This window comes from Melanostigma gelatinosum (assembly GCF_949748355.1).
Source record: "Melanostigma gelatinosum genome assembly, chromosome: 1".
NCBI lineage: Eukaryota > Metazoa > Chordata > Actinopteri > Perciformes > Zoarcidae > Melanostigma > Melanostigma gelatinosum.
The window spans coordinates 19,649,908-19,721,996 of NC_136634.1; the positions used below are offsets into that span (position 1 = coordinate 19,649,908).

Genomic DNA, 72,089 nt, shown 5'->3' on the forward strand with positions numbered 1-72,089 from the left:
TTATGACCCATTAGCAGTAATGATACAACACTGTATATTAAAAAAAAATATTTTGTCTGTTGCTTTGCAGATATTTAAAATCATACATGCAAGTCACACGTTAGATATTCCATTAAAAGTGTGACATTGTGTCACTTAACTTACTGAAGTCCAGGGGTGGAAGAATAATCCAGATCTAATACACCGCTACTATATTTACTATCTGTAATAATATATTCTAACCTACCTTATGTTGTTATCAACAATCTAACTTTGCAAAGTAACTATAACTAAAGCTTTGAAATATAGTTAATTAATTAGTTAGATTCCACCACTGCAAAAGTAAACATCCGCTCTTATTCATTCAAGGGGTTTGTCAGCAGTTGATACATGATCTAGAATATATATCTCTGTATGTTGTTAGATATTCAGTGAAGCAGATCATGATGGGAAAGCTATACTGTCAGCAAAAAATGTGGCTTTATCATAGTTATTTGGATAATAGTTGAGACTGAGAAGTATTTATTACGACTGGACGTTACAGTAAAGCACATCAACTGTTTTGTGATTATTATTTTTCTTTTGGTTGTGATTATGTTAATATAAGTGATAACTACGCCTAATAGTTTGGGCATTCAAGATACGACCAAAGGGAGAAGTGAGCCATTTAATAAGAAAAGAGCCATATATGCCTGGCTTAAGGATGTGATGTTTTTTTTAAGTCTTGAAAAAATTAAACATGCACTTAGAGCAGGGGTGTCAAGCTCATCTTCACTCCGGGCCACATCAGCATCACGGTCGGCCTCAAAGGGCCGGTTGTAAATGTAAGACGGTGTAAATGTAACTACTCCCAACAGATTGGTAAATAACTGTCTCTGCATTTGATTGTTTATTCAAATGTTAAAATATTGTACATGCAGTTATATAAATGTAAAACTATATTTCAGCACATTTCTGTTATTATAACTTAAATCCTTTTAATTTAGGGTTAAGAAACCCAGATTACTCTATCAAAGATCAAACTATTAAAGAAAATAGCAAACACAAGTATTTATAATAACTTTGTTCAAAGCTTAAAATCCTTTCAAGGGTGCGTTTGCACAATCCCACGTGAAGTGTTTCATGTGTTGTAAAGCCACGTTTAAAGTAGTCATCAATATACTCACAATAATATTTGCAAGTGTACAGTAAGCAGCCAAAGAGCTGCTTCTGTGACTGTGTGTTTAAGTTGCTCATCATTATGCCTTTCTATCTCATAACTTCGACTTTCGATCTCATCATTTCGACGATGGGGATATTTTTATTATCAAATCTAACTTTTTATTTTATTTTTTTTAAATCAAAAGAAAATAAATTCTGGCGGATTCGTGGGCCACATAAAATGACGTGGCGGCACCCCTGACTTAAACTGTCTGAGAAGTTCGAGGGAGGTCAGAGACTTTCTAGTGGGTTGGTGGTTTTGCCCGTCCTGGCTCTCTGTCCTTCTCTCCAGCCCCTGCTCACTCCCCAGACCTGCCAGTCCTGGTCACATGACAGCCCCTCCCACCTACACACCTGTTCCCACTTTCCTCATCAGACCTGTAGTTTCTAGAAAACGCACCGAAAACATTTTACTCTACTATATATTTGAAGATTTTTTACGATAAGTAATTGTTTGTATGTGAGAAACATTTCACCAACAAAGACCACGCTTCTTATGATTGCAAATTAGTTTGAAATAAAATAACATACATCACAAAAAACAAAACAAATAGAACTGAAGCCACCGGGAGATCATTGACACACTTATACAGGGAGACACAGCTTGTTAAATCAGGAGAAACTTAATTTACAGTGAACAAATACATTTATTAAATTGTGCAAAGTAAAGTTAAAATTTTGGAGAGTCGACACTGGTAGAGTTGTTGAAGACAGTAGGGGCAGGTTGAAGATAGATGATGGCATGTGGAGTGGGACTGCCCTCAGTGGAAGAAACCTTGAACACCAGATGTAATGATGAATGGGGAGGAGGGTCACATCGGTTCGTACTGAAATGACAGCTGACTGCACAGAAGAGAACAGGTCTTTAAAGTTTGACAGGAAATATATGATTGGCTGAGGGAGGCCGTGGCGAAATCGCCCACTGTCAGCTGATAGAGTAGGAGCCAGAGAGCGAGAGTCAGAGAGATGAGGGAGTGAATGAGAGCATACAAAGACTGTCCTAATGTAGGAAGTCAGAGTAAATCCTCAAACTTTACATACCGGTAGTTATAGTATTTATAGTCATACAGTTGTAAATTAATTATTTCAAAATATCACTCCTCTGAGCAAAGCTCTATACGTTTTACTGTACTTGACCCTCAGTAAATAATCAATGCTAACAATTTGATATTCAAGGAGGGATTTGGTAATCCTTAAATTATTATAGTGGCACCAAACATACTAAGCCAAATTACGAAAAGTGCTGACGGACAAAGTCTATTCTGAATCCAATGCTACAGGTCAGATATGCTGCTGGTTCACACAACAGGAGTTTGGTGAGAGTATATTACCCCATCATTGTACATCGGACACCGGAAGTACCCAAACGCATGTTGGCACATGATTTGAAGACTGGCCATCCCCTTGTTTGATACTACTGAAACAGCAGCCCAACACGGCGACATGTCACCGTTCAGGACTCTCACTCAGGAGATACGTGACTGCCTCTCCCCGACAGTACACGCTCACTGTCACGATCAGGGCAACCAGGGAAGTTACTCTTGCATGTGTCACAACTACGTTAGAGGCAAGACCAGTGTCCAGATATAACAATGATCCATAGAAACTTGTGAGGAGAGAAAGCACAGAGAGTGAGTGAATGACAGCATGAAAACACTGTCCTAATGTAGGAGGTTAGAGTAAATGCCAACATTTTACACAGTTAGTTCATTATTTTATAACTGTATGATTATAAATACTATATTTCAAAATATCCCTCCTCTAAGCAAAGCTCTCTAAGTTTTACTGTACTTTACTCTCAGTAAATAATCAATGCTAACAATTTGATATTCAAGGAGGGATTTGGTAATCCTTCAATTATAATAGTGGCACCAAACATCGTGAGCCAAATTATGAAAAGTGGTAGCAGTCAAAGTCTATTCTGAATCCAAAGTTACAGGTCAGATATGCTCCTGGTTTACACGACAGGAGTTTGGTGAGGGTATATTACCACAGCAGCCGACATCGGACACACCGGAAGCCTGAAGTGAGGTTGAAAAGCTTGCAAGTTCATCTGCCAATTTGCCAGATGACAGACCTTCACCTCAACAGGGAGTCTGACCAGTCATATAAAATAAAATAAAATACTTTACAAGAAATTTTGAGGAGTGGTTTTGCCTGTGGCTTCCCTCAGAGCTGTCCAGCTGTCCTCTGTGGAGCACTGGGCTTCATCCACAAGATGACACCTCAACATTCTAATCCCAGAACTCAGCTGTGTTCCAGTTCCATCCAGCATTCTATTCTATTCTGTTCTATTCTATGAATTCACTATTTGCTAGTCCAGTGTTCAGCATGTTTTCCATGGCAGTTTTCACAAAACTCCACACATTATGACCCATTAGCAGTAATGATACAACACTGTATATTAAAAAAAATTATTTTGTCTGTTGCTTTGCAGATATTTAAAATCATACATGCAACAAGTCACAACAAAAGTTTAAGCTGTTGCAAGTAACTCTACAAATGATCCTTTTAACATTGCTGAATCTGTGGCAGCCCTCCCATTAGTCTCCCATTACCCCATCTGGGGGTAATGGGAGACAATGACACCCAAAGTCTGTTCTTGATGTCCACTCTACTCCGCCATTTTGTTTTGATTGCTGTCACTGCAGAACATCCCGCTTCACAAAGAGGATGTTGGAAATGGAAGCAGGGTTTTCAGTGCTTTAGTGGCGATCTCAGGATATTCAGCCTCGATTTTAATCCAAAACACCAGCAGAGTTGTGACCGAGACAAAGCGTCTTGACATGTCAAGAGGCACAGGCGGATGAAATTGCGAGAGAATCCGGTCATTTTTCAAAATAAAACTTCCTTCAGACTCTGATAATCAATAAAACGGAAATAATATAATATTTATTCTTCCTGTGCGGCCCGGTACCGGTGGTTGGGGACCACTGCTCTAAACTAAAGCTAACCTCAGTTACTATAAACAATGATATAATTATCAGTGAGGTTATGTCGGCCATATGATCAACATGCAGTAGATTCAGACTAAATCATCATGATGGGCCTTAATGTTGCCACCTGTCCTATAAAATGCATTTATCAGCTGTTTTTGATTTATATTACGTTCTGCTGTCCCCTTGGCCAGGACCATATACTTTTTCCTTTCTATAAGTTCACTTGAGACTGTTGTATTCATTTTGCTTTTAAGTTCTGAACAAAAAAAGAGAAAACACTCAGTACTTTTCATTTATTGAAGTCACAGCAGTATACAAAAATATACTTGACCATGTGGTCATTTCATAATAAGGTTATTTATGTCTCAAAATGACCTAAAAAATACAGAAAAAAATACAGAAATTGAAAAAAATACAGAAATACACTGCATTATAATTTTACAGTAATATGCTGTTAAGTCATTTCACGGTATGAATACTGTAGAATTACAGTACATTGCTGGCGTCTCTGCTGCCAGCACTTTACTGTTATTTGACAGAGAAATTGTAGTGTAGGAATGTTTCTTTTATATTTATATTGAATGAGAGGACTACAGATGTTTGTTCCTCATTGTGAAAATTAAGCCTCCAGAGAGGCGGATACAAAGATTCATCACTTTACTTTGCATCTCTGCAGAACGTTTAAGCCTCTTTAAGCTCATTGTTTTGGTTTAGGACACATTTAGGGTTTAGTTCGGTGTCCCCACTCTCGTCAACAAGCAGCTGTTTTGAGCTGACACACCAATACAAATCCACTGAGCGCTGCCTGCTCGGCACCAAATAACGGACAGAAAGTGGAGCGGTCAGTGTCTTACCAACATGTTTCAGCACAACAGCTTACTGGCACTATAGGCCATTAGTTGGAGATAATAAGTCACACGTTAGATATTCCATTAAAAGTGTGACATTGTGTCACTTAATTTACTGAAGTCCAGGGGTGGAAGAATAATCCAGATCTAATACACCGCTACTATATTTACTATCTGTAATAATATATTCTAACCTACCTTATGTTGTTATCAACAATCTAACTTTGCAAAGTAACTATAACTAAAGCTTTGAAATATAGTTAATTAATTAGTTAGATTCCACCACTGCAAAAGTAAACATCCGCTCTTATTCATTCAAGGGGTTTGTCAGCAGTTGATACATGATCTAGAATATATATCTCTGTATGTTGTTAGATATTCAGTGAAGCAGATCATGATGGGAAAGCTATACTGTCAGCAAAAAAGGTGGCTTTATCATAGTTATTTGGATAATAGTTGAGACTGAGAAGTATTTATTACGACTGGACGTTACAGTAAAGCACATCAACTGTTTTGTGATTATTATTTTTCTTTTGGTTGTGATTATGTTAATATAAGTGATAACTACGCCTAATAGTTTGGGCATTCAAGATACGACCAAAGGGAGAAGTGAGCCATTTAATAAGAAAAGAGCCATATATGCCTGGCTTAAGGATGTGATGTTTTTTTTAAGTCTTGAAAAAATTAAACATGCACTTAGAGCAGGGGTGTCAAGCTCATCTTCACTCCGGGCCACATCAGCATCACGGTCGGCCTCAAAGGGCCGGTTGTAAATGTAAGACGGTGTAAATGTAACTACTCCCAACAGATTGGTAAATAACTGTCTCTGCATTTGATTGTTTATTCAAATGTTAAAATATTGTACATGCAGTTATATAAATGTAAAACTATATTTCAGCACATTTCTGTTATTGTAACTTAAATCCTTTTAATTTAGGGTTAAGAAACCCAGATTACTCTATCAAAGATCAAACTATTAAAGAAAATAGCAAACACAAGTAATTATAATAACTTTGTTCAAAGCTTAAAATCCTTTCAAGGGTGCGTTTGCACAATCCCACGTGAAGTGTTTCATGTGTTGTAAAGCCACGTTTAAAGTAGTCATCAATATACTCACAATAATATTTGCAAGTGTACAGTAAGCAGCCAAAGAGCTGCTTCTGTGACTGTGTGTTTAAGTAGCTCATCATTATGCCTTTCTATCTCATAACTTCGACTTTCGATCTCATCATTTCGACGATGGGGATATTTTTATTATCAAATCTAACTTTTTATTTTTTATTTTATTTTTTTTAAATCAAAAGAAAATAAATTCTGGCGGATTCGTGGGCCACATAAAATGACGTGGCGGCACCCCTGACTTAAACTGTCTGAGAAGTTCGAGGGCGGTCAGAGACTTTCTAGTGGGTTGGTGGTTTTGCCCGTCCTGGCTCTCTGTCCTTCTCTCCAGCCCCTGCTCACTCCCCAGACCTGCCAGTCCTGGTCACATGACAGCCCCTCCCACCTACACACCTGTTCCCACTTTCCTCATCAGACCTGTAGTTTCTAGAAAACGCACCGAAAACATTTTACTCTACTATATATTTGAAGATTTTTTACGATAAGTAATTGTTTGTATGTGAGAAACATTTCACCAACAAAGACCACGCTTCTTATGATTGCAAAGGGATGGAGGACGCCGGTGTTGAACAGGCAAAACCCTTGTTAAATAAATGAGATGATACAATGTGATGATCACAAAGACATTTATTATCATGTGTATGTAAACCTGCATACACAACAAGAAGCCCAACAGACTTTCCCACGAGCGTTGGATGTTTCGTCGCTACGTGTCGCTTTATTTTTGAAGGCTCCAGTGCTTCGTTTGATAGCATTAGCCCACATTCCACACACTGAGCACTCGGCTCTGCCTCGTTGCCTCCGTTCACAAAGCTTAAGAAACTTAAGAAAGTCAGGGTTGTACTTGCGCACACATTTAGACTTTTGGGGGGTATGGCACTACTGTCGTCTTCATTTTTTCTTTTTAATAACTTATCCATAACTTTCGCTACAGGCTAGCGGCTAGCTGAGTGTCTTCTTCTGCTTATTGCAGCTTGTTAAACAACTGACTGACGCATTACCGCCACCTGGTGGTGGGAAGCTGTATCGTAACTGAGTGTCTCATGGATAACAGTGATATCTCTGGTGTCTTCAATTGATAACCTATGCAGTCCCGCGGCCCTCGCGGCCCACAGGTGCAAAACTGAACGTTTTTCGCGGCCCTCTAGGTGGCCCTATGGTTAAGAATCACTGTCTTAGAGGATGTAATGACAATTTCGCGAAGAAATGGTAACCTTTCATTTCATATTTTCAGAATCTATTCGTGTTGCCTACCGAATGAGATATGTCTGGTAATTTGGACTGATTTATCTGGTCCTCTGTCCTTCCCTTATCTGTCTGATTAATTGCAATTTAACCTAACGACTGAACTATAGTTTTACAATGCTGTACTACATAAACTTTACGTAAACAAATGTGAAGGCCTTGTCTATGGGTGGGTTTGTGGGTGGGTGTTCTAATTTAAGTAGCTCTTTGTTTTCTGTTTTTTGTTTTGTTTGTTTTATGTTTTTTGCTTTTCTTTCTTGTTATTTTCTCCTTTACTACTGTAAACTGAGTAACACGTGCACAAAAAATGAAAATACTTGCTCTTTGATTTTTATGGCAAAAAAACAAGAAAAATGAAAAGAGCCATATTGACGATGACTTATTAAGTGTACAATACACTCAGTACCAAAACACACTGTTGATCTTCTTACTATCAGATACAATAAGCTGATGTCTCCTGTTACCTCATCCTCTGCCTGCAACAGATTGTTTTACTTCTCTGTACTGACTCAAATCACGGCCCCTTGTGCTTTAAAATAATAGTTTCTCTCGTACTGTAAAAAGTACTCTGGTTAGGGTGAGGCAGAAAACAAACTATGAGGATCAATGTCTAATCTCTGCTGCGTTTCTTTTAAAACATTTGAACCTATTGTGTGCTGTCTATGTATGTGCTTGTATACAGAGAGTTATTTTCTGTGTAGTTTGTTGATGATAGAGAAAAGGACACAAACACAAAGTCACATACAAATCCAAGGACAGGTCTTTTATTTACTTGTGTAACCAATTTAACATTGTTTTAAATGGAGGAAAAACTGTTAAGTCCACTGTAGTACAGCTATTGTTCTTTTTCTTTCACTGGATTGGTCTCTCTCCATCCACTGCTATATTGTGCAAGCAAACCAAGAGAGTGAGGTCACCAATGAGCCTGCATCAGCTACTTTTGAACCAAACATTTGCATCAGTCTGTAGTTGCAAAAGTAACACACTGTTAACAAAGACAAATCCAACAAGTGTACACACAGAGAACAGAAAGGCTTTTATCTGTCGTTCCAACACTATACTGGCTCTGTAGTTTCAGTTTATCCGTTTCATATCCATCTGGCAAAAATATGTATTCAGTGCAGTGCATGAAATACATGAAATACATTAATATAAGGGTATAAAGACTGAGAAATGGGACTTCAATTATGCAACAAACTTCACGTGTGACACCCATCTCAGTCAGACTTAGCCCCATTCCTCTATGACCGAAACACTGTTTCAAAAAGAAACAATCTTGATTGTGTCCACATTTGAGACACTCTTGCTGTCTGATGTTTCGTGTGAGCCTGCTGGTTAGTTCATGGTCGCAGAAATGGTTGAAAGATTGAGTAAATCTCAATCAGATCAATCTACGACCGGAACTAATGTATTGCTATAATGCATAGTGCATAATTGTGCTTGGACTGGCCTGCATACTGTTTGAAGGAAGCATGTAGGGACAGCTGAGCATGGAGAAGTTAAGATGACAGACAAGTTGGGATGTTGAAAATGTAATTTCTCTCACTCTCAACAGGAGGAGCCAGGGGTGATAATAGCAGTTTCCTGGGGTTGTGGCCAATGCACTGAAAGCGCTTTACACTTTATGGGCAGAATACAGTGTTGACATGACAGTGACGGTAACTCTAGAAGAGGCACACCTTTGGGGAACCCTCTGCTCTTAACTAATGTTAAAAAGATGGAGGTCAGTTCACTCTGTGCAATTCAAAAAGGCAAAAACCCAGGCCAACAGCCGTAGTCCTGATCTCAAACACTCAGTCTCTCGTCTATCTCGGTCTCAGAAGAGTTTTGAACCTGTTCACTAGAACAGAAAGAACTTTTACAGTTCTGGTCGTGGGTGCGTTGGTTTTCCTTTGTCCAGGAGTAGTGGCCATGTTCAATTGGCTGTGATCACAGAAGTCCTCTCCACAGCAGTGAAACACGTATTGATTTCCATATTGAAGAATGACTTACAAACAGAAGAAAAAATACATTCCAGTAATAAATATCCCAGAAACTTGTCACAAATCAAAATGTAAATAAATAATCAATAGAGCGAATAAATTACATATAAATACAAATAGGGGAAAATATTCCCGTGATTTGTCGCTTCAGTGCTTTCCAGGACATGATGTCACATCCAGAGAAGAAGAGAGTGTCTTGCTCTTCTTCTGCGACCCATGTAACCAGGAGGCCTCCTGCTGAGGGCGGGACCATGTAGCGCTAAGGAGGGGGGGTCACAGAGTCCAGTAAGCACCAGGTGGGACCGCTAGGTTGGGGGGAGTTTTAGTGAGGGAACCCCCATCCAGAGTGTCTCTGTCTCTGCATGACTCCTTCCAGACCGAGGCCAGAGTCTGGCCTGGAGCAGCGAGGTTAGGTGCCGGGGGGCTGCGGTTGCTGGGCCCGACAGTTACGAAGGTCGCAGGGGGAGAGAAGGCTACTGCTACTGGACAGGACTGTACCGTGCTCCTGGAGGTCTGCCAAAAATTTAGCACTGTAAGAATGCAGAGAGACAAGAGAGGAGAATTAACAAGATCGAGTGAAAAAGATTACCGACCGACAGGGGAACAGTTGTTGGAAGAATGAGGTTACAAACAAATCAACAAACAAAAATGCAACATGTGACGAGGGCAAAAAGGCTTTTTGTCTCGGTCCATTGACAAAAATAAAGACAGACAACTTGTCCAGTTCAAGCACGTATAGAATACCACCATGCAAACCTCAACATGCAAATAAGAAGTGTAAAAACTGAGAGCATTCAGGACCATTTCTCTTCTACAGATACAGGTGTGCAACCAACAGAAGATGTGTGCATTGAATAGAATGTGAACGGCGTGCTCATGATGGCGTGTAGTGGATGGATGGACAAATAGGTGTCAATGAGCCTACTAGTAGCAGGTTGTGCAGCTTGTTACCTGCGGGCTAGGGAGGCTCTTAGTTGTGGGGAGAGTGACGGTACTGAGGCAGCAGGCTGCTGACAATCTACAAGAAACTGATAAATTAGACAGATATACAGAGAGGTGACGCTCCGGGATAGACAAAGGGACAGAGAAAACACGGAGGACAAGACAGGTGAAGATCTTGCCAGAGACTACTGCTGGTTTGTTGCTATACGATAACACGTTTACATAATGTAGGAGATAATCGTCCTCATTTCGTTTCTCTTGGATAAGAAATGTGATTCTCCTGCTGTGGAAATCAGTGTTTCACGATGTCAATGATAGACTGCCTGTGCATTACGGTATATGCCTGCATAGTGTGAAGGTAACTAAACCAGTCTCATCTGATCACATTGACAGGACCAGTCTCTCCACCACCAGACAATCAGCACTGGAGGTGGAAACAAAGAGACACAGACATGAACATATTTACACACACACTTAAAGAATCCAATATTATATTGATTTGTACTGCACAAAGAGAGAAGGACACACACACAGTGGATATACTGCTGAACAATCCAGTCGGGCTTAACACCTGCTGCTCAATTATATTCATGAACTCCACCAGTCATGCTCGTCTGTTCCACTTAAAAGTAGTTTGTTTATGTGGCGTTGTGTTCTCCTAAAATGTTGCGAGAGGAAATGTTTTAAAACACTGCTATCTGGTGGAGAAAACTGGGAATACTGTGAGAGAGGTTTATGGAGAAATGGATCGAGTTTATGCCCCTCTGCTTTCCTTTTTGGATACTAGGCATGGGCCAGGTGATTAGGTGAACTAAGGGACAGTCACATAGGAGGTTGAGGCACAGAGAGGAGGTCTGACTTGTTTCCATATTACTCTGGACAACATATCAATAACCAAGTAACAAACTTTAAGCCTGTCAAATGCTTTTTGACCGAACGTTAGATGCGACAAAATAGGCATGCAAGAATGAACTGGAGGAAATGTAATTCACAACATGTCATAGTTTTATGGAATAGAGTTAAATAACATTTAAATGAAAATGTAACAAATAATCATTATAACATGTATTAACGGAGTCTGCCACAGGGAGGCGCTGTATGCTGAAGCAGAGGCTGCAGCCATTTTTTGCATGGTTTTCACTTTGAAACACTTTCCAGTGCTCTAAGAGATGGATACTTAATGTCACATTGTATGGTAGCAGCTATTCAGGCGCAGAGAAAGACGCCTGATGTCACATTCATGAGGTGGTCATTAGAAAAGTATATTCAGTCCAACCTTAACAATAAGAAAAAAGCTGCTGAGTGCTGTTTTGAGGATGGAGCAAGCTGTCAGGGCCTCCTTCTTCCTGAGTGTTGCTGCATGTTCAAACCACAGACACGGGAAACCAGTTTTCCTCCCCTCTGTGTCCCACATAATCCAATGGCTTCTGTGAACTGTGTACATCGTGGGTATCGGTGCTGGGTGTGGGGGTGTTGATGCGGTCATCGCCTTCGTCGAAAGTGAGGAGACACTGAGCCAGGGCTACCGCCGCTGTGGGATGGGGACGGTCGACCTATGTCTCGTCTCGAATAAATGAGTCGTCTGAACTCTAAGGTTAGCCGCTCAGGGTCTGCCATGATGGACTGGGGGCCGAGAGGCAAATGAGGGAAACTGACGTTCGGTGGAAGAGTTAAAGCTGAGGTCTGGATTGTTTTAGAAAGTGTGTCTGAAGTCCAGGCGGACATGGACGGACAGACGGTTAGTTCTACAGAGGGAGGACTAGTGAGGGTCAGGGAGGTGTGGGTGGTGATAATGGAGGGGCTGTGGAGCCTGGTGGGACTGGAGGGAGCCGTGAAGGCGCCTCTGCCACTTACTTTGGGCGGGCTGCTTCTAATCCTGGGCACTTTAGCACCGCGGCCACGGTGAACCTGCTCGTCGTCAAACTCCAGGTCCTCCAGCCGTTGGGTCAAGGCCAGTTTCTGCTGGATGGCCATACGGAGGAGGGAGTTCAACGTCTTTTTCTCGTCCTCTGCTGCCGCCAGCTGCCTCTGCATCTCATCCAGCTGAGTAACGTACTCATCACATCTAGAGAGCGAGAGCGAGAGAGGTACGAAGGGAAGAAACACAGATTCAGCCTGTATCTATTTATATTTTAAGGAATGTTTACATTTTCACTTTTGCAGCTGAGAAGCATTAATACTTCCCCTCTCACCTTGTGGCAAACATGGCCCTGAGAGACGAGAAGGTGGCGGCATCTTCTTTCAGAGCCTTCAGCTCGTTCCTCAGCTTCATCATGGTCTCTGTCACCATCGTCTTTTCATTCTCGTACTTGCTCTTCAAATTTGCCAGTGCACCCTCTGCTGTCTGCAGTGAGGACAGTGTAACGTTATATTACAGTACGTCGGTCTCATTCAGATCTCTGACACAAAAAAGACAAACGATCGGTTTCTTTCTGTTTGCGTATATGAAGTACAAAGTAAAATTCTCTTTCACCTGTTTATTGGCTTTCAGCACGAGCCTGAGCGTGGCTATCTGCTCTCTCTTGGTACTGAGCAGGGACTTCAGTTTGAGGATCTCCTCCAAGCACAACTCCTTGTCCTTGTCAAGCATAGGCGCCAGCTCCCTAGCTGCGGCCCTCTGCCTGGACAGCTGCAGCGAGCGGTCCACGGCCCTCTGGAGGTGTTTGATCTGGTCTCTGATGATGGCGTTCAGGTTGTAGATGTTCATGGGCTCCTTCCGCAGGTCCCCACCGGCCTCCGAGGGCCCCGGGGATGGGCAAGGAGAGACGGTGATGACTGGGGAGCCCGTGGGGTTGCGGGTGGGGCTGCTGTGACAGGAGTCCACTGTGTTGGTCGTGGTCTCGTTGTGATGGGCGACCCTGGACGGGGAGTCCATGGGACTGCGCGGGGGCTCGGAGGAGCAGGCTGCGGATGCCGCGGCGAGGCGTCGGGCCAGACGAGGCGAGAGCAAAGCCCGATGGTCGTCGGAGCCCTTCAGGCTGCCGTTGCGTGTGACCCGGCTCTGGCGGAAGTAGTCCAGCATGACGCGGTTGGGTGTCTCATTGTTGCACAGGCAGACGTGGTGGTAGAGCTGTGCCAGTTCCTCGCTGAAGGTTACCAGCTCATCCTGTGCTGCATTCAGCATGCCCTGGCTCTCTGTGGCTGTGCACACGGCCGCTCGCAGCTCTGTCTCCAGGCTCGCCACCCTCTCCCTGCTCTCACGATAACTACTCTCCACATGGGTCACCTGCTTGGAAGAAACGAGTTGGACATTTGCAACGTCACAGGGTGCAAAACAACTGAGTTGAGGTAAATATCGTCCAATAAAAACAATGCAGTAATAACAACATACATGTAAGTCATAACGACAAACCTGTTCACTTAGTGCCGGGAGCCTGTCGTCGCCGTGGCTGTCCCCCTGCCCCTCCACGGCCTGGTTGTACTTCTCCTTCAGGGCCTTGAGCTCTGCTTTCAGGTCGATCACCTCCGTCACCGCCACCTTGTACTTGCACTCCAGGATCTCGAAGCCGTGGATGTCGGGATCATGGTGACCATTGGCTGGTGGCGAGAAGGAGCCGCCGTCAGGTTTCTCACTCTCCTGTGGGTCATCGAGCTCTTTGCCTCCATTGAGACACTTCAAGCCGTTGACGTGCTCCGTGAGGCGATGGACCCGCTCACTCTGCTCGGTCAGGGCGCTCTGAGTGTACTGCAGCTGGGTTTGCGACTCCTGCAGGTTCATGAGCAGCGTCGACTTCTCGCGCTCCACCTGCAGGACAGGAGACGCATGAGAGGCAGTCAAGACAGTGAGGGAAGAATGCTGCATGTATATGTTTGATGAGACACATGTTCATGAAAGCAAAGTCCAAGGCCTTTATATATTCTGATATAATACCACATTAATGTGTTAAGAGATCAAAGTTATTTAACCTGCAGCATTATTTAGGGGCCACTGATAAAAGCTACAGATGCAGGACTCAGTTACGCAAATGTGCAGTCAGTATGACCTGCATGACTCAGATAAAGATACTGTTCCATGCAGCCATCATGATGAGGCAGCAAGTGAACAAACACAAGCAAATCATGGACTAACAATGTATCGTGTCAGTTGACCTGCATTTCCGACTGTACAAAGGTATGTAGTGCGGGTTGCTTGACTCAAAAACTGTTTGTGAAGACATGGGGAACTAAAATGAGTTGGCTGTTTATAGGGGTGGGAATCACCAGAGATACGATATTATCACGATACTGCGATATTATCACGATACTGCGATATTATCACGATACTGCGATATTCTGAGTATTCCGATATCATAGGCCTATATTACGATTTATTACTTTTTTGAACTTCAAATGATGTCCCCAAAGGAAAACTGTGTCAACATGTTGTATCCAATAAGATAAAGTTTTCAGTCTGTTCATCTCACTTCAATCATTTTTATTGCAGCAGAATAGGATTGACAAGCAGACAGACTGACCAACAATGTCATAAATGTTGCATGAACCTGACAAACTGAACTGTTTGTATTACTACATAGTCCAACTTAACTAAATGCAAATGTGTGGACTCAGTATATGAACTATAACTTATATAAGAGTTATATAACTCAGTATAACTTGCGATGCGTGGACGTCGAGGGCAGAGAGACAGTTATGCGCTGCACTCTCCCCTTGAGCCTGCTACTGTTGGCAGATTTAACCCCGTTGTGAGGCCAGATGTCTCTCTTTGTTTTGACCAACTTCCTACCAATCACGCTGACCCGGGACCTTTGCTGACCTCACCAGAAAACAACTCAGCACCATCTAGTGGACTGAGAAAGTAATTGATTTGATTTTTGTAAAAAAGAAAAACTTTTTTTTTTTTTATAGTTTATATAATAAAAGATCGATACTTGGCGTCCGTGTATCGATACAATATCGCCACGCAAAATATCGCGATACGATATCGATTTTTTCCCCCACCCCTAGCTGTTTAGTAGCTTTTTGTGGAGAGTGCTCCCCCAGCGCCGAAAGGGTAAAACTTTATTGATCCATCTCTTCGATCGGCGAAGTGATTGTATGTTCTTTATATATCGAGAAAGAAACATCAACTGGAAAATTAGAAGCCTGTTGCTGCTGGCGTTTAACATCTTTACCAGAATAACCTACTTGAAAGAGTAAAATTGATTAGTGAGTAATTGTGTTGACGGAGAAAGCCCCACTGCTAATATAGCAGCTGTTAATCTAATTGTGTATTTTCCCTGAGGAGCTCAGCGAGGGGCAAAAATGAACACTAATGACTTGATTCGATTTCAGCATGAATCTGATCTACCTTTGATTGTTACGTATTCCTCTTGTGAGAGGTGCCTGTTCATGAGTGTGTGTTGCACTTGGGTGAGAAATACAGTATAGTTTATTATATAAACCCTATATTTATACTCTGTTCATGGAAATAGCTTCTCACGATGCTAAGTTTGAGCTAATTGTGAAATGTATAAATGAACGGTGCCTGTAGACAAAAAACTTTGTGTGATATTTTCTCCCCTTCGTTGGGTGTCACTTCCCAGTTTGGCCTCTATGTCTGTCCCCTTGTCTCTAAAGTAAAAGCAGAATATAGTCAGTTTCTGTCTCTGTATCTGCTCCCTGTGCCTGTTGGATGCCAATCACCCTGACAGGGCTCCCTATGGCACACGCAACTGCGCTGCCTCTACTGCTCAACGTGTTTTGCTGCGCTGTGTTTCAGCTACATCGCTCCCACGACGACATTAGCGCATATGAGAGCACACATTACAAACACATGGTATGCAGTTCATCTGGGCACGGACATAGGCTCTTGCCGCCATCACTAATTATGTGTGGTCTCTCACTTTCAAAACAATGAATGAATATGTGTCCCAGCTACTGCTAGACAAGTGATAAGTCGACTCATTCTCTCCACTGAAAACTGTGGATCAATACAGCTGGTGTTGTAAAGTGCTGTGGGCTGCAGTGAATGGCCTTGGGGTTAGCGGTGGTTGCAGCTTTAAAGCGACTAAAATCTTCCAGATCGTAACTCGACACACAACCAATATGACGTTCAAGTGGCGTCAGTGCTGAAGATAACGTCCAATGATACGAAAGGGCTGAACAAAACACTGGTGGTTTTACTCGGGTTATTCTGGGTCATTTAATTTACTGTGGGATTTATTGCTGTATTTTCTTTAGACCCACCTGCAGCAGCTGCTGTTTGAGCTTCTGCATCTCCGACAGGTTGAGCTCACTGAACAGGTCTGGCACGGGGTGCAGGCCTTCTCCTTTCCGGCCCGGTCGGTAGTCCCCGTTCATCTTAGCCGACCCGGTGCCCGCGTGAACGTGGCCGTAGCGGCGACTGCTGTCCTCATTGTTGCCGTTAGCAGCAGGGACGGTGCTGCCGTTGGTGCCGTTGGTATCCTCGGGGAACTTGAGGCCCTCAACGCCAGTGACAGTGAGCGCCAGATGGGCCCCTGCTCCGAAGACACTGTCGCTCAGGCTGATGTGGTGGGCCAGTTCCTTCCTCAGATTGTTCTTCTGCTCGCGCTCACTCTTGAGGGCATCCAAGGCCTCCTCCAACTGACCCTCAGAAATGTCCTTCAGACGTAATGCGTCTCCCAGCTGACTGTTGAGCAGAACAGTCTCCTCCTCTAGTACCTTGATTTCATGTTTCAGTCCCTCGTACTCCACCTGAGGAACAGCAGGAACAGGACAGACAGACAACATTCAATTGAAATACTTGATTACATTCTGAAGCATTCTGTTTGTTAAGGATTTGATGGCCCAGCCCTTGGTCACACAGGAGGGGAAGGAAGGTGTGAGTAAAACAAATTAGCAGCAGACAAGTGAACATTGGAAATGAAATGAATTCAGCGTTTTTTTCCCCTTTAAACTCTTCGTTTAAAAATGAAAATATTTTTATTGCCAGGCGACTTAAACCAAACACCAAATGTCTTTTGACTCAGTATTCTGTGACAACATAGTATTTTGGTTTTGAATTGTGGTTTCTTGCAATATTCAATCTAAAAACAAGCTTGATGATGTGGTAAAATAAAAATAAATTGTACTCGGTTACAAAGCAGGTAAAGGCTTTCGTTTTCACACCTATTTAGATGTAATCTTTACAGTAAGATCAACAATATCAAAGTCTTACATCACAACACATGATATATGTTTATCTACTCCAGCACAGAGAAAGTGAATAAAGCCCACACAGACACAGTCTGACTGTGTAATTGGACAAGGGATACTGCAGCACCTTTAGGCAAATAAAGGATGATGAGCAACACGCTGAGAGTGTTTGACTCAGTGCATCCTGGAACTAAGAAGATAAAGGGCATCACATTCCAAGGTGGTTTTGGAAGTGATTTCGGAAACGTGAGTCATTCATCTACACTGAGAAGGAGCTTGGCGATGACACATCTGCATGAGGCAGATTTGCTGGTGTGTGGGGTGTTATTGAGAAGTCAGTCGAATGAGTTTATACTAACCTGGCTCTGCTTGAGCGTAGACACCAGTTTCTGCAGCGTGATGTTCTCCTCCTCCAGCTCTGTGTAGTCCTGAAGCAGTCTGGTCTCTCTGAACTTGTACTCCTTGATCTCTTCCCTCATCCGGCTCCTCTGTAGCTCCAGCATCTCATTACTCTGAAACAAAGAAAAATGGGATGTAAAAAAGAAAAGCAGGGCGAGAGAGATGGGTTCAATGAGGAGGAAACAAGACGAAGTCAGTTTATAACCTAAATGCTATAACTGACACATAGTTTGTTCACAGAAAGTATTATAACTCATAGATACTTATAGTTTACACTCTCAGACCCATACTGTACATACCGCTCTCTGATAGCACGAGGATAAAAAGGTTTATCAAACAATTTCATTATCTTAAATGCAGCGAGTCAGCATGTTCAGGCTCTCCGAAATATCCTTATTTCGGTTCACCTGCTGAGCACGGATAGAAACATGAGCATCTGCTGGACCAGATAAAGTGTCGGTGAGAGGAATGCACCGGCCACAGAAGTCATAAATCTAAGTAGCAGCACTGGGAATATATTAAGACCTCAGCAAAATCATCTCTCCCACACAACTCCTACTTGTAAGTTTTATTCCAAGGAATAGGGAGACGGATGAATATCCTCTCCACTAGCTTCGAAAGAACTGACCCTGTTAAGATACTTAGTTACTTGTTGATAGGGGTGGTGTAAGAGGGTTCATCTCTTTATTGTCTCAGACCAGTTCACTTTGAATGCATTACTTAATTTTTACAGTGGGAAAATGTATTTCCTAAAAATGAAGGATATTATTATTGTATTTCACTAGCTTAGGCCCCCACCTCGGCGAGCCTTCGTCGGTTGTTTGGAGTGTGAGGAATGGTTGATGGAGATTTGGCCTGATGCGGTTTGGGGGAGGCTTAGCTGAGGATCCACTGCGGCTCCCGGGCCTTGCAGAACCCCCAAAATAAGCCCGTGCGCTGGTCGGCAAGATCGAGTGAGGATTCGTGGGTCTAAAGACGGCGTTGGATATGCCGAACCAATGTTGGACGGGTGTCTGCAGGAGGGCTGAACTTCTGGAATAGGAAACGAGAAAGCCATGGCATTGCGGTGGCCCAGACGTGAGCTGCATCGAGGAAGCGCCCTTGGCGGACGGGTGTCGCAGCGTCATTTGATGATTGGGTAACCGACTGCTAGGTTGTCAGGAGTTTAAGGGATGGACTTGCTGGGTTGTTACATTGCTGCGGTCCGTTGCACTGCGTTGCTGCATCCCGTTGTTGCTTGCTGCGGTCTGTTGTTGCTTGCTGCGTCATTTCGTTGCTGCGATACGTTGTTGCGCTGCATTGCTGCATTCCGTCGTTGCGTGACTGCGTGGTTGCGTGACTGCGATTCTTTTCCTCTTTCTTTCGTCTTTTCTCGCTCTCTTTTTTCTTCTATCTTTCCCTCTTTTCTTCTCTCTTCTTCTTTTCTCCCCTCTTCTTCCTTTCCTTCCTTTCTCGTCTCCTCTTTCTGTTTCGCTCTTCTTTTTCTTCTGCATAGTGGGAAGAGCATGCGTAGTAGGAAAAGGGGGATAGGGGAGGGGGACGGAGGAGAGGGAACCTGGCAACCCAGTGCCTGGGTACGGGCAGAAGAGAGGTGGTGAAAGAGAACAGTGAAGGGACAGCTTAGAGGGGGGGACAGCTTAGAAAGGGGGACGGAGGAAGGAAGACCTGGCAACCCGGGGCCGACAGCTTAGAGGGGGGGGGGCAACTTAGAAAGGGGGACAGAGGAAAGAAGACCTGGCAACCCGGTGCCTGGGTATAGGCAGAAGAAGGGTGGTGTAGGGGAACGGTGAAGGGACGGACGGGTGAATCCGGCCAAAAGGTGGGATGGAATGCTGTGGAAATGGAAGGAAGGAAGATAGAGTCGGCGTCTCTTGCTGCTTTGGAGAGTTGAGTTTGCCTGAGGTGGTGGAGGGGGATGAGAGGTGAGGTGCTGCGACCTGGCAACCCGGAACTTTGTGGGTTGGGGGGCGGACCTTCGGGTTGTGTGGTGGCGTCACGGTTGTTGGCGTTACGCCGGTGTGTTTGGATGTAGGTACGTTGTGTTTGTTTTGTTTTCTTTTTTTTCCTAACATGACTTTGGGAAAGTTGTGAGGAGTTGGCACGGTTTGCTTTGTTGCTGCGATGCTCTTAGCAGGCGGACTGTGGTCCAGTTGGAGATATCAGCTGGTACTTCTTCGATGGGGGACCTGGCTGGAGCGTGGAGGGGTGGCGGCGTCTTAGGCGCTGCGTGCCGGGTAGCCAGAGTCGTCGGAGGATCGTTCCCGAGCTGGGTCTGGAGCGAGCGAAGAAGAAGAGAGCTGGATTTACGTTTCTGTTGTCTACATCTGGAGGTAGCGGGTCTCCCTCTGCCACCGAGATGTGAGTTAAAGGAGGACGGACGTGAGTCCGACTCTTCGTATTGTCAGATTCTGGCGGGTGGATGCAGCTGGTCGGCGAGGTGGAGATCGCGGGTTTGGCTGCCCGGACCCTCTCGCTGTTGGCGGCGTCTTCTGCGTGGAGTTCCGGTTGCGAGTGCAGAAAACGCGAGTGTGCCGAGGCTTAGAGTGGGTAGGTAGTTATAGGAGTGTGGCCGGAAGTGGGCGAGTGGCTGAGGTGTGGTCCTGCTCCTGAAATTCAGCGAAGTTTTATCTCCAATACATTGCTTTGACTCTGCCCCCTTATGACAAGCAGATTAGGAATGATGGCCTTATGTTTTAAACACAGACATGAGTAAATGTGTCCAGTACAACACTGGACTGAAGCGATGTATTCAGAGAAAATAATTTATAGGATACATACAGGAGACACACATGAGCATGTGTGTCTCACTGCAGAGCTGCCTGCAGCTCCCCTGCAGCTCTCAGCGCATATGGCAGAAGTGCTGACCTAGAGATAGTGTCAGGAGTGGGAGGGTAAACACACAGGAGGAAGACACTCAGAGACCTGAGACACATGGCCTCTTCTGTGCTTTGAACCTCCAGAACTTCTTAATGCATGTGTGCTTTTAGATCTAGCAACTGGACTGAAACTAGAGACCATTATGATACACTGAACCTTTTGATTTGTACTGCAGCTGACAGCAGCTCTGATACTTTTAGAGCTAATGGAGCCTCAACTGCAAAGTGCATAGAAGTACAGTATGACTGCACAGAGAACACTTTTATAAGAACCCAGAAAAACAAAACAGAAACTAAATGAGATTCTAAGAACAAACCTTATTAGCATAAATAACACATAATACAATTACACATGTGGATGACGTATTATTGATTATAATGATCTTTCCTTGTGACTTCTTGTCCAGTTACATATTCATGACGGTGCAGGGAATTACACTGAGCCGGGTATGAAGTGGACTGGATTAGAGGCCAATTGTCAGTCAGTGAGCCTCTAGAGAAGCGTGTCTGATCAGATGCCGGGGTCAGGGACAGTGCGGCACACAATACTGGCAATGAGCCCGCCACAGGGCAGAGCCGGGCAACTCGCCCCTGATCAGGGGTTCACAGCACAGACTGTGACAGCTTTATTGGATTCATGATACAATGGCAAATGTGGCAGAGGTCCAGCAATGTTGGAGTCATTCATCATTACCGCCATTGTTGGTGCGGTAATGGTGAATAAATGCAAAATGTTAACATGGAGAATAAGTACACAGTAATATGACTTTTTGATAGTTTAGAGATTCTTTTATGAGAATAGGCAGAAGACAAGATAAGCTGTAGGTGGTTACCGCACGTTTCTTAATCCTTTCATGTTCTGACTTAAAACCGCAGACTAAACACAGCAAATGAAAACTTTCTCTGGCAAACTTTTTTCCATAAATGATTTCTTGATGAATCTGTATATGTTGACAGTGTTTGTGAAAGATTGTTTGGAACCCTTTGATTAGACCCCCAGTGCGGCTGCAACACCTGCTTCTTGCGACGAAAAGGCAACTCCTCCTCATTAGGGCATCTCGTATGCAAATGAGGATTTCAAAGAGAGCCAAAAGCCACTGATGAACACATCATCAAAGAGCCATGATCGTGAAGCAAACCGTTGACAGGTGTGTGTGTGTGTGTGTGTGTAAAGAAGAGCAACTAGTCGTGAATATCTCGACCACGCTCATCAGTTAGTCAGCTGCCCAATTGAAAATATTATGCTACATGATGTGGAATATCCATGAGTAATTCACCTGTGGTGTGTGACGTTACTCTGCTTATATTTAAACTGACATATGTGTCATGTTCAGAAGTGACGTGCAGAGGGTAAGAACTCGACCTGACGACACTCCCTGATGAATATCGTGAATGAGAGTGTGTGTCCTAGCGGGTGTAGTGCTGGTTGTTGGTTGAGAGCAGCGTGGCTCACTCTGGCCCGACACATGTGCCGAGCTCAGGGCATTTTACTTAGTCCCCAGCTTAGCACCGGATTTGCCCGCCACAATGGGGTCGTGGCCGCGGTGTCTGACCCCAGCTCGAACTCCTGTGCTGCCCGACGCAGTGGCTGCAGACATGTATGAATGCATAAGAGCACGCTTCGCATGTACGCACATGCATATTGTTTTGTCTGTGTCAGGTTTGACCCCCTTTCTGCCATCGTGACCGTTTGGCCTTGTGTAAGTAAACCATAAGAATGTGGAAAATATGAAAGATGCAGAAATAGGAGACGGTTTGTTGTACTTTGCTGACAATCCTGATTTAACTTTTTCTTATTTCTGGGACACAAGATGCAGCCGGTGACAAATTATCTTTTACTCAAACACAACAACCACCAAACCTCTACGTAACTACAGCGCATATTGCACTTCTCACATTTACAGATTTTTCCCATTATAGTATTAAGTGTTCCCAAGGGGTTTTACAACATTACTATATTACTATCTATACAAAAAACATATTCAGTAATGCAACACATTAATGTGTTCGAGAATTTAAACTGCGAAAATATGATGCCGTTTTCTCGCATATAGAATATTCCTGACCGCTTGTGTTTTCTTCATCTACCATGAACTGATAAATGATCTGCAGAAGCTGCACTCTGTGACTGTTGACCAGCTCACCTCTCGTAGGTCCTGCGTGAGTGCGTTGAGCCTCTCGTCCTCGGCCTGGGCGTTGGACGCCACAGAGCGGCTGAGTGTCACCTCCGTTTGCAGCACCAGAATACGCCCCATATAGTAGGCCTCCTTGGAGGCCGACTCCTGCAGCAACGTCTCCTCATTGGTCTCCCCATCCTCCGCCACCTTACGCTGGTTGCTGTAAGCCTGGCCGAACGCCTGGAGAAGAAGAAAAGAAGGGGCAGAGTAAAAGCAATGCAATAATGATATATATATATATGTTGGGAACGTAAAGGAGCGTGTTTGGGTTATCAGCATTTAAGAAACTGAATTCTTGACATCAATAGAATTATTAATGTAAGTAACAATTATTAATGATCATTAATAACAACGGGGCACCACCCTGCGAACAGGGACCAACAACCAAACGATAAAACTAAGTCTCATAATTAGTATTCACTCACAATGTCAGTAGTCTGAGTACTATTACACATTCGGAGTGAAAGTGAAGGTTTCAGTTCGAGCACAGACCACATATACAGTTATTATCACAATACGCATGCACAAAGTAATCACAGACAGCTGCTCTTTAAAATACAACAGAGTTTATTAAGTTCGAATACTAATGATCTAGTCAACTGATATCTAAACTAACAACAACTATACATTCATGAGCACGCTATCTAAAATCAACAGACTATTGAAAAGAGGTGTGTGTGTGTGTGTGTGTATGTGAGCAAAGGGGGGGGGGAGCGAGGGAACAGCTCAGTGACGTGTGACGTAGCTGGGACGTGGTGACGTCTCTCATGCGCGGGACCCAAAATGGCTGAGAGCCAACAGTGTTTACATGCACTCGTAGCTGTTCAGCACGTAGCTAGATTAGCTCAAAGCTATATGTGTGTGTGAGTTAGTAAAAGGGAAAGGAACAAAACAAATGAAATAAAACAAGCAATAACGATCCTCTGCGCCGCGCGAGGGCCCCCTCAGTCGCTACCATGTTGTGCAGCAGGACACAACTGCCCTGCCACAAGAAGCCCAGGTCGCTCGAACAGAGCTGGACCAGCTGCAGAAAAGCTATTAAGCTCATCATGGTCCCCAAAGCGAAAACCTCTACAGTTTTAGAGAGTAACACCCTGAGTGCACAACTCCAGGCTGCTCAGAGAAGCACTAAGACCTGGCATGAAGAACCTCAGGGGGGTCAGGTAAGTATTGCTGTCGCAATCCCCGACCCCATGATAGGCCTCCTCCCTGACATAGTCAGACAAGCCCGAAGGCTTGATGAGGCTCGACTGAGTGGACAAGCCACTACAGTCACCTTGAAGACCACTGCTAAGAGCTTAGCAGCATCTAGTGGTGTAGTTCTTCATCACACCACCAGGGACAGCGAACGAGCACCCCAGGCTGCTCGCGTGCTTGATCCAGGTGTCTCATCCCCCCCCTTTGCTTTGTGACAGAAGGAGGTAGGGCTACTTCCAGGCCCCGAGTGGCATTAGTGGTTCCAAACACACATCCACAGGTGAACAAAACGTCCCGTGTAGTCCCTGCATGCACCTGAAACGGAGCCCCTCCCCCACACGTCGAGAGGTTAGTCGTCCTCACCGCTATGTCATCTTAAATGACTATGCTAATCCAGACCACTCTGATAATCCAGGCCCTCTCCGCGCGCAGGGTCTGCGTATCGATCAAATTGAGTCTCTTGCGAACGACATAGAACGCTTTGATCCAGAAAATCACGAGTTATGGCATCAGAAGAGATTTCACCCTAAAAAGAGAATTAGGTTCAAACTAAATCTTAAGTCCCAAACCCACTCTGACAGAGCAAGTTTAGACCCAGAGACCAAGAGTCTTAGACACCAACGTGTGACGGAGGCGGTTAAGCGCTTTACCACACTCCAGACACCGGTGGACGACCCGAAGCCACTAAACCTTGCCAGCCGTGGGCCAGTTCCAGACGGACAAGTCGCTGTCACCCAGGAACATAGACAACCGATGCCAATGTCCCTCCCAGAGCCTGCTCCTGACTCTAATCCACCCAGTCCGCCTGCATGCTTACAACCGCCAAAATCTGCCACCCAAAACCATGTCCCAAACCAGAAGTCTTCCCTTTATTCGCTGAAAAAAGACGCACGACACTCTGACCTCTCCCTTGCAGTCAACCAGCCTGCAACGGAACAGGGGACACCCTGGGTACCCCAGAACAATTGGCCCCCAATTTCACAACCTTGTGCGGTGAATAATAAGAGTGCAGATTTGACCGCCCAGCAAGCACGAGATCTAGCCCGTCCAACCATTCGACAGCCGAAGTTGAAACCCACGCGAAAAGGGTCCCGACAACTACCGCTGTTCGACTCGGAAGAGCTGCGAGCTCGCCATTATGTACAACCAAAATGTAAAATGAAAAAGGGTTTTTTGGTACACACCTCTAGAGGACAGGAACCGGTCCGTTGGGCCATCCCAGCAGACCCAGGGGGGTGATAGGTAAATCCAAATCTAGAGTTAGGTAGACCATGACACAACCATCACACTAACCTACCTAACCACCTTTCCATTTTGTTTTGTTTGTTTTCATTTCTCTGCTTTCATTTCGTTTTTCACATACTATGCTACAGTGCAGACGTTATCACAAGATCATGATGTAGCAATTGAGTGTATTAGGAATAATGCCTTGCTTACCTATGATTTGTGTATATGTTAAATGTAGTTACTTTGTCATCTGCCCAGATGCCGCCTTAGTGTCTGCCCAGACATCTTGAGCCTCTATGAACTATGAACACTGACCGTTAAACCATCCCTTTCTTCCCAGAACTACATGGACTGTTTAACCCTTTTTGCTCTCAGAACTACATGGACTGTATGACACCACATGGAAGCCCACGTCAGTCCTTGGTTTGTTAAAACCCACAAACCAAGCCAGAAATCTAGGTGTAGTTATGGATTCAGACCTCAACCTGAACAGCCATATCAAGACAATTACAAAATCAGCCTACTATCACCTGAAGAATATATCAAGGATTAGAGGACTTATGTCTCAACAGGATTTGGAAAAACTTGTCCACGCATTTATCTTCAGCAGACTGGACTACTGTAACGGTGTGTTTACAGGTCTCTGTAAAAAGTCTGTCAGAAAGCTGCAGCTGATTCAGAACGCTGCAGCTCGAGTCCTCACTAAGACCAGGAGGGTGGATCACATCACTCCAGTTCTGAGGTCTTTGCACTGGCTTCCTGTCCAACAAAGAATTGACTTTAAAATCCTACTGTTGGTTTACAAAGCACTGAATGGTTTAGGGCCAAAATACATCTCTGATCTGCTGCTGCCTTACGAACCATCCCGACCCCTCAGGTCGTCTGGGACCGGTCTACTATCTGTTCCCAGAGTCAGAACTAAACATGGAGAAGCAGCGTTCAGTTTTGCTGCTCCACATATCTGGAACAAAGTCCCAGAAAGCTGCAGGTCTGCTGAGACCCTCAGCTCATTTAAATCAAGATTGAAGACTTTTCTGTTTGCTGCTGCCTTTAATTGAACCACATTCAATTAATATATTAATCAATTTCCTGCATTTCTGCATTTTACTATTGCATTTTATTTCTTATACTGTTCTTAATTGCTGTTAAATCTCCTTTTCGCCTTATGTTTTGATGCTTTTAATGGTTTTAAAAGGACTGCACAATATATCGCCATTTCCTCCGGGACCGAGTTCGTGCAAGGCGTACACTATAAAACGCAGATCGGCAGAGATCTTTTCCTGACGTGGTTTGTGTGCGAGTAATTGCAGAATTGCGGCAGTGTATGGTTGATTGCGTGCAGCGTAATGTCTCAGGGAGACATGTGAAAATTACCTTATCAAGACATCAAGTCTCCGGACACCAGGATTGTGGGTAGCGTGCAGTGAAAAAACATGATATCTCTGCTTAGAGTATCCTCGACGGAGTTTCTGTACGAGAGCGCAAATCTTGAGTTAACCGATGAATCGTTGATAACGGGCGAAGTTTAAAAGAAAGTAGCAGAGGACAGGTCCAGAGCAGAGGCCTTGGCTACTTCAATTATTGTTTCAATGTATGTTTTAAATCTCCTCTACTTTTTGTGAAAATTACCTTATCAAGACATCAAGTCTCCGGACACCAGGATTGTGGGTAGCGTCCAGTGAAAAAACATGATATCTCTGCTTAGAGTATCCTCGACGGAGTTTCTGTACGAGAGCGCAAATCTTGAGTTAACCGATGAATCGTTGATAACGGGCGAAGTTTAAAAGAAAGTAGCAGAGGACAGGTCCAGAGCAGAGGCCTTGGCTACTTCAATTATTGTTTCAATGTATGTTTTAAATCTCCTCTACTTTTTACGACTGAATTTGATTTCTTACACTGTTTCTTTAATTGTTTTTAAATCTCCTTTTCTTTTGCCTTATGTTTTGATGCTTTTAATGGTTTTATGTGAAGCACTTTGAATTACCTTGTTGTTGAAATGTGCTATACAAATAAACTTGCCTTGCCTTGCCTTGCCTTGCCTAAAGACCGTGGCCAGCACCTCGCTCTTCAGGCCAAAGGGGGGGATGTTGGGATCTGACCATACGGCTTCAACATGTGCTGTGAACAAAGAGAGTCAGGCCTTCCCTTTTGCAAGCAAAGGTTTCATCCTGATTGTGGTTTGATGAGATGAAACGGGTTCGCTTCGTGGATGCGAACAAAGATAAAATCGACAGTTTGGTGAATTCGGCCAGCGAATATAACTGTGAAACTAGGATTTTGGTTAAAAGAGGAGCAACGTTGGTGTGCTCCCTAGCTCGACGGAGGTCGAGGGGAAAAAGCATTGAGGTGTGAGCTGCAGGGAGTTTTGTAGAACGGTTGCTGAACTACAGGGGTCCTGGGGTGTCTTGGCTCTCGGCCAATGAGATTGCAGCGGTGCATTCAGGTGACTTCAGGAACCATAGTTTTTTTTGGGGGGGGGGGGGAATTCACACCCTAATGTGAAATTCCTTCAGAGGAGGTCTGCATCTTTTGTGAAGTAAAAATTGAAGTGACACTGATCCAAATCCTGTCATATAACATAAACATCCTAAGCCATGTGAGGGATTTGCGCCCACTGGCATGTAGAGTAAAGCCAGCACATGTCTCAGAGTTATGGCCACTCGGTGTTCTCCTGCTGTACTTTTGACCACCGGCAGCGCTGGCAGAGTACGTGCGGAGGCTGTCCCTCAAGGATACCTGCTCTCTGTCTATGTGGGATGATGTTTCGCTGTGATCAATAGACACACTGTTCCCATTTTCCTGACACAGGTTTTCACGGCACTGAGAGCTGACTTGTCGTGATGAAGGAGCCAAGGCTTGATTGAGAAAATCAAAGCACCCATCAACAGCAGCACAGGCCTCTCATTCTAGGGCCGACCGTACCAAAGTAGTGGTGTGACAAATGCGCAAAAACTTCAGCTGCATGGCCCACCAACAAGTGAAATTTAGAGATACATAGTTACACCGTGCAAGGTTAAAGGACTAACAAATCATTTATATTGTATGAACGTGCAGTCCTGCACTATATTCCTTACAAGGTTGCCTGAATGTAGACAGAATTTCATGATTTGTAACAGCGCACTCCTCGACACCCAAGCAGCAGCTGCCTTTGGTGGTTCAATAAATACTATGAACCATCCTTCAGTTTCTCAGCAGATCAGCACGGAAAAGTGGTTATGTTGCACACAGCAGCCCCTCAGAGAGATAATGGATCAATACTGCTGTCTCAGAGAACAATTTTTATGGTTTACAATTGCCTCATGGAACTGTAAACAAGTCAGCATGTATAGCTATTATTTGTGGCCCTAATTGTCTATGCAGCCTAAATCACAAGGGAGCCGTATATTTTGGACTAGAGTATTAATAATTCACAAAGAGCCTTCCCAAACCCAACTCAACATAATAACAACTGTTTCTGTTTCTCTCCGGGATGAATCATTTATAAGGTACAAGCATCCGTTACTTGGAGAAGACGTGACCTCCAGTGTGCAGCTGTCTTTGCTTCCCACTGCGCTAGTAATTTTTCATTTTTCTATTAACTTTCATGATTCATGAGTGAACTTGACTGCTTTAAGTAAGCAGCGTGGAGTTTGCTGAGGTCCTATTGTGAGGCTGGGGTAATTTATTACAGCCAGGAATCTACTTGGGAGTAAATAGAGCACGGGCTTAGAGAGGAGCTAATGTTCAGCCATTATGATGATAAGTTATGAGTCCATGTTGCTGCTAAAATACATTGGTGTGTAGTTCTGTGTGAATGGATGAGATGAGCTGATTTACCAGCAGAGAGATTTTAATGTCCCCTAATTAGCTTAATTGACTACCTGCCCCTGTCACATCTGGCCTGCTGTTTGAATACTCTTCACCAGCAGAGCAACACTAAATGCTGGTTACTTACACAATAGATCTATCAACACTGTCCCGTCGTAATGATTGCAGACATGGTCAAACAGCTCAACTAATTGAAAAGGACACACACACTTTTTCCATTCTCTCAATATAAACTCATCATTGAATGATTTTACAGTTGATTACGTTTACTTGCTGTAAATCTGGTAAATAATGCACTTTATTCAGAAAGGCACTGATATTTATTCTAATTCAACAGACCCTTTTATTTTCAACAGAGCCAGTAATAATCAGTCCACTAACGGCTGTAAATACACTAAATATTTCACCCTCGACCACAAAATCTGTCCTCAAGGACTTGCTTTATAATGACTAGAAAGCACTCATGCAAAAATACTGTATTTTAATCATCTCCATTCCCTCTCTCACGGCATCTCTTTTATTTCTCGCTCTCTTTCACACTCTCTTGTTCACTTGCCCTCGTGCCCTCTCGAGCTCTCGGGGGAGGCACAGTGTGATTGTAGTGAGCGATTATGAGGGAGGGCCTCAAGAACAAAAAAGCTGATTAATTCCGAGCACAGTGTGACTGAATGAGCTCACATTCTCGCATCAGTTGGGAGGCTGTCAACGCCCGAGCAGGCCTCACAGCAACAGCTGAGCCCTGCAGGGGGACAAGCAAAAAAATCTGGACCCGCAGGGTCCAGCGGTTGGATTTCTAGTAAGTGAAGCAAAATGAATTTCCTTTGGACAGAGCCAGGTTAGCTTCCTGTTTATGATAAGCTAATCTATCATGAACAGGATATTTCACAAAATGTCTAACAAAATGAACTGTATGACTTAGTTCAGGATATACACATTTCATTCAGTATTTCGGCCTGATAAACATGCCAGCTGACGAAAAGGCCGAACAGCAGACACACAGACACAAGCACCGTCACAGTTGCAGGTCGTGAGTCAGCAGCAACTCATCCACGGAGAATCGCCGGGTCCTCGACGCATGAGGAGAAGCAGATGGTTTCATAACAACCCGCCTCCATGGGCTGAGCTGTGCTCCTCGAAACTCTGCTCACTCCGTCTGCCCACTGCTCCTCTTAAAGGAAGTCCCAGTGAGCGACACTGATGGCCGAGGCTCAACATTCACACATAAAGGAGCACACAGTATGCTCCGGCCCTCCTGATGCTGGTGCACCATAGTGTCAGGCTAAAAATAACACTGTGACAGCGCTGCATTTTTCAGACTAATTACATGATTAATGTCACCAACAACACAGCATGCTCCATCATTATAGTGATGGATCTGCATTGGACCTGTATCTGTGACCTAATTGACAAAATAACACAAGCCAGATAACATGTAAACAAGAGTGCAGAAGATTATATTTTAATACCATTTCCTCGGGACGATTTTAAGATGGAGTCCCTGATTGGCAGCCTGTTCCTTTTTGTGTACTGAAAAAACCCCATAATGCATTCAACCTTGAGGCTCCTCGGCCTTCTGTGCCTCAGTGGATAAAGTCCGAACAATAGAGTCCCCCTCTATAGATATTCATCCCTGGGGCCATGGAAAGAGGAGTAGACAGAGGGAACAAACCAACCGCTGCACTAGTGTGAGTGGAGGAGCGTGTGCAACCCTGAAATCCTTCCCTGTATGTTGCAGCTCCTAATTAGGAGTCAAGGGAGGACCCGTCAGTGTGCGTATATACACCAGAAGTCTATTTTTATACCCAATAGGGAGAAGAAGAGTGAACTATTTCTCCAAACTATCAGGATTAAGTGGACGTACCAGGTCTTCCTCGTTGAAAATCACTGTTAAAACAAGTTTATTTATGGGACTGTTAATATAGCAAGGGGTCTAGACTTGATTACATTTTCAAAGTCAGAGATCAAATATGAACACAGGCAAGAATAACTTCTATTTATGTTCCCTTGTGTAATTTAGTTCTAATTAATGTGGATTTTAAGTAAAATTGAGGATTTAAATTGTACAATGATAGATGTGGTTTGAAATCCACTAGTTATATTTGTTGTGTACATTGATATTTTATGAAAGTACAAGATGGGAAATGTGTTACTTTTATAGCTCAATTTGAGACAGAACAGCCTTTAATCTGGATCACAAGCTTGATTCAAATATCAACCAAAAGCTGTCTTGCAGAGCTCTAATCTGTCTGCTACAACGGCATTTTGATAAGTTATGGGGAAGCAGAAATCAGGGTATTAGTCAACTCATGGGAGGGAAAATCATAATGAAAAACTCCAACATACACTATCAGACATATACACAAAAATAAACACACACACACACACACACTCACACACACACACACTGTTGTTTGCTGTCCAGATGGTCGGCTCAGCCAACCACATCAGGGATTTCAGTACCATGGAGAGAGACATGCAGCGTCATGAAGAGAACTGTGTGTGTGAGGCAGGGTGAGGGCAGACAGATTGTTTCTTGCCGCAGCATGTCATTCACATACTTGATGATCAGTTGTAAAGCATGCAACGCCACCGTCACAAGTGTTTGAGATCAAGCCAAATTATCTATTAAAATAAAAAAATTAAAATGGACCAGCAGGGACAAAACTACCAGAATGAAGCTCATAAATAATCGCAGAAGAACAGCATCAAGAGCATTACAAACGGAGGAAAAGCAACATGCGATCTGTCAACTTCCAGTCACAACAAGACAACACATACAAACGCACGTCAGCCTGAGGAGAGTGGAGAAAACACGAACACACAAGATTATGTTTGACTGCAGTGTGCAAGTCTGGGGAAGTAAACAAAATGGCAGAACGGGTGGAAAAAGTTCAAACTCCTGATTCAGATTTTTAATTAAAATGACTCTAGTCCAAGCTGAGATAACCCTGATGACATCACAATAACATCACCTGACAAGCTCCCTGACAGCACCACAGAAAATATTATTGAAGGAAGCTTTGTACACACGATTCCTTTTCCATTGAGTAAATGAAGTATCCTAAATAAATGTGCACTTGTGTGATGTACTTAAAACCCATATCCATGATGAGCCACTGCTGAAGCAGGTTTATGGGATATATCGAGGACAGGGACACAGAAACGTCCCTTTGTGCTTCTCAGCCACCGGGGGAAAAGTGCCAAGCCAAGAGATCTGTCATCTATAAAAACACACAAGCACATTTTCACAAGTGGGGGGAAGCTGGGTAATCACAGCCCAGCAACAATGGAGGTCAGCCACGCTAACAAAATTAAATTAACAAATAAAACTGATGATTAGAAGTAATTACATTGTTGAAAATACATTTTAAACAAAACACATGTTTAAAATGTGAGCGTGTATGCATACATAATGTAGTGTAGTGTCCTTTGTGAAGCTGAAATTGCATAATGATCATTAGATAATCCAATTAGTAAAGACAGTTTAAAATTAGCTTTGCTTTGTGTGTGTGTGTGTGTGTGTGTGTGTGTGTGCTTTAAGCCAGCTACTGAATCAGCAGGGATGCTTATCGGTTATCATAGTAATGCTGTGTGCCCAGGCATGCTCTACTGCGCCCTTTGAATCCTAGTTTCATTTCCCCAGTTGGTAGAAAGCTCTTCTATTCATGAATTACAGTCGACATAAACATTGAGCCGGAGTGATATGAACATTTTATAGATAGTACAATTGTCCTGCTTTCTCTTCCTCCTTGCAAATGAGGAACAGAAAGCAATTTAGCCCAGCAAAGCCTATTATTCCTCTGATAAAAATATGCTATTATGCTGACACTCAAGGAAAGAATAATCTAATATGCAGCGTCCACAATAGCATCACATCTGTTGCTTTCTCACCATCACAATGTGTACAGTGCATGCTGTGGGAAGCTGAAAGCTCTGCCGGGGGGGGGGGGGGGGACAGGCTGTGTTTAGTTAAAAGACGAGGCTTGTTAAAGTGATTCCATTTGGCTAAAGTCTGCTCTTGATCAGAAAGATGCCTGGGTTATTTCCCAGAATGCCTCTCACTTATGTGTGCTCAGTCCGTGCCTGGCTGAATGGACGTTGAATCGCTCGACAGAGAGGCAGCTGGGCGGAAGATTTATCGGATCCCAAATGTCTCTTTATTTCCGATATCCTTTCTCCTCAAATCGATCCTCCTCTCCTCTCCTCCTGACTCCATCCATATCACGATCATAACTTCAGCACACTAAGCCTCGAAGACAAGCCATTATATCTTCTACCATGTTCATTTTGTCAGGATATAAAATATCTTTTGAAGATATGAGTCACAATATAAAGAGGCAGACAGGATTTATTTTTTGCTTTGCTTTCATGTAGGAAGCTGTGATCAGTGTGAGCAGACAGGGAAAACAGCAACACTAACAAACTGCTCAAACTGTTCCAGCTGTAACTGTGTCACATGTAGCTGTCTCTCTGCTTGGTAATGTGCCCTGCAGGAGACCATGAGCAAGTCAACCACAAAAACACATGGCCTACCCTTCAGGCCATTTCAGCACACAAATAAATACATGTTAAGAATTAAATATGGCTACAGGCACACTGGTACATGCACAGGACTTCATCCCCAACTCCTGCCATTCGTTTGTAGCGAGAACAAGAGCCATCGGGCTGGAGTGGAACATTTAAAGAAGCACTGAGTGAGAAGGAGGAGACGAGGCTTTAATGCAGAGTGCCCTTGACACAGACGGACCGAAGGAAGGAAGGAAAGAAGGAAGAGAGACTTGATAAATCAATGAAACAATTGAAAATGAAAAATGACTGAGAAAACAACAAATCATCATCAATCATCAATCTTTCTTCAAACACAATGTGTTTGCCTCGTATGCTCTTCCTTTACATTAATCTACCAACTGCCAAAAAAAATTTCAAAAATTGTGAGAAAATCATACTCGAAAATATTCCGTTTACTATCACAGAAGACATGAGCAACATTGACATTTAAAGGGCTGTTCTTTTTAGTTAATTATTTAATTTAATTAAAAAACAAAATGAATAATTGTTGCAATTTAATTTTGGTAGACTATTTACTCTATCAAATAATTGTTTTAGTTCGGAATAATAGCAGATATAATCTTTATGAGAAAATCTGCGATTAATATATTTGTGTATCAGCCTCCACTTTACACTCTCAGTCCCAAATTCTTTCACGTTGAACGTCACTGTGTCCTAACTGTTACGACCAGCCAAATAACAATCTGCTGCCCAGATTGTCTGTATTTTGTGTCTGAAGGTGCACGTGATTGTGTGTGCAGATGTGTAACTATGTGAGTATAAGTAAATGTGCCAATGCATTAAGGTAAAGCTGTGTCCCGGACATATATCCTCTTCCTCAGGGTACAACCTGATGAACAGTGAGTCATGGACAGCAAAATAACAGCACAAACAAGGCTAATTGGAAGATTTCAGCGATTTCAACTTCTTTTTTTATGCTCGTAATCTCTCAAAGGACAAATGTTATCAGTCAAATACTTTTATCCATCCTTGTGCAGAATCCTTTAAGTGGTCTCTGCCTCCATCATAATCCTCCTAAATGACAACAGACCATTTCCATTATGGGCCTCAACGAAGTACTGAGTCTCCACAGTCAGTCAAGTGTTCAGGGATTTGCCTGGGGTAAAGAAGAATTCGGGCGCTAATGTAGGGAGCATGGAGATCGACCCACTCTGTTTCCTCTATGATGCACACTTCTCTCCCTCCTTCCTACAGTCCTTCATCCCTTTGTCTGACTAAATGGTAGAAGTACTCCATGGGACGAGGAAGATTAAAGAGGGGAAGCGAGCTGGGACGAGTGTGCTGAGAGTAATGAGCATGGCATTGAGAAATAAAAAAGATGGAGGTGTTTGAAAGCTCACAGGCTGATTGGTATTCTGCATCAGCGCCAGCAGACGCACCCAGAGAGGCAGCCAGAGCCCCACGAGAGAGAGCGAGAGGGACAGAACGACAGGAGACAGATTCAACTGATAAGATTGTCTCCTCTCTCTGTAGTGGGTCTCTGCTGATAAAGAAGAGTCAGCCAAGCAAGACAAACACCGACTACAATGGAAAGGCTATTCTGCACACAGTGACCCTCTTGGTATTGACACATGGGGCCTCCGGGTGACTCAGTGCTTTTGTGCAGCCACAGGAGAGCCTCCATGCCAAACCTGCATACCTGTGGCAGACACTTAAAAACAAACACTACAGTGGTGCACTGTGCTTAATGGTAATGTAGGTATACACTCAGATACTCACAATGACAATACTAACATGCTGATGATTAAAAGGTGTTTACTGCACTGTTTACCATGTTCACCATCTTGGTTTGGCGTGCCCGCATGCTAACACTTGCTAGTTAGCGTTAAAATAAAGTACAGCTGAAGGGAATGCCATTAGTTTTACAAGTATTGGGAAGATAAAAAGATAACATTTTTGACCTGGTGCCAGAAGTAAGTAAAGTAAAGTAAAAGAGATCACTACAATTCTAACAATTTATTCTGAGGAGAACATGCACATTTAGTGACAATCCATGATGGTGGAGCTCGAGTCAGGGAATCATAAAAGGCTTCACCCTCTGGGAATCATGACTTTGGTGCTACTTTGGTGCTACTTCATCTGGTAGATAAAGATATTTTTTACTCGATAAATGAGCAATTATTAGAAAAGGGCGCTAGAGGAAAAGGGAAAGTCATTAGGGTTCAGCCTCTGGGGACCCTGCATGTACAGTATGTAGTTCATGGCAATCCATACAATATATCTAGAAATGTTTCTGTCTGGATCAAACTGATGGAGCCAACAACCAACTAACCAACGTCGCCTTCCCTAGAACCATGTCAAAATACAAAACGTTTCCTTTTCCAACTCTCAACTCTGTTTTATTTTGTAGTAAATTGAATATATGTGGGTCACCCATGCACTCTGACAAAATTGTAATGTAGATTTTTTTACCTTTTATAGGCTAAATAATGAATTCACAAATTAATAATAAATAATTGACAGTTATCTGATCGTAAACATAATTGCTGTGATGATCATACAACAAAAATGGAGGCAGGCAGCTCTTCTCAGGCCTATTCCTTTGTTCACCATGTCCAGAACCTTTTAAAAGCAGGCCCACAACAACATATATTCTTCCGTCCACTCAGCTCTTTCAGTTTCATGACCTCACATGACATCAGGTCTCTTGTGATGGAGGATAGGGTTAATTAAATGGGTTAACTAGGGGATGATTTAATACCTGTCTAATCCTATACATCCCCTGACAGCGTAGAGGTGACAAAGACCGATCGTCTGACCCTGATTCTGTGTCGCACACCCATTATAAGTGCATGTTTGGGAGTGCTCATGCATGCCAGTGAGTATGTGCACTGTAATTGTGATGGGGGGGGCGGGGGGGGGGGGGATAGGCAGGAACTTCAGAGGATCATGCTCGTTTTTGCTCTACATCGTTGCTGGATGATATAATGGCCTCTGGTCATGGATGGGAGGCTTCTCTTTCCCCGGAATGCAGACATGATAAGCATGAAAAAAAGGTTGAATGACTGAAGCCAGTGATGCTTTGAAGTACCGATTTATGAAAAAACAAATCACGTGGACCATAACAACAAATATAGGCAGCAGATATATATAACTATAGTTATAAATTCACACAGCGAAGACCTTTGGGTTGCAAAAACAAAAGTTTTCCTCGAGAGGACAAGCTGCCTTTTTCTGCTATCCTTTCAGAGTTCGCAGCGCACACAGCTAAAGTAGACGACTAATCAATACAGCAGCCTGCGGGCAGGGGAGTCCTGTTCCCTCTCCCCTCTTACCCACTACTGTATTTCACTGCAGCAAAAAGGAGCTTTCTGAAAAACATAATCTATGTTGGGCTGGGCTCTGCAGAGAGAACAGCTTCACTAAATCCTGAATCTTTTTTTCATGTGAGGATCATGAGATTTTGAGAAACAGGGACAAAAGAAAAGAACAAGGGTCAGAATTGAATTACTGGATATTCTTTTTGAGCTCTGATGTGTCAATCATCCTAAATGCAGCGATCGGACACACCTTTCTCTCTCCCTCCCCGGTTCTCCATCAAGTCACCCATAAAAACCTGAAACAACAAAGAGAGCACACTGATGGCCTGGAGTCACTCACCACCACCACCACTCTATCCTGCCTGCCCCGCCCTCTCTGGTCTCAATCACAACATCCACAGCCAACCCCCCTCCTGCTACACATACAGACACAGAAGAGGAAAAAACAAAAGTAGGAGGCATCCACACATGCAGGAAAAGTGGCCCTGATGTGTGACTCAACTACAAAGACAAATGATCTTCAGGTCCTGACAAAACACACATATCAACCACCCCCATAAAAAAAACGCATAGGCCAAACACAAGGGCAGACAGGTCCTTATCTGTATGCTCAACTGCAACCCTGAGCCTGTTGCTGAGGTCACAGGTCAACATCACCAAACCTGCAGCTCATATAATCAACCCTCCACACAACAATGTCATTTAAACAGAAGGAACAGTACAATAATGTGTGAATGGCTACGCTTAATGACTTTAAAAGACGACGTTCTTGAGTGCGCTGAACACAGTGTTGTTAAACCTGATTTGGCTTTATTTCCATGTCTGGCTGCCACCCAGCAGACACCCCACTGTCACCTCTAATAAGCTCATAAGTGACTGATTCAAAAGCTGTTCTGGATGATCCACTTTGAGGAACACGGAATCTGTCAGATATGTTTTTTCCCAGCATGCACTGATTTCCACAATGCACACTACAGTACGCACAACAGTGCGCAGCTTAGCTCACAGAGACAGAAATCAATGTATAATTCCCACTTCACTCCAGGGAGGGATCATAGGGGAGGATGGGGAGGGAGAGAGCGCCACAGGAGTTGAGGAGGGGGATGGTGGGCTCATGGTGTCGAGCACAAAACCGAAAGACGGGAGCAACAGCATCTCATGGGCTATTGATTCTGCCCCTCCATACATGTTTACTGTTCTCCCTCGAACCCCAGCGAATGTAAAAGAGGAGCAAGCAGGGGCAGAAGAAGAAGCTGAGGGGAGAGAAAACTGTAAAGTATCCTTTCTCCTCACTCAGGACAGATTGATTTACAACCACAGCTGCTCTCTTTTTTCGCAATTGTTGACCCTGAATTGGAGAACCGGTCAAACACACTGGGGGTGTGCTGAGCTTCTTTTTTTTTTTCAAAGTTAATAAATGCTAAGAGGTATTCAAGATTAGCTAATCCTTTTATTCAATGTTGATTCACCACCTCGAAGAAAAAAACCGCCAGATGTGTGACCAAACTTTAACTGAATATATTTAACACTTCTGGAAAATGTAACTCCTGATTTCTAACACGTTCTGGTTGCGCTGTACCTCGCTGTACGAGAGACGGAAGGTTTGACAACCAGTGTGACTTTGACAGGTTTACTGGGCCTCAATAGTCACTCTGAAGGAGGTCACGTCAAACAACAGCTTCACACTCTCATCACTAGTGCCTGCACCGAGCAGTCTCATGATATTTACTTCACTGAAGCAGATTTTTACTACAGAAAGAATCCCAGAGGGACTGGACTGACAGCAAATCAATCATCTATTCTACAGGACAGTCAAAGTGTGTTGCTGCTATTTGTGAATTTGACAGCCGACCCTTGATAATAATAATCTTTTATAACTTTGGAACGGGACAATTTGCCTGCAAAGAACAATTGCAGCGTCATCTGGTTCGAATTGTAAAAAAAAATATCTTTATGACACAAATGCATAAAAAGACTAAACTGTATTTAGTACGTCACTTCCTGAGAGCCTCGTTGCCGATTGGAGACATGTCGGTAACCCGGGCCAATCTCATGTGACCAAACGATGATTGGGAAGCTGAACTAATCTGAAAGAAATAGTGTGTTATTGATGTGACAGAGCTATCAGCAACTGTGTTATGAACATATTGCATTGTGGGATATTTATGCCAGCGTTGCATCCAGTGATGGATGCTGTAATATTTCACCGGAAATAGTATGCAAATCATGTAGTATTGATTTCCATTCCAAGGTTTTGAATATTCAAAAAAATCGAGTTTGACATTGTGGGAATATGCTTTTCATGTAAGATCGACTTGCTGTTTGTCCCTGCTTATACTACTAGACTATAACAGATTTTATTACCCGAAATAAACAGTAAAATATACTCTAAAATTACCATAAAACCCAGTTATCCTACAGGCTACTGGCTCTAGCTTAAAATTTAGTGTAAAGACATGGGTGGTATAACTCTTCTCAAAGTGAATGAGCATATTTTCTAAAATGCCGGACTATTCCTTTAAAATAAAGACTTTGGCAAGAATTAAATAATGTCCGTAAAAATACGCTCTTTGAGGGATTATTTCCTGTCAGAAGCATATATTTCTGCCTATGGGTGTGAAGTCATAAGCAGAGCGTAACTAAACGCACACATTGATACTAAAGTACTCAACTGGAGGACAATCAAATTAAAGACAATTTCAATTTGCGATGTCCATGACAACAACTAATCATAGCAGACTGCAATGGCCAACAGTTATTTTTAAGTTCAATGGCAGCAAATAATGTGAGTCATGAATGTTGGATGTGCACAGACTAAAGTGTTCAGGAGAGGGAGGACTATACACAGCTGCAAGGAACACAGAAACACGGTCCTGAAGATGAGGATTTCATGCTGATCTGATGAATCATGACTGAATCTTTCTTTTCAGGTCTGTGAAGAGTTTGATGTCGATGTCTTTTGGCATCTTTCTCAGCCTAAAGTCTGAGGACAGAACTGACCTGTGAACTGCCTGTTCTCAACTCACCACAAATGCCAATTCTTCTACAGACTAGCGATTTGAAAGAGCTGAAAAGACGAGTTATGACAGTAGCGGATATGAGTTTAGTGCATATATACAACTCTGGTAAGACGTACTCGCTGAAAGTTTTGTGATAAATGAACACTGACTGGATGAAACAGATGATACAATCTACTCTCACATGTAACAAAAAAAGGATGCTGAGACTGATTTTGGTCATTCATAGGAATAACCTATTAAGGGATCCTAAGGCCACTCAGTCCCAGAAGCAATTCCAAATTCCATTTGCAGTTTCCATCCCCTTTGATAATGCACCTCTGCTGAGCATGTGATGTTATTGCAGTGGCAGGTTTGCACTCTGCCATTCGGTCTCATATTCATAAACGTACGGCAGACAGACAGGAAGCAGGACGTGTTTTTCTGTGGAAGTAATATAACCTCAGGAAAATATTCCCTCTCTCAGGCAGCGGGAGTAAGGACAGAGAGAGAGAGAGACAGACAGACGAAGAGAGACAGGCAGGTGGGGAAGCAGAGAATACAATGGGTGCAGATGTTAACGGATGACAGATCACAGCAAAGAGCACTGCTGCTGCTGGCAGAGTTACAGCTGACATATTTAGAGCTATGACAGTTCAAGTTTCGCCACAGAGGATTTTAAAATGATGCAAAGGTAAGTGGACTGTTAGCGAAGAGACTGAAAGCACCCTATTGTACGTTAAGTGACTCCACGATCCTCCGATAGTGAGAAAGTCCAGCAGCTGGTACAGTATAGCAAGCACGTCCCCCTTTCTGGTGATTGTGATTGGTCTGTGGTATTTCCTCTTGTCGCTTCGTCGAATTATGAATACGAAATACTTCTAAATAAATACGGAAAAAAAAATATTTCATCACACTTTCCTTCCGATCCCTTTCCTACACAACCAAAATTATTGATCTCTCTGCCTCTTTCTCCTCTCTGTCTCATCATATTCTTTATATACAGCTTCTTCCCCAGAGCGGTTTCCTCCATCGCCCCCCCACCCACCACCCCACCCACCACCCCACCCAGCTCACACCGGACAGTGCTGAAACAAACATAGTCAATAACACGACACTGTAACCAAGCACACATTTCACTTTGGAGCCATTGATGCCTGTGCTTTATCTAGTTTTATCTTGTATATATTTATTTAATGTCTTGTTTTTAAATCGTCTTGTCTTAATGTTTTTATACACTTTTTAACTGTTGCTGCTGTACTGATGAGTCGCCAACTAAATTTCGTTGTATGTTCGTACGATGACAATAAACATCCTTATCCTTATCCTTATCCTTATATCATCCGCCACATCACCCATCATCCATAATAATCCATAAGTGTGAGATATCAGCAGGGCAGTGCTCTGCTGCCGGCTTTACCAGGCTGTCTCTTTGTCTCAGCGTGCTGCTGTGAGCCGCACAAAGATCATTGTGATCCTGCATGAGAGTCAAAACAAAATGCTCAACTAGTCAGCCTAAAACTACCACTGAGGAGGAGATGAAGGTATTTAAGAACCTCTGTCAGGCTACAGTTGATGAACAGTTGGAAGTCAGCAGTAAGCTCAAGGAGGATCTTGATAACGCCAAGCAGGAGCTGAAAAATGGTCGTCTACAATGGCAAGAGGAGAAGTCTTCCCTCAAAGCACGCCAGCAAAACAACTGTGACCACTTTCAATTCCCAGGTGCAGGTCATTGCTTCCATTCGAGCACAAGAGCAGGAAGCAGTAAAACAGACACTGGAAAAAGCCCAGGCTCTCAATAAAGCCCAGATGGACGAACAGAGAGCAGAGACCAGCAAGATCTTGGCAGTTCTGAAAAAGGAGAAAAAAAAACTATCTTGACAAAACACCAAAAGGCTCTGAGTCCCAGCAGAGTTGCCTGAAAGTAATGACTGTTGCTATGCACACACAGGGAAGGAATCTTGGAACAAGCAAACACAACGGTGTGGGAGGTCCTGAGCTGATACAGACATTTGCAACGTGCCGTTGTCTGTGGATGCACCGCATAGAACAGCATACACAATTCAGTTTTTGATGATAACTTATTCATACAGGATGGAACCTATAGCATTATGGGGCCGGCCAATGTTTCAGACACAAATTGAAGGATTTTCTACAAAATCAAATGTATTCAATCATCAGATTTTGGCTGGTTCCCACTCCCCACTTTGACTCTAAAGACAGCTGATGCGTGCACATTAACGCATCCAACAAGCCATCGCTCATGTTGAGGTGGACGCCCGCTGAGGCGATGCAGCTGTCTCACACCTGTCCGCAGTGCGCTTGCCCCCGCCACAGTGTAAAAAAAACCAACCTAAGAACAAAAAGAGCGACAGAATCCTTTCCTCTTACCTCCTGTAATTGCTCCAAGTCCTTCCTGAGAGTGTCTTGGTCGACCTCCAGGTCTGCGTACCGCTGCTTCAGCGCCTGGTTCTCCTCCAGGACCACGAGCCCGCACTCCGCAGCACTGATCTTCTCCCGGTTCGCCTCGGCCAGTTCCTGGGAGAGCCGCTCCAACTCGGCCCGGTACTGATCCATCGATTCCCCGCAAACTCCATCGGCGGCCATCGCCCCTCTCTCCTTCTCTGTCTGTGCGTCTGTGTCTGTCCCCCCCCCCCCCCCCCCCCCCCCCCCCCAGTCTCTCCACCGCTTAGGACAGAGCCACAGAGGCGGGCGGAGGCTGAGAGATGCTGAATACCCCCCCCCCCCCCTCCCCGAAAGAGTCAGAGCAGGCAGTGGAAACTCAAAATAAAATATAAATATTAGTCTTTCCTATAACATTATCGATATCACTTAACCGCAGGTAAGTGTCATTAAAACGTCCGTAACAGCTGATGAAAGACGCCCTGCGATATAAAAGCAGGTCAGTGTAGCCTACTCTCTTCTGTGTGACTCTCAGCAAAATAGAGAGAGAGAGAGAGCAGTATTTTGACTTATTCATGAGTGAAAGTGCGCCACCTCTCATCTGCTGTGAGACATAACATGCACATCTTTTTGTAGTCGGACACCTGCATCTGTGCAAGGTGGCTGGCTCTATGCGCTCTCAGTATTCACACGTACCCACGTGCCCAGTGCACCATTGTATTGGATAAAAAAAGAATAATGGAAAAGGAGAGGGATTGTTTTTCACTTTGCATGTATGCTTTCTATGGTTTTGGACAGCAGTTTTATGGCGGTATATGTTTGATGTCAACTTTCGTTTTTATCCAATTATTTTTGATTCCATTATTCATTTTTTTAAAACAGTGTTTCCATCAAATACAGTAAAATCTCAAAATGTATGACTGAGAAATACAGACCTAACAATGACATCAAATGTTGAAATTAATAAAACAACTGATAATAATACCTTTATTTATAAAGCACCTTTCAAAACAAGTTATGAACTGCTTTGTATATAATTTAAAAAAGACAATAAGCAAACAGTTGATTAAATATGATAACAACATAGATAATAAAACAAGAGTTAAATCAATACAAAGCAAGTCTGAAATAGTGAGTTTTTAAAAGTGACCTAAAGAAGGCAATATGTTAGCTCCCCTGATCTCCGCCAGGTCATTCCACAACTGAGTTGCCCGAACAGAAAACGTTTTCTTTTAAGGTTTGATTGAAGAATAGCCAGCAATGTACTACCAGAGGATGTCAGGTTGCATTCAGGCTTGAAAACATTCTTGAGTTTCAATTTATTCCATAGAAGTCAGTTTAACTGACTTCTTTTAATTATCCTCAATATTTAAATATCTTTATTTCAGTGGTATCTGACGGGTTATATTTTGTTCTTGAATAAAGACAACGACAGTGAATGTATGGTCTACCATTTGTACTTTACGAAAACGATTGCTTCTGCAAATGTCCAAGGACATTGTGATATCTTGGTTTTCTCCCCCAAACAAGTCACATCAGTTGAGCCTGCCTTGCTTCCTACTAAACTGTTCGTATAGACGCCGGTTTGTAATCGCAGTAGCATAACAATGTCCTCTTTCACCCTGCCCCCTGCAGCCAGGAGAACAGCCGATCTTGCAGCAAAAAAACATGCAATAAAAGAAGATATGAGAAGGGAGAAATGTTTGACCGTTCTGGGAGGCTTGTTAAACCTAATCAGTTATGGTACTCTCAAGTGAGTTATGGCATTGATAGTGAAGGCGATGCTGCGTTATCTTAAATGATGATTATTTAAGAGATATGCCTCTGTAACACTTCTCAGAAAGAACGGGGCATGAGTGGTTTATGTCACAGTTGGAGCCTTTTCACAGAACAATATCAGCATCACAAGAAGCAGTGTTTAGTGTTACATTATAACGGGAAAAGTGATGAAATACATTTACAGTAGTGTGTGTGTTTAACTAAATAAATAAAGACGAATAAAGAAATCCCTTACATATTATTTGTACTTTTTCTCATTTAAGTCACACTTATTTACACATATTGACAGCCCCAGCACATAGTAACTATCCATACCTTCAGCTGGTATTTCCCCTTTGATCCTTTTCAACAAGTTCTCTAATTCCCCCACCTGACCTGCCAGTAACTCGGATTTACGACCCTAAATTAAGATTAGGAGAGGTTGTCAGAAAGTCAAACAGATGAACAGTTCATGGCGGCGCTGTAGCTTATCTCTGACAAGGAAGTGTTGTGTCATGACAAAATCAAATTGCTCTCCCGCACAATAACACAGCTCTCTACCAAGAAGCGTGCCGCCGTACTAAGTACCCTCCGACCTTGACTTAAACCGGGACTACGTCAGTACAGACCTATCACAAGCCGACTGCTTTCAGTAGGATACTCATTTAGAAAGGCAACTTTCTTGTTCAACGAAAGAAAAAAGTCCAGTTGTTAAAATGCAAACTTTATTTCATGTTGTCAACACAGTATATACACAACACATTTGTGAGTTGAACAGTCGCTGTAGTTTAGAGATTGCAGCCCGGCCCGCAGTGCTTTTGTGGATCACCAGGAACTCAGCACGATGTGATTTAGCACAGTGGTGTCATCATTTGTAAGAATACCAAAGTTGCTATCTGTCTGTCTCCAGCGGGTCAAAATACAGAGTCCTGTGACCTGAGGAATGTGTGTCGGTCAGCAAGCCGGGTGTCGTAGTCGCTCTGAGGAACAGCCTCGATTGAAGGGGTTTAGGTAAGCAGCATGGCAGCCAGCACACCGTCTGCTGCTGGGCCTCCTGTAAGAGCTGCAAGAGCACATACTGATGAGAGATTGTATCGCTTTTGATGAGGTTCATGCTTTAGTCAGCTTCCCTTTGAAAATATTGATGTTGTGTCTCCTTGCACTTTTCTTGAGTTACCATATGAGTATTTACTGGTTATGGTGCTGATTAGTGCCTTGGATTCTATATATATACATCCTTCCTTCTAAAATGCATTTTGATATTGTTACAATTCTCAGCTCTTTTCTTTTTTACAATAGACTTGTGTTACCTCATAATAAAGCAGGTGATGACCGGCTGGCTGCATGTGCTGTCTGGCCATCAGTTCTATATCCTTCAGCGTTTCAACCTTCCTCCATTTGGCTCTGCGGTTCTGGAACCAAATCTGAAGCACAAACAACACGTGTAGAACACATTTAAACTCAGCCATGTATGTGTAGCAGACTAAAGAAAGACCTGCAGTCTCTTGTTATCACTTTCCTCTGAGAAGAAATCCTCCTCAGTGACTAATCAATGTTTTGGTAAACACTTTTATCCTGTAATGTGTCATTTATCGTTAGTGAGGTGCCTTGTGTAAGCAGCTGACCAAAGACCTTTTTCCATTGATGACTATTTAGTATAATCAGCCTATTGTTTCAGAACATTCACAGAATTGTTAGTTTGACTTGTTGACCTAAATACCCAACATCTGTGGTCACTGGTTGTTGATTTGACCAAACTTAATCATAAGATGAATGAAATGTCAATACTGCTTTAGCAGTATTGACATTTAGCTAAATTAGCTAAATTGTTGCTATTGTACAGATTTGAATGTCAGCAGCATGATCTCGCATTATTGACTATTGCCTCACGTGAATATCCGGAATAACATCATGAATGTAATATTTAATACTGCCATAATGATTCTTTGTAAACAATCACACTCAGGTAAATTATGACCAACGATGAGCTGCACGTGTCCTACCTGTATTCGGCCCTCGGTGAGGTGCAGGCGAGAGGCTACCTGGTCTCTGCTGTTGACGTCTGGGTAGTGAGTCTGCTGGAAGACTTTCTCGAGCTCCTGCACCTGAAAGGGTGTAAAAGTGACCCTCGTTTGCCTCTTTTTCCTCTGACCTGGAAACAAATTATTGTCATTGACGTCTTCCTCATCAGCATCATTTAAACATTTCATCGTGTTTCTTTGTCAGAAATCATAATACTCACTCATGCAGTCTGTGGTCACTTTTAGAGGCTCTTCCAGTTGTCTGATTTGTGGAGTTTCTATTGGCAGAAATGAAAATGTTCTTTTGTAATCCTATTTTAATGGTAACTAAGATGTAGCAACTCCATTTTGGAGAATAAAAATAAAAGAGTAATGTGACACATACCTACACAAGAGAGCTGGTTAGATATTCTGGTGTTCTCCTTGATAACAGAGCAGTTGGGATGAACACGTTTCTCTTTCCTGACACACGTGGGCCTCCCCAGAATTTCTTCAATCGAATGTGGTAATTTCTTGTGTGGCTGGGATTCCATTTCTAGATCCATGCGGGACTCTTTCTCCGTATCTCCTCTATTCCACATCTCCAGCAGTTTATCCCCCGCCATCAGCAACTTCGTCATCAAATGTAAAACAGTAGTGGTACACACTCACCGTTCACCGGTATTCAGGAGCTCAAAATATCCTCTTATCACCACGTCTCAGGCTAAAGACTTCTTCTTCTTCTCCTCCTCCTCTCTGAAAACTTTGTTGGACTCTCTTTCTGCAAGGTGAGAACAGTTAGGTTGCCCCCCCCCCTCCCTCCCCTGTCAGCCTGAGTTTGACCTGCATCACATGGTCATTATCAGGGAGGAGCCACTGGCAGTATAACTGCACACCTCTAGGATTTTTTAAAATCTCCATTTCAGTGTCTAAGAACTTTTAAGGCGTGCTCATTGTAAATATAAAAACTTGACAATATTATCTGCCCTTATCACACACACACACACATACACACACACACTGAGTTGTTACATTTCCAATGAAGCTTTTCTGCCTTCCATGTAAAGCAAAAAAGCAAATTCGTGCTTTGTAGGGCCAAGCTCTGACAAAATCTGTGTGGGCCTGCAGTTTGATTAACACCTGCATAACATTCGGCCATAAAACATATTTAAACTGCTGCTTCTCTTTCTTATCACCAGATTTATTGGAAGCCTAATCTTTATCACCTTGGCCTCAGCATGCCCTCTCACACTTGAGTTCACCTTTCAGACACACTGGGAACACGACCCCAGTGACTCCTCTGTGGCGTGTTTGGGTACAATGTCTCCATCTAGTGGTGGTGGCTCTTCAGTGCAATCCCCTTTGATTCTCTGACCATAGCAATGTAACATGATGAGGTCTTCCTGTGTGTCACGTCAAAGATCAGGTGATGATGTTAATAGACCCTTTTCATGGTAGACATTTTGAAATTTCATCACAGGTAAAGCACATTGTCCTCTATTAGAGGAGGAGGTCCTAATGAATCACTTGAATAGCTTACTGAGACACTTATAAGACCTGTCGCTTTCCTGCTATGACAAGTCAAAATGTCTGCTGTGAAAAAGGCCTATTAAGTGGATTTTGTGAGATATTTTTTGAACCTGGGAATAAAAGGTTAGATTGAGGAAGATGACAAAAAGGGATCTTTTGTTTTTAGGTTTAACTTGACAACATAAAAGGGTGAGGACATTGACAAGCTTACAAGGTAACAGTGTAGTGATGAGAAAAAAATGAAAAACAGATTTATTTTAATTTCAGTTTGTCACACATAATGCACAGACAGCTACAGGAGCCTTCATGTTTCGATAAAGACAACAGATATTCACTCTAACCATGTGGATGCCGCTGTTCTCTACCTCTCTGGTTTCTCATGAGTCACAACATATGACGCACATGTGTCCCTTGTGGTCTGTATGTAAACGAATGTGTGTGCTGCTCTAAACGGTACAGTGAAAAATACACATTTTATGCAAAAAACATTTGCTCTCTGTCACGGATGAGCCTGGAAACAAAGGTTAAGCTTGTTGAATGTGATTATTTAAATATACCCAAAGCTGCATTCTTTGAAAAATTAGCAGGGCCACGGGACGCAATGAGACACTGGATCAGAAGAAGCCACACTTTGGGATTTGGGCAATTTTCTTCCAGCTAGGATAAATAACTTAATTGTTTTGGTGCTGTTTCAGTGAGACAATGTTATTTCTATCCCTGTATAGTGCCTAAACCTGATCTGTCTAGCAGAGGATAATTGATCATGTTGAATACTCATTGACAGGATAATAGGATCACAAACTCCTAATATTCTTTATGCTGTCAAGAGTGATTATAAAATCTTTGTTGACGTATACCGAAGACAATGCAGTCTAATCTTCTTAGTAACACTGTAGCAGAATCTTTTCATCCAAAGCAACCAGTGTATCCCCCGACAATGAGGGTCTGAAAAGATTCTGGTTATCATAATATACAATGATTCTGTTGCTATGGAAAACTACAAGTTGTAGAAAAAAAAAGAAATACAAACCAAGATGGTATTTTGTAAAACTGTAAAGAAAAATATCTTGTTACAGTGAAAATAGAAATGCTGGTTCTCCATATGCCGATACCAGCAACTTCCATTTTTAATTACCAAATATTTGCTCTAACATTAAATCATTAAAACAGTGACCAGACCTTAACAATGTTTTATGCAATTCTCATATAAAGGAGCTGAAAACTAATTTTGAGACAGAGAAAATGCCTTTTTAGACACTTTTAGTTCACATTTCGACCTCTAAATGAAAACAATATTGATTATCTGCTTACACGTGGGGCACATTATTCTGTAACAGGTTCCCTGTCCACTCAGTGATTGATTGCACGCTGCCCCTCTCCCAATTCGATTATGGAGTAGTCTCCGAGGCTTAATGTGATCATGTGTCTCTGAGTTACAGCTTGACGCAAACACTCAAATGTGAACCGTCGTGATCAATGCGCTGAAGGGTTGAAAGATAGGACGAAAGAAAAGAAAGTTCTTCTTTCTTCACTACATTGGCTTTGTTTGGTGACTGGTCTCATGTTCACACAAACATTATTGACACGCTTTAATGAGCAGAAGACAACAATGGCTTTGCTGCTTATCACTCCCAGTTCAACCAGTTCATGGCATGGCGTACACATGCACAACAGGATTCCGGCTTCATTCAGCTTTCATAAAGTGTTATGAAAGAATAATAGCACCAATTCCAGGCCCTCACTCCATGCTATGTGATGGATCCTTGTATAGAGTATGCTGCATTCAGTCACATGCACACAGAGCAGATGCCCTCATGATGCCTCCGTGTTGCTTCCCTCTGTGCTTTGCAACTTTCAGGTGAACTCAATTTCCTTCATCTTTTACATTTGGTGCATTTATTTTCAAGCTTACATTCCGTCTAAACCAACATTTTCTCATAGTATGTAAAAAAAAACGTTTTTATAAAAGATTCTGCACAGGCTGTAAGAGGAGAGCGTCAATGTCACAGATACTTATCAGTCGTAGTTTACTGTATGAAGGTCCGAAATACAATTTACTTGTTTTTTTGTCAAATTAACAGATATATATGGAAATATCTTGACAGCTATTTGATGGGTTGACATGAAATTCTGTACTGACATGTATGGTCCCCAGTCGACGAAGCCTGCAGATTGTGATGATGACCTGACTTTTTCCTCGAGTGCCGTTTGTGGTTTTTATTGAAATGTCTCGAGAACAATTGAATAGATTTTCATGAAACATTGTACATTTATCTTCTCTGCTAGCGCCACCACCAGGTCTACATTTTAAACGTGTCCAGTACTTTGATTTATGACCAAGTTGTCTTTAGGTTGTAACATTTCAAAGTCCAGCTGCTTATTTAGATGCTACACGTCCACAGAACCCTACAGATGGTATTCTGTGTACAGAGGACTGCATAAAATGCACTGTAAAAACGATTTAATAAATTGCAGAGGTAATCGTAACAGTAAAAAAAGAAGAAGTTGTGTGACAGTGTCTGGGATCAATTTAAGGCGAGGTGTTCCTTTGATGAACTTTGTTCTTAAATAGCCGACTGCATGCTTGTTCTTCCTCCTACATGCAGCAGCCTGTCTGTGACCTGGATCTTCACTTTAAAACAAGAAGAGATGCAGTGAGTACATCTGAGCTTCCTCTGCTGCCATAATACGACTTCCTTAATGAACTAGATGTGGGTCGCTATCAAACTCTTAATTTTGACTAATAATATAATTGAATCTATCATTTAGGGGAAGTCTAACTTTCCGGTTAATGAATAAATTAAGTTAACGTTTACTGAACAATAATTAACTCATCATCAGTAAGAGATTTGTAACATGTGATAGTAAGGGAGGTCTGGAGGCCAAAAAGTGCAAGACATAAACAAGCTATGCCCTGAAGATTGGATTTCAACTATTAAGTACCTCTTCAGGCTTCCGGGGTCTTGTGATGAGAACAGGAGTTGTGTTTGAGGGCAACCGAGAAAGAGAAACGAATGCCTTCTCCTAGTGACCAGATGCTGGTTGGTCAGCTGCTATTACTGTTGTAATTGGGCTCACACGAGCTGCTGGTGGCACTCATTTCAGTCAACAAGCGTTAAGCAGTCTCAAGGCTAAACTCCTTCCTACCAAAGTGCACACGCCCACCTCCTGGCTCTCTGCCTTCTCTATCAGACTCTCCCGTCCTCTTGATGTGTTCCCTCCCCTCTCGCTGATGTTCCTTCACTTTCCTGTTTTGTATTCGGACCCAAAGATCACCACCTGAGCCTTTAGGCTGACATGGCTCCAGGAAAGGACAGTAATGGTCTTGACAACTACGCATTTGCAGTAAGTATAACCTTTGCTACATTTTTTTTACAGGAAAATGTTTTGAAAAGATTACAAACTTAAAATGTTCTTGTAAAGCCATTCAAGACAATTATAAAGCTTAAAATACATGGTCATGTGGAAATCCAATGATTTCCTTTTAAAGTGTGTGAATCTGGACACATTCTATGATGATGTATCTCTTCTCTAAGTGCACTGTGGGTCATAGTTGTTTTCATCAGTTAATAATTGACACCCGATAGAATAGCTGGCAAAGTAGCGTCATGGAAACATAGGAATGTGCATTCTTGCTCCTCCATGCTTAAAATGACAAGACTGACATGCTGTTTAGTCAGAGAAACAGGAGGTTTTAGGTCAAATCTTAACTTCATTCAAAAGTGATGATACTTTGTCTGGACTGAGCCCAGAATAAATAAATAAATAAATAAGAAAGACAGTATAACATTTAGTCCTTCTGATGAAAATGTGTAACTCATCTGACTGTAACTTTTTTTTTCTTCTAGAAATTATTAGAAAGTCGTGAGCTAACAAATATCTAACCAATTTCCCTTACGAGGAATTGTCAGGTCTATGGGCGTCCCACAGTTGTGCTGGTTGAACGAGTACTAAAGCATTCAATTGTTTGACTGTTGTTCTGAGATTTGACCCATATGACAACATTACAGATCTGCAGCATGCCATTACTTCATGTGTCCTCAACTGACCTAGCTGTCTGTTTCTCCGTCTGACTAATTGAAGCTTGAGGGGCGCGTTTGTGATCTACCTGACACAGAACGTGGAGAAGAAATGGACACGTCCACAGAGGAAAACAGCAACAAGCTAGCATATTGTGTGACAGATGTACCGCCCTGGTACCTGTGCATCGTCCTCGGCATCCAGGTACGTCAGCAAAAGGGGGTTTTAACGCCACGTTTGACAATGAGGCTCTAGTCCTTTCCTGATTAAGAGACAACAGCATAGCTTCTGATTACTATGACGTCGCAATGCAAACATGACAACAGTGTCACATGAGAGCTTCTGTTTGACGTTTCCTTCATGCTTGCTTAGACTTGGTCTTGTTTTCATAAGCCTTATTGTACAATTAGCTTCAGATACAGTTGAGATGACAAAGTCAGGGAGTCTTTGTATGTGTTTAGCAGCTGTGCTCAGTCAGACTTTCCTCTGAAGACCTGACCTAGTTGTATTTACCCATAAAACATATTTCCTTTTCTACCATTACCATTTTTACAGCATATAACACTGGTCACTCCAGGTGTATATGTAGTCCACTGACTTGCTACAAACATGTCATGACATGTTAGCTTTTTAAATTCTCCTCATGTACATCAGACATGAACTAAATGTATCTCTTCATATCTTTTCCCCCATCGGTTTTTCGTTCAGCACTGTTTGACAGCATTTGGGGGAATCATCGCCATCCCACTAATCCTGTCTCAGGGGTTGTGTCTGCAGTTTGACGGCCTCACACAGAGCCACCTCATCAGCACCATCTTCTTCGTCTCTGGTATTTGCACTCTGTTGCAAGTTACTTTCGGCATTAGGTAAGGGAGTAAAATGAGGGGTAGTTTAATGAGCAGGAAGATGTTTGGGTGATAAATGTCAAACCTCAGGATTTTATCACCTGCCATGTCAGAGTGAACCTTGAACAAGAGAATATTCTACTGTGTTAGTGGGCGCAGCTTCTATTTAAGGGATTACAGGAGGAGTAAAGGAGAGCTTTCACCTGAGTATGCTTTCAAATCATCATCATTTCCCTTTATGCCTCTTGGCATGTAGGGCAGCAACAAAAGTCTTCCACTCCTGTCTGTCCTGGGCGAGTCGCTGGATGGTGCCCCATGAGTGGTTTAGGCTCTGCATCTCCTCCACAGTTATTCTCCATGTGTTTCTTGGTCGGCCTCTTTTTCTTTTCCCTTCTGGTGTCCAATGTAAGGCTGTTCTTGTGATATCAGCAAGATCTTTTCTCAACACATATCCTATCCATCCTCATCTTCTTCTCATTAGGATGGTCTCCATGCTTTCGTGTTGGCATTTGTCATACAGTTCTTTATTTGAGATGGTGCTTGGCCAGAAAATGTTTTCAAATGTTAAGGTGATTTTAGCTGTGACGACAAAAAAAGGGGTAAAAGAAAGAATGACATATTGTGATACCTAAAACGTCTTTCCTATTTGTTTGTTGCCACTGCATTTCTATTTAAGTATCAAAAACATATAGCTTATAGCTACAGTATAATACGAATACTAAGTGATACATTTTTAATACAATATGATGCAAAACAATGTAAACAGATACAAAGTAATACAATTTGATGCAGTGGATTACAACTTATTCTCTGTTGCTGCAAATGACAGAACAGAGTACCCGAAAGAACAAAATGCAGACCAGCAGCACAAAGTGTTAAAGCTGCTCAATGTGACGTATCGCTTGTGTGCAGAGACATACACACATGTAGAAATGATACAACGGCTGTTCTTTGTTCAGGAGCCCTACAAACTTCAACCGCGTTGTGTTGCTCTGAACTGGCTGAATATTGGTGTCACAGTAGGCTTAGGGCAGGAATTTCAATCTTATTATGTTTGGAATCGAGCTATTGCTAAATCTGCATTCCCTGACTTAGCACCACTGCTGCTTTCTTATCTCTATCCAAAGTTCAGGACATTTTAAGTCTCCTGCGGTCTAATGTGAATTGCTGACAGTACCGGGACTTTGAGCAGCATAATGAGGATCATTAGATGGCAGACGACTTTAACTCAGTTAACCCCTGATACAGCAGTCCACCCAATTAGAGCGCACATGATTTAAATCAAGCCCACCACTAACAATTTAAAACACACTTTGAAACAATTGCAATATAGTGCATTTTTGAGAAATAAAAGAAAATATATTGAACAGAAAGCAAAACAATTTGAAGTTGACATGGTACAAACAAAACAGAATGTTTCAGAATAAAACACAGAACCATCCAAAAATTGCCCCGCTTCAGACTCTCGCTCTCTAAATTGAAACATGTTCATTTCCTTTTGTTGAACTGCTCATTGTTGCATTTCCTTCTGATGGCCGCTCGCACGTCCGAGGCTCTCGTCTGTGGAAATTCTTCGATAACAGCATCTGTTAAGAGAAGAGACGAGAAATGATGTCACACAGCATATTCATACAACATTTTCTTCTATTTTGACTACACAGGAAATCCTGTTGAACCAATATTATTTTTTGAACAGTAAATCGGGATTAACATTGAGGAACTACATCAATATGATATGCCAATATTCCTACCAGTGCAGGTCAAACATATTTCATCACGGGTGGTGTGTTTCCCACAAACATGTGATCCTGCTGCTTTATAAATCACAGAAGCTTTAAATTGTCTAAATACGACTCAAGACGATTACCTACCTGTTATGGCCTGCACTTTGGCAACGTCCAGTTGTCTTTTAGGAGGTCCCAGTTTCCCAGACTTCCCAGTCAGGGTGGAGAGTGCAAGGACGTCCTTCGTGAAAACCAGGGCAGCCGGCTCCTGGCAAAAAAGGGTCATGATCGATGAAGCCGCAGGAAGGCCGTCTTTGAAACCGTCACTGTGCTGCCAGCCAAGGCGTGCTGTATATGAGAGAATCAATGGAACACATTGATATACAGTTGGAAGATCTCGCCCTACCTATTAGGAATTAATAGACGTTATTCACATATGAATACAATGCGCTTCATTATTAAAAACAGTGCTAGTAGTCTGTACATCCCTCTATGGAGCGGTACCACCAGTGGTGTGGAGGTTCCTACTCTCTACTAATTCACATGACTGATGTGTGACACATGTAACCTAGTAAATCCCATCACTTCATTTCTGACACATTTTAACTTGAACAGCAGACGATGGTGGGGAAGACAAAAGGAACGTGGTGTCATTTTTCTATAGCCCTTACACTGTGCAATCAACATTTACTTCACAATGACAAGTTAAAGCAAAAAAGTTATTTCCACTTTTATTACATACCTTTTCAATTTCGCTGTCTTCAGAAAATGATGTCGATGACATCACGGATGAAGGTGTCCTGTTAGCCGAGGGCATCATTGTCCGGACATACTCCACACACTCCCTCATTTGCTTGACCAGTTCTGGGAGGTCTAGGTGAATGTAATAATAAGTGGAAAAATAAAGTTGGATTTGTTCGATGAGTATGAACTCTGTACGTGGTACAAGACAGAAGGATTGACTGTGAAAGTTGGCCAGTAGTATATGGATAATAGTAATACTTTTCAGTACAGAGCAATATTGTGTAAACAAGCTAAATCACAGTTTAAACATACTGCCTTCTGAAATGTCAACCCCTCCAATTCTCATCTGAACACCTACCACGAAGGGCTGCCATGATGTCATCCATGCTGTGACCAGTGTTATCATCCATCTGTTGATACAAGAAATAATGGAATACAAAAATTAGAATTACGGTACTTTAAACCACATGTCCTTGTCAGGTACAGATAACTGACGCGTTATACTATTATAGGACTGATATTTCCCACAATGGAACATTTTTCAACTCAAGATTTTTGGGTCTGTATGTTACATAAACCTTCAGAATGAAAATAATTGAATGTTTGTATTAGTGACAACATTACATTAGAGTCGACAGGTGAGGTTGAGTTATGGTCTGACTGAAACACGATTATGTGTTTATGTGATGAATATGTGACAAAGTTTTCCTCAGTTCGGTGTAGGATCGATCACTGTTGACCATCATTCAAGGCTCTATTTTTATTGTACTTGCCGTTTTCTGGGCTGATGATAAACACAAGTCTTCATCAGAGTCGCTTTCCTGAATCTTTAAAGAAATGAAAAGAGAATAGAGCTGTAAAAGGCTATCACATGAGTGAACAGGGACTGTGTGTACAGATAGATACTCTTGATGTGGACTTGAGAGGAGCTGCACTTTTGTCAAACAAATGTAACCTTTTTATTGCTGCTTTAAAAATTATTATGGTTGTTGATTTACCCCCAAGCTATCTCGCACAACATCTGACGTGATATAAGATAATAAGATGACATGCCTTATAGTACTCCTATCCTGACTTCGTATCTGTCTGGCTCTCTTCTCCTCATTGCCCTTGTGATATCTCTTTGCCATTTCCAGACTTCCCATTCTCCAAGGTGGTACATTCACGTTGCTGGCTCCTTCCATGGCAATGTTGTCCATGCCAGAGTGGACATGTCCTGCTTGGACACAAAATGCCACCCTCGTCAACACGTCCTCCACAGAATTTATCGAGGTGTGGCAGAGTCGAATGAGAGCGGTAAGAAAACCCATCTGATCTTTCTATGAGCGACTCACAGCGCAACTCATTGAACATTTTCCGTGAAAGGTATTTTGTTCACATGTAAATGGCCACTGGCCAGTTTTGAACCTGTGAACCTAGCAGTAGTATCCAAGTGTGAAAGCCATATGATAATCGGACAAAAAACTTTGTATGAGGTAAAAAAAAAACCACACAACTGGGGAAGCACTCGTCTGTTTTGTAAGTGGAAGCAAACCAATAGCTCATAGGCAGTTGCAGATAGTGATATAACAGCATAATAAACACCTTTAAATCAGGCAAACACAACTTATTTTATGTGGCTGAAAGCTGCACTCATCAATATTTTTATACAACCAGAAGTTCAAATGACAACGTGTAATGTGTAATGTGTCACTCATGGTTAAAAACTCCGGGAATAGTTATCCTAATCAGCAGTTCCCCTCATACAGAGAGCTTTGACATCTTTCAGATCGTTGTTTTGGTCTTACAGCCGGCAGCTTTGATGTTTCGGATCAGTGCGACTGCTCTTCTCAACCTTGTTTCCGGGCAACTGTTTTCAGGGAAAAAACAACTGAGTGCTACCTAACCAGCACCAGCAGCAGGTATATAAAGTTAGCGACTAGCTTGTTGCGGACGACAACAGCAAGATGATGAAAACTGAAATGTGATGATGAAAAAGAATCTTTAATCTGATAAACTTTGGTTTTGTTGACCTCCGGGGCACTTATGGTGCTGACTGACAAACCCTCAGTTTACAACATCTCACAGAGGAGAAAAGCAACAATATCAATATACAATAATACAATATCCAGCACCATTCTGACCTCCTGAACCACTTTGTTGAATTGTTACTCTCTTGCGGGGTAAGGACCCTGACATATGGCTTATTTTAAAAGACTCAGAGGAAGACACTGTGAACTTACGAGGACACGAATGAAACTAATTTTGACATTAAATTAATGTGCCATGTTTTACTATCTGGAAAGTATGCATTTACGCTTTAAGTGTGGAAACTCACAATTATAATTATGAATTCATTCATATTTGTTATTATTGATCAATATCAAGCTACAGACTGAAGTTTCATGACCCTAGTTTATGACCCCTAGCCGGCACTCCTCTGTGCCGGCTAGGGGTCATAAACACACACACACACACACACACACACACACACACACACACACACACACACACACACACACACACACACACACACACACACACACACACACACACATGGAGACACACATCCGACTGTGAATGAAAGACTTTAAGGAAACTGACTTTTGATGCAAAACAACATGAACCTTGAATAATTGATATGTTATGCTGAGCTAACGTGTTTATAGGAAAAGTGCTTTGACAAGTTGGTTTTGGACGTTCTGTTGACCTCGCTCCCACAGAATGACTTCTTGAGATGTAATCTACATCTCTGCTACAAATTGTCACTTTCTTTGTAACCATTGCGTTTTGCATTTGTTCGAACCTTCGTTTGTAATTATAGAAAATGAATCTTGGATTACTGACCTACTAAATATAGTGTTCCTTTTAATTCATTAATTGTGCAACCTTGAGATTTACAAAATCTCTAAATTTGAAAACATTTCAGTTTATAGATATTGTGTATTGTTAAGTTCATGAGAACTCTGTTAACAATTCTTTTGGTTTCCTGTCATATAAATTGGACGTTGAGTTGAACAGTACCATTGGTCTGAACAGCGATTGAAATATGGTTACAACAATGTGACAATAATCATAGCTATTAAGCTCATCTCTGGTATACCTTTGTAATTAGAGCGCCGCCACATTTTGATCTCATCTTACTTGTCATTCTTCAGCTGCAGGGGTCCATTATGGTGGGCTCACTCTTCCAGGTCTTTGTTGGTTTCACCGGCCTCATCGGCCTCTTCATGCGCTTCATTGGACCTCTCACCATCGCACCCACCATCTCTCTCATTGGACTGTCTCTGTTTGACTCAGCCGGTACCAGTGCTGGCAACCACTGGGGTATCGCCAGCATGTGGGTAAAATTACCAAACAGTGTCATTTTAGGGTTTGGGATTATCACTTTGTGATAAGTGCCTTTGTCAAAAAATCTGTGAGCTCATCCACTTTGCTTCATGTTGGTTAGTACTAGCTTTAGCAACACCGTATTACAGTCCTATTTAACACTGTGACATTTACTGTATATGAATGAATGGCTTTGTCCCTGTCTCTCACAGGACCACAGCACTGATCATCCTGTTCTCACAGTACCTCCGTCACATACCTGTGCCCTTTCCTACGTTCAGCAAGGAGAAAAAGCTGCACACCTCCCGTGTCTACGTCTTTCAGATTCTCCCTGTGTGTATCATCAAACAAGTTGATTGAAATATATTGAGTAGAGTATGAATTTAATCTTTAGACTTTATTCTTTTTTTTCTGCGTGTCCTCAGGTTCTGCTTGGAATAACTTTGCCTTGGCTCGTTTGCTACATTTTGACAATCTACAATGTATTTCCTACTGAACCAGACCAGTACGGCTATCTGGCCCGTACTGACCTAAAGGGAGATGTTGTGAGCCATGCTCCCTGGTTAAGTTTTCCGTACCCAGGTAAAAGGCCGACAAACTATCACCTGAAGTTAGTTTTTGTTTATAAAAAAGTAAATAGAAAAAGAAGGGTTGGCTGGTTATAACACTGTGTCATTCTCTGTTTCCTTGTGTTTGAATCCAAACTTAGGTCAGTGGGGGATGCCGACTGTGAGCCTGGCAGGGGTGGTTGGCATCTTAGCTGGTGTGATTTCCTCCATGATAGAGTCTGTAGGAGACTACCACACTTGTGCCAGGCTGTCTGGGGCTCCACCTCCCCCTAAACACGCTATCAACAGGGGTATTGGGATTGAGGGACTGGGCTGTCTGCTGGCTGGAGCCTGGGGTACAGGAAACGGTACAACTTCATACAGCGAGAATATTGGAGCCCTCGGTATTACAAAGGTAAGACGAGCCAGAGCACATCTGGAAGTGATTTTCTCCAACTGACAAATTTAAGCACAACCTTTTTGTTTCTTTTCAGGGTCATTGATGTTGTTTAAATACAGACAGTTTCATTTTGTAGGTTGGCAGTCGCATGGTGATTGTGGCCAGCGGGGTCTTAATGGTCGCCATGGGTGTGTTTGGTAAAGTGAGCGCCATATTCACCACTATCCCATCACCTGTGGTTGGAGGGATGTTCATGGTTATGTTTGGCGTCATCTCTGCAGCAGGAATTTCTAATCTGCAGGTACACATTCAAAGATCTTAGGCTTTTTGGCAAAGATGGGGTTTTTTACATTGACATTTTAAATGTCGGTTAAAACGTTTTATTTTTTACTTTGTTTCACCACATTCTCAGTATGCCGATATGAATTCTTCTCGGAACATCTTCATTTTTGGATTCTCCATGTTCTCTGGTCTGGTCATTCCCAACTGGATATTTAAAAACCCCAAAGCTATTGCTACAGGTACATGAATTAAATGTCACTATACAATATCTGTCATTTTCAGATAACGCATCCTACCTTTACTTGATTATTTTAAACATTTTCATTGTGTTGTGTTCAGGTGTCGTTGAACTCGACCAGGTGCTACTGGTACTTCTGACAACCAGTATGTTTGTAGGAGGTCTCTTTGGCTTCTTTCTGGACAACACAATTCCAGGTATTTTCTACATGGAAGTATTCGTTTTTTATGTTTAAATAGTTTGGGTAATCTAAATCCTCTTCTCTATTAAGTCACTATTTTGTCCTAATGTTAACAGCAAAATAAAATTGTAAAAATATGTGATATGCAATCTTGATGATTAAACCAGAGATCCAGCACAAATGTCAATGTCAAAGAGTCAATATAGAGTCTTCAGTAGACCGTAGTAGTACGGTTTCACACATTTAACACGTGTCTAACAGGATCAAAGCATGAACGAGGCATCCTGGCTTGGAACAAAGCACACGAGGATGACTCCAGCAACACACTGGAGAGCGGAGAAGTCTACAACCTCCCCTTTGGAATCAGCTCTTACTTGTCTTCTTCCTCCTGGCTCCGGTACACACCTTTCTGCCCTCCTGGTGAGCCCAGCTCCCTGGATGGATGCACAGCAGATACTAATGCCCTGGAGCCTAAGCAGCAACCTGGACATCCAGAGCCTTCACAGATTATTATTGGAGTTGCTCTGTGAGTTGTGTACTCACTTTCAGCATGCAATTTTGGGAATTTAGCATACAATACATCAGAGGCAGCTCAGTTTGGACTTCTTTTCATTTGTTAAAGACACTGTACTGTAACAACATGGTGTAACCTTTTGGGGAGCTGTTTTGCATACGATTGCTTATGGTTTTCTTTAGGGAGGTACATAAGTACCTGATTATTAATAATTGTTATAAATGATATATATAAATCTTACAGACAAATTTCTGTAGAGTAATTTGTTTTTACACCGCACACTTGAGTAAAACTAATGAATTATTTAGCTTATCAGTTTTAGAACGTGATCACAAGCAGGTGCTAGTGAAAAAAGTAGGTCCATGATGTTTTATGTTTTTTTATTGCATTTAGCATATACATCTTATAAAGAGTTACATGTTTATGCTGTGCCTCATGTTTGAATTAACTTTGCTGTGACAGTAAATATTTTAATAATCGTGTTATTATCAGTCAATGCACTTTACTTATATGTGGCAACAGTTTGTTATAGTTTCTGACAGGATTTCTCTCCCAGGCTTCTTACAGCCTGCCGTTGTTTCCTCAATCTATACAAACTAAGAGCACCTGCTAATCTCTATGGATCTTTTTCATATGAGCATGTCACACATGGAGCCATTGGGCAGCAACATCAGTATCAACTCAGTTATTCTCTGTCAGATCCTGCTTGATGGCTCTGTACAAACTAACAAAAGACTCAGCCCACATCCGTCGTTGGTGTTCGGTTGAGGAATCGACCATCACCTGGGCGGTGTATACCAAGGTCAACAGGGTGCGCTCAAAATCTTCCTGATGCAGGTGACCGACGTGGTGTGAAAGGCCAGAGATGAGCTTAAATACGTCTGATAGCTTCTTGGGAATGATCTCCTCACAGATGACTTCCAGGTTTCTCGTCTTGCGGAGGGAAGCCAGCTCAGCATCTTGCACTGACAACTCTCCACTTGCCTCAAAGTGAATGCCAGTAAGCAGGATCTAGTAGAGGAAAAGAAGAACAACTAGTGTTCATTGAGGTTTTTTTAGCTGGTTTCACACCTCAGACACTCATTTATGGATGTACGTGTCTCACCTCGAATAACAGATGAACGTCATCGAAGGAGTCGTGGAAGGTGGGGCTCACCACACTTGTCAACCCTCTTTTCATTTTCCTTACAGCTGGGAATAGAGCTAGTATGTCAAGAGAGATAGAGAGGGAGAGTAAGGGATGGTAGAAAAGCAACAACAGTTTCCCAAGCAAAACCTTTCATTTCAAGTGCGTGTCTCGTAATTTACTGCTGTGGACCCAAAAGGCTTCTTGAAACTGTTAAGCTGGAAATCCATGTGACAAGCGGTTCAAAACAAACTCTGAACTGTCCGGGAGATACTGCAGTTAATCTATGATATGCATTTCAAACGCTGCGATCTCTGACCTTACAGATGACTTCTATCTGCAGGCGATGCGACGTGACCTCAGACTTCAAAGGCAGCAGAGGAATGAAGGGCGGTGTAACACATGGATCGTACAACAGGGTCCAGATGATTTCAGCATGCAGTCATGCTCATTTTCACAGCATGGGGAGAGCAGGGTGTCAACCACAACAAATCCAATGCGGTCTAAGAGAGCTCAATAACCATTACGCATTTGTCCAGCCATTCCTCAAATTCAAATACTATGCAGACACGGTACACGAAATACTAATAACTGCAGAAACAGAGCTCAAAACCTACATACAGCGGTGCTTTGAGCTAAATGTTTAAATGCACAAAAATGACTACGCTAACATATACAAATGTTCAGCAAGTACAATTGCTGTGTCCCAAATCTATACTACATACAGATTCTAAGCAGGAAGCAAAGCCTGAAGCCACTTTTTTGGCCCATGCACAGGGCGAGCACTTTTCATCCACGTGACCGGGCAGCATTCTCGCATCCGGTATTCAAATTCCTATAATGCATCCATGTCTGGTATTTGCTCATGTCTTGGACAAATTTTAATTGTGCCCAAAGAAAATCGAGGGGATCAGCAAAGTTTTTTGAAATCATGGTGAGGGGCAACATGAAAGAGGAGCCACTGACAGAATGGCATTGCTATTCATCAAGGTAAAGAACTGAAAGAGAGAAATCCAGACTAGAGAGAGATTCAGACCACTGTTTCCAATTACTGTCCAGTATCTCCAACCATCTGGCTGGTTTTATTAATGCATGCTTTATCTGGAGCTCAGGCAGTTTACATGTCAGATGGTATATGATGATAATCACCCCACCCCCCTCCTCTCCTGAACATGGTGAGTCTTTTAGACGCTCACTACGCAAGTTGCATCGAGTTCTGCAAATTACGAGTGAATTGCGGGAACAACAATCAGGTAAACTTGTGATGCACGGTGTTTATAAACTGCAGCTCAGAAAAGATAACCACGGCGCGCGTGAACATGCCTTCAAATGCGCGTGCATGAAATGAAGCTGATTGTAAAATATTGTGAGGACTGGACTAATGACATGGAAGGAGAGTCAAAGCTCAGTGTTATATTGTAATACTAGCCACACTTTAATTTTCTTCAATTTCTTATTCAAGGTTAATATTCTCTTATCTCAAGATTATATTGAAAATATTCTGTTTAATAAATGTTTGTTTACCCCACATTGCTCTGTATCTCTCTGCTTATTCTTAGACCAGCTAATGTAGCAAACTGTTTGAAAGGAGGGAGGATTGTAGGAGCAGCACTGGGTGTCAGGAGTGACTGTGTGGCGATGGCAAATGGTCTCTCTCAGTTTACATGTGTTTCGTAGGAGAGAGAGAGAGAGCACACGCATGCATTGATGTGTTCAAAGCAGATTTGCAGAGGGCCCATTCACTGGAACTTTTCAGGGGCCAAGCCATTTGAACAGATGGAGGTAACTCATACAGACATAAATGCAGACAAACAGGAAGTTAACCTGTCGTGCACAAATTCAGGCCAGTGGCTGTGACTGTGCTGGACTGCGTTGTTTCGTGCCATCATTTGAACCTGCGGCAGTGCAATCAAAACCATACAGCTTTGTCTGGAGTCCAGTCTGGAGTAAAGATGTTGTGTCCAGCTCATACAGTGTGTTAGATCCTGGGATACTTCTGGCCCGATACGGGGCTACTTACTGACTCAGCTCTCTATTAAAAGATTGTCGAGCTGGTGTTCTTGCGAGGGAACTCGCCTGGCTCTTCTAACTGCCGTTACTCCCGACGTCTACCCTGCTTCCTCCGGTCTGAGCGCGCTCGGTCGAGGGGCCACCCTGACCCCGGGCGCTCCTACCAGTCGCGTCGGTTATGGCAGCTTCCCTCTTATGGATCCGTGCTCTTGGTAAATGCCAGGTTAGGTTTTAACGGCTAGGATTACTTCTAAAACCGTAAGGGATTGTTAAGTGGATTCGGTCTTCTAGGATAACCTTACAGAACTCACTTGTTAGACATACAATGGATTTAACTTTTTACTGCCACGAGGAACTTTTACTACTTGAGCAAATAAATGCACTTGAGAATTTTACTTTAAATGCAGATTAGATATTTATTGCAGGTTATATTTCGTTAGTTTGCAAGGGTTTAAGATACAGCTCACATAAAATGTCACTACACTTGATTCGTTACTTTAATTTTCTTCTTAGGTTATACTCATTGGTTTTAGATGCCGAGACGGCTCGGTTGGAGCTGGATTTCCAAAGGTGCGATGAAAAGGTTCTTTTGGAGTTGTTAGGAGCGAAGGTCTGGCCAGACCCTCGGACTCCTCCTGCTCCTGCAGCGGTGTTCGACCAACAGTCCACAAGGCTCTGTACAAAGTCTTTCTAGGGCGGCGGCGTTCCTCCGTCGTTCAGTTGTTAAAGTCGAGCAGTGGGGAGAGGAAAATCTCCGTCTTTCAATTCTTTGTCCACGAACAGCGGTCTTCTTTCCGTGAACCGAGACGAAGTCCTCGAATACTTCAGTTGCAATCGTCCGTATCTTCTTCTCAGAGCGTCTGGACGGCTCGTGTAGAAATCCCAGATTGGGGCTTGCAAGCGTCTCCTTTTATCCTTGATTTGGGCTATCTGTCCCCCCCCACCTATTCTGAACACATGTCTCCGGAAAGCACTAGACCTTTCCCTCTCGTGTGTGTGAGTCATCTCTTGCAGCAGAATTCCATGTCTCATGACTGCTTTTCCGACCCACACCCAAAAACATCTGTTCCTGACTCACTCGGTCTGCTGACACACTATGACACACTTTTTCCACATCTCAGCTCCGGTACACAGAACATTATTATAATCAGTTTTTACATTTGTTAAATCACTCTATGCATTAAACATTTTTTATATAATGATCATAAACCTTATCTTTCGATTATACTTTAACTATTGATTTCTGAGTATATGCTTCGTGCTTTTATATCCTGTCTTTCCCCTGAACGTGTATGCATGTATCCAAGGCGGCTTTCTCTGTGAGCTCAACTCTTCTTGACAAGTGTCATTGTGGGATAAAGAAGAGATCTTTGAGAACACACTTGAAGGGACAGTTTTAACCCCCAAATTCAAAAATACAAATTGTTCCTCTTTCCTGTAGTGCTATTCATCAGTCTAGATTGTTTTGGTGTGAGTGGCCTAGTTTTAGAGATATCGGCCGTAGAGATGTCGGCATGTCGGCCTCTCCAATGTAATGGTATTAAATGGCACTCAGCTTGTGGTGCTCAAGGTGCAAAAAAGGTGCCATTTGAAAAACTCAACAGCAATGTTTCTTTCCAGAAATCATGATGAGGTTACTCAAGATAATCCACGGATCATGTCGGAACTAGTTCCTAGGAAAACAAAAAAAAGGGCAACTCACACTCAAACTTTGATTGATAAATAGCATGACAGGTAAGAGGAAATCATTTTGATTTTGGGGTGAACTATCCCTTTAAGAAATCGATTAGCCTCCTCCCATCCATTTAAAATTCAGGATCACAAGTACAACAAGTTGATGATATTTTAAGAGACTTCTGCAGGATCCTTTTTTGTTGTTGTAATTTTAACGTTTGTTGCTTTTTCACACTTCTGCAGGATCAATTGATGCACTCAAGTCAGTCATAATATTTAGATGATGATGCCCAGTAATCGAAGTGCAATAAGGCCAAAGAAGCTTGCACTCTTCATCAGGATTGTCTTTTCCTTTTGGTGAGTCTGATACATTTGTATGATCATATATGTTCTATTTCCGTCCAGCATTCTGATTACATACTCATTTCATAAATATCTGACCAAAAACATCTTTCATCATATTTGCTTACCCTTCCATTGAAATGCATTACAGTGTGTTTATAATTGGATGAGCCACGCTGTAATCACACAGTATTGACTGTTCCTGAGGGCCCATATTCTGTTGATGTAAGTGATAAAAAGAATAATGATGATCACGAGCTTGCCGGGCTTAGATCACATGGTACATGAGCAATGTCACATGCTTTGGCAGCTCCAGCTTGCAGTGAGAGGTCATCTTTTGGAAAACTTAAGACAGACCCAAAAATCACACATCAGTAAAATGTGCACTGACATCACATGTTTACCAGCTGAAGTTAAAGATCAAATGTGAACTATTGGTGATTCCAGTTCTTTTTTATGATGAAGTGCTTCTTATTGCTGCTTGGATTCACATAGCCAGAAACATAAAATGCAACCGCCAGAATTGTTTCACCATTCACCAGGAATTCCCTGTCCATAGCTGGTCTGAATATCTATGCTTTTCATTCACTTGAGGATATGAGTTTCCTCTCTCAGATCACTTTTGGTCCCTCCCATTGTTTTCCTATTAGAAACAGGTGCAGATGAGGTCTGAACCTGGTAGCTTGATGTAATTTGCTGTAACTAGAAAGACACATTCTGTGTGAGATGGCCATTATTTTGTTCAATTCAATTTAAATTTGTTACTCTTAGTATTGTTGCTGAGAAAGAGGATTTGTTCCTCAAAACAAAGCGAGTGTTATGCATGAAGGAGGATTGCTTTAACTCTGCTGAATAACAGTGACATGTCTGAGATGAACAGGTTCTCGTGTCCAATGCATATAATGAGGTCATTCCTGTTACAAAACCATGCTTGCACCATATTTGTATTGATATATTTCTTTACAGTAAATACTTCAGAGTTAAAAGTTGGAGTTTGGCAATAAAATAAAAAGACGAGGAATGCTATTACAACTAAACCAATAAAGACTACAGCCAAGACCATTTCAATCTCTGCTCTATACAATAGTAAGAGTTTTAAAAATGTAAATATTTTGTAAGATCCAGCATCAAATTCCTACAATTGAATAGCGTTGCCGCTAAATACTATTCATGCTCTGTTAAGGAACTTGTAGATACAAGAACAATGTTGCAATGAAACCTCTTACAGGCCAATACAAACACTGAACAGTTTGCTCTTCTGCACTAAAATACTGAGCTTCAGTTCAGGTCTTACCTTGAGTCTGATATTGGGTTACACCTGCTCTGATGCAGAAGTAGAAAAGACCAACGATGGCCATCCTCCAGGGCAGCATGGTGGCCTGATCACTCGCTCGATGCTAGTTGCGTGTAACTGGGACTGGACAGGAGTCTGAACCTCTTCATCCACTGTGTTTCTGCCTGTTAGCACCCACTCCTCTTGCTTTTCTTCCCTTCTCTTATAGTACACCTTCCTCATCCCTGCTGTTCTCTCTCCCCCTCCTAGATCTGATCTCTCTCTCTCTCTCTCTCTCTCTGCCCTCAAAAGCAGACTCTCTTCTAATGCTTTCAGCTGGTTTTCATCAGGTTTACACACACTCTCGTTTTTACATCATTCTCCTGTAACCATTTGCAGGTATGTGTTAATGACACTTCATTGTCCTATCATCAGCATTTTCATCTTTGGAGGCAACATTTCTCTTTGTGGTTTATATTTCTTCTACTCATTGTCTCTGAAACGTTTTCCTCTTTATCATCTGAGTACTTCATACAGGACTTACTTTATGTGCCCCTGTCTTTCAGCCAAAGCTTAAAATCGACTGCTTTCTTTTAATGCAACTCGTCAGTTCATCCCGTCATACTTATGCAAACTGTGTAATACACTCGTCATTATCCTCTGCCTCAGTTGAGCTGATATTTTGTGTCTGTCGAAGGCAAAAACAATGTGGGAGAACAAAGAGTTGCTTTATCTTGGCTTCTATTCATGGACTGAAGAACTGATTGGGTGAGAGAGCATATTTATTGTCCCCTTGGCGCTGTGTTTGTGTACCTATAAGGTCATAGTTAGTTCTGTTTTTACCAACAGATTGGTCCCTCGGGGGGTTGGGGCGTATATATGTGACGGTGCCAGGACGACCTATGGCAACCAGCTCAGTTTATGGTCTTCAGGAGGACAAATGTGGAAAACCTACACTCCTAAGTGATGATTTCTAATTATACAATGCACACACCCTGAGTACTGGACAGAAAACATATGCAGAACCCACAAAGAAAGACTTTGTTCACTGCTTGGCACAGCTCGCCTTCTCCACAAGCCTGAGGAACAGCTACCAGAAGTGCAACTAACTTTTATTTGTTTTAACACTATTTTAACATCAATTTCTTTCATTGGGGAACACAGGCTGATGCCAACATGTGAGCACACAGCACACGGTTACAATTTCTAGAGGTCATTTCCATACGCCTGGCCCTCTGGAACTCACATGTTCGTCCGTGGAAGTCAGAATGGGACAAAGCTGTGCCTACAAAGAGGTAGCAGTCGCGCTGCTACAGAGGAAGGCAGACACAGACTGTGCTGAAACTGGCAAGAGACCTGTGTCCTCTGGGAAACCTCCACGAATTACAGCTGAAGTACTTGAACAAACATATTATTCTTTCAATAGGTAAATTTAATAAAAATGTTATTCTAGGCTGTACCCCAAATTATTTCCTTTCCTACGTTGGTGTACTGACTGACTTAATGGTGGATAGAGCCCTGTGTTATGTCACCATTTTATCTAATATCCCCATGCATAATGATGCAACTGCGTGTAGTCTCCCACTGTTTACCACAAGTGGGAGACCCAATCTAGAACCCCAAGTAACTAAAATCTGCTCTTTTTGGTGGAAATAACATATGTTTTGGCACAAACAGATTAATTTCAGTCAGTAAAATTTCAGGTTTGACTGCTTCGTTTCTCCGTCAAAACCGGAGTCTGAGTCAGGGTGCGTTGAAGTAATTTAGAATGTTTCGGAATTTCTATTTTCCAATACATACCAAACATGTTAGTGTTAGGAGCGAGCAACATAGAAAGTCACACTGTTATCATTTATTTACCTTCTGTTCATGTAGCTATTGTTTTCTTTTTTTATTAATTGAAAATATCGATATATATTCTTATAACTAACAACACAAAAAGTGACCACATGATCAGTGAGGCTTTTTTCTTCTTCTTCAAGCTGTTGTGGCACTTAATGACACTATAGAGTGCATTTAAATACTTTCCCTCTATTATTTACATATAAAGAGCATTACACCAGTTTTACACATGGAGTTCAGTTTACTACAGTCCTACAGTGGAACGTTTTTTCAACACAGTTGTTGGTTGTGGAGCCGACCCTTGACCTTTGGACCCAGTGTGAAAAAAATAACCCTGATGATGTCATCTCAGTTTTGGCTAGAGATTTTACATTTATATCTCTATATATATATATATATCTCTATATATATATATACATATATATATTTGTATATATATGTATGTATATATGTATATATACATGTTGTGGCAGCCGGGGTGGGCGAGCCCAGGGAGTAGTGATGGCAGGAAGATACTACAGACTACCAGAGAGAAATGGATTGCACTTTGCACACGCTCCCTTAGTGCCAGCAGGCAATCAGCGCAACCAGGCACACCTGAGAGAGCCGGCCAGTGGAGCTTCATGGGCGGATATAAAAGGAGAAGGAAGATGTGAAGTCGGAGGAGTAACTTAGGTGAAACCATTCAAGACGGTGAGATATTGTGAGACTACGTAGCAAACGACCCTGGAACGGAAGACTACCCCAACTGGATTGCCCCCGGCTACTGACCCCTGCTTGGAGGAGAACGACGCCCCTGCCCCATCCCTGGACCGTACGAGAATTGCGCCTTGTGTATCAGACCCCGGAACTGCACCTAGACCCTTCTCTTGCTTAACGGACTTGTATTGGCTGTGTGGCTGCTGTGTCGTTACCAATACCCCAGTAAAGTATTTGATTGCCACGTCTTTAAGTCTCCGTGTCTTTATAAGTATTGCATATTGTCCAGTAACACCCCTGACCACCCCGGGGGCTGTTACATTGGTGGAGAATGTGGGCATTCTAACCGGCTTCTGGACAATATCTAATATTTATATTACGCGTCGTATCGACATCAAAATGTCCGCGCCCAACCCTGTGCAGGAGCTTCTCGCAGGTCTCATAGCCAGCAATGCGGAGACTCAGAGGAGGCACGAAGAGGCAATGCAGATGCAAGTACAAATGCTGCAACTTCAACAGCAAACACAACACCAACACCACCAGCAAATGGAAAAATATATGGAGTTGCAAACCAACCAACAGGAAGTGAAACGACTGGAGCGAGTGAATCCCTCGCGCTTCCTGGTTAAACAAACAGCCAGTGACGAAGTGGAAGCTTTCCTTCTGACTTTCGAAATCACTGCAAAACGTGAACAATGGCCCGAGGAACGGTGGGCAGACTTGATCGCTCCTTTTTTGACGGGCACCGCGCAACGGGCTTACCAAGACCTAGCCAATATTTCACCCGTCACCTACGCAGCACTGAAGGAGGAAGTGCTTCAGCGTAGCGGGGTGACTCTTCTGACAAAAGCGCAGCGATTTCATGAGTGGAATTATGATGCCACCCTCTCTCCAAGAGCGCAACTGTATGATATCACGCGGATCACTACCGCCTGGCTGATGTCGGAGCCCCTCTCATTTTCCCCCCTTGATCGGGTAATCATGGATAAGTTACTGAGGTCATTACCGTTTGAAGCAAAAAAATTGGCAGGACAAAAAAATCCCCGCAGTCTCGAGGAACTGACTGAGGTAATGGAGGGCTGGCAAGCGGCGCAGGCTCTGGTGCGGGGGGGAAGACCGCCCAAGATGGAAATATCCACCCGGCCCCGACTGTTGAAACAGGGAGATTCCCCACGAGAGCCGGCCATGAGGACCCCTCCCGTGGAAACCCCCCAGCGCAGATCCCTGTTAACCCCCGACACCCGCAGGTGTTATGACTGTGGTGAGATGGGACATATTGCCTGGAACTGCCCACAGCGGGGGGACGCCCCCATGCCCACAGCTAGCGAGACTAGTCACCCCTGTGGACTACTGACCACCTGTTGGGCCCAACAGGGCGATTCGGCCCCACTCACCCCAGTACGAGCGAACGGGCATGACGCGGCCGCCCTGGTCGACTCCGGCAGCGCCGTCACCCTCGTCCGCCCCGACTTCGTCGAGCTACCCTACCTGAAAAGTACAGTATCAGTCACCTGTATTCACGGGGAGACCAGAGACTACCCCACCGCGATCCTAGAGCTTCACACCACCCAGGGGAAGAGCACCGGACCGGCAGGGGTGGTACCCGACCTACCGGTGGACCTCCTGATCGGAAGGGACTCCACTGTCTTCCCGGGGCTATGGAGAGGCCTGGCCAACGGGAAGAAAGCCCCACCACGAAAACCACACCGCACGCCAGGAAAGTTGCGTGGGTTTCAGGGGGCCGACCCCCTGAGCTCCACGTCCCCCCTCTCAGAAGGCGCCGCCAGCGCCGCCGTCCGGGCCGCGGAAGCCGCCATTCGTCCAGCCAGGGAGGAGGACCCTCTTCCAGCCCCCGAAGAAAGGGATCCAAGCCAGGCCAGTGAGGACGCCTGGGCTGATTTGTTCCCACTAAACCCCGAGGACCAACCCCTGCCTGCCCCTCTAGCGGGACGCTTCGGGACCGCCCAGCTGGAGGACGCCAACCTCCAAAATGCCCTGCGACAGGTGTCCGTGGTGGACGGCAAACCCATGGATGGGGTAAGACAAATAATTTACCCTCACTTTGCCATTAAAGCTAATTTGTTGTATCAAGTGGTAATGAAGGACGGGGCACCCCTTGAGTTGTTATTGGTGCCCCGCCCTTTTGTGTCGGTGGTGCTCCAGATGGCCCACACCCACCTGTTGGGGGCCCACCTGGGGGTGGAGAAAACCCTGGAAAGAATCAAGGCCCGGTTTTACTGGCCCGGGGTGGAAAAAACGGTGGAGGACTACTGCCGGAGCTGTCCTGACTGCCAGCGGGTCGCCCCCCAGCCGCACCATCGCCATCCGCTGATCCCCTTACCCATTATTTCAATTCCCTTCAGTAGGATTGCGATGGATTTGGTGGGACCCCTCCCAAGGTCCAGTAAGGGATTCCAGTACATCTTGGTGGTGCTGGATTACGCCACTCGCTACCCAGAGGCCATTCCCCTTCGGACCATGGCCACCAAAGGTATTGCCAGGGAATTAATGATGTTATTTTCTCGTGTAGGCATCCCGGACGAGATCTTGACTGATCAGGGGACCCCCTTCATGTCAAGAATCATGAGGGACCTGTGCGGGCTAATGAAGGTAAACCAGTTAAGAACGTCGGTATACCACCCGCAGACAGACGGCCTAGTAGAGAGGTTTAATCAGACCCTGAAACGGATGCTCCGGAAAGCCATGGAGGCAGACGGACGTAATTGGGATCAGCTGCTCCCTTTCCTCATGTTCTCCATTCGTGAGGTTC

General features: G+C 43.1%; 4 protein-coding genes across 7 annotated transcripts in view; 2 read left to right on the plus strand and 2 right to left on the minus strand.

Moving 5' to 3' along the window:
- Window positions 1-9,721: 9,721 nt before the first annotated feature.
- On the minus strand, window positions 9,722-42,464 carry bicd1a (bicaudal D homolog 1a; the record flags this gene model as incomplete). 4 transcript variants are annotated; one of them, XM_079283311.1, is made up of 10 exons in its annotated part: window positions 9,722-9,842; window positions 10,264-10,340; window positions 12,109-12,319; window positions 12,447-12,598; window positions 12,728-13,480; window positions 13,607-13,999; window positions 16,420-16,908; window positions 17,709-17,861; window positions 22,769-22,981; window positions 42,249-42,464. In XM_079283311.1, the coding sequence occupies 10 exons, from the start codon at window positions 42,462-42,464 to the stop codon at window positions 9,722-9,724; spliced, it is 2,778 nt and encodes a 925-aa protein (XP_079139437.1). The 4 variants fall into 4 exon arrangements, with proteins under 4 accessions (XP_079139437.1, XP_079139439.1, XP_079139438.1 ...); XM_079283313.1 differs by lacking the exon at window positions 9,722-9,842 and having other exon boundaries at window positions 10,283-10,330; XM_079283312.1 differs by lacking the exon at window positions 9,722-9,842 and having other exon boundaries at window positions 10,283-10,330; window positions 13,586-13,999.
- Window positions 42,465-50,817: 8,353 nt separating this feature from the next.
- Window positions 50,818-60,685, plus strand: slc23a4 (solute carrier family 23 member 4). Its single transcript, XM_079278658.1, has 12 exons — window positions 50,818-50,893; window positions 51,632-51,772; window positions 52,277-52,434; window positions 56,018-56,177; window positions 58,019-58,200; window positions 58,403-58,523; window positions 58,616-58,772; window positions 58,900-59,153; window positions 59,275-59,439; window positions 59,551-59,659; window positions 59,760-59,855; window positions 60,101-60,685. Exons 1-12 carry the CDS (start codon window positions 50,846-50,848, stop codon window positions 60,367-60,369), a joined length of 1,860 nt encoding a protein of 619 aa, XP_079134784.1. The 5' UTR covers window positions 50,818-50,845; the 3' UTR covers window positions 60,370-60,685.
- A 349-nt stretch (window positions 60,686-61,034) lies between these two features.
- On the minus strand, window positions 61,035-66,878 carry LOC306778990 (protein FAM180A-like; the record flags this gene model as incomplete). The annotated part of the gene is made up of 3 exons (XM_079270730.1): window positions 61,035-61,364; window positions 61,459-61,556; window positions 66,800-66,878. 3 exons carry the CDS (start codon window positions 66,876-66,878, stop codon window positions 61,035-61,037), a joined length of 507 nt encoding a protein of 168 aa, XP_079126856.1.
- A 1,168-nt stretch (window positions 66,879-68,046) lies between these two features.
- The window catches only part of LOC306781512 (uncharacterized protein), a gene marked incomplete at its 5' end in the record, with an annotated part of 4,356 nt that continues 313 nt past the window's right edge, over window positions 68,047-72,089 (plus strand). The window contains 3 exons of the mRNA XM_079274396.1: window positions 68,047-68,125; window positions 70,875-71,356; window positions 71,850-72,089. The exon at window positions 71,850-72,089 is cut by the window's right edge and continues 313 nt beyond it. Of these exons, the coding sequence (XP_079130522.1) occupies window positions 68,047-68,125; window positions 70,875-71,356; window positions 71,850-71,870 (582 nt within the window). The 3' untranslated portion in view covers window positions 71,871-72,089. The remainder of the gene's footprint in view (window positions 68,126-70,874; window positions 71,357-71,849) is intronic.

What these genes read in the sequence shown, in the direction of transcription:
- slc23a4 (XM_079278658.1), top strand. Translation starts at nt 50,846, where the DNA reads ATGGCTCCAGGAAAGGACAGTAATGGTCTTGACAACTACGCATTTGCA. An exon ending in GCATCGTCCTCGGCATCCAG is followed by an intron (nt 51,773 to 52,276) that starts GTACGTCAGCAA and finishes TTTTTCGTTCAG; the next exon opens with CACTGTTTGACAGCATTTGG. An exon ending in GAGCCCTCGGTATTACAAAG is followed by an intron (nt 59,154 to 59,274) that starts GTAAGACGAGCC and finishes TTCATTTTGTAG; the next exon opens with GTTGGCAGTCGCATGGTGAT.